Here is a 72,089-nt window from a genome sequence, read left to right on the forward strand (position 1 = left end):
CTTGTGCCTACTAGACTCTTGTTGTCTAGGTTCGTCGGGTTCGCTGCGCGCTTGCTAGGCTCCTGGGCGTCCTGATTCAGGGCGCTTTTGAAAAGCATCCCCCGCGTCCTGATTCCTGACGCTTAACAGGCTCTTGGCGCCCTAACACTTGACGCCTAACGTACTCCTGGCGTCCTGTTTTCTGGCGTCCTATAACTCCTGGCGCCCTGACCTGACGCCCTGACTCCTGGAGCCCTGACTCCTGGCGCCCTGTTGGGCCCTGACTCCTGGCGCCCTGACTCATGGCGTCCTGGCTCAAAGCGTCCTGATTCCTGCCTTCTAGCAGAATCCTGACGTCCTGAATCCAGCGTTCTAAGAGGCTCTTGAACGTCCTTTCTTGCGTCTTGCTGCCTCTTTGCGTCTGTGGCTCTCCTGTTCCTGAAGACCCAAGGGATCCTGATACCTAAATCGGTTTTCCGGTTCCATTGTAGCTAAACCGATCGAGACTTCTGCTCGATGCGCTGTGTCTAAGAGGGCGCTTCGGGGAAGCCAGCCTATAGGGCGAAAGGGCTCTTATCTCAGGAGAACAACTCCTATCCGACGATGTCCATTGACGAAGGCGATAAACGCCCTGGAGAACGTGAGAGTTCTCTCCTATACGAAGAAGGACGCTTAGCGGAACTCTTAACAGGGAGCGAGGACATCCCTTCCTCTTGTAGAGTCCTTAGCAAAAGAGCCTACGAGCGACGCTAACTGCTCTTGCAGATTAACCAAAACTTCTTGGTCGGATCCTGAAGAGCAGGCTCCTCTTGTCTAGTCCTCTTAGGTCCCGAAGGCCAATCCTCGGGAAAACGCTCTGGGCTGGAGTCAGCAGCGTCTCCTTTAGGCGCCTTCCAGGCTCTCTTCAAAGGGCGCGAACGGGAGGCCGAACTCCATCCTCGTTTAGGAGAGGAAGAGTCTGAGGCCGAAAAAACACTCCTTTAGGACGCCTTTTTCTGCGGCAATACGAGGCAGCCTGGGGAAGCTTAACAAACAGGATCTGCCGAAGGGAACGCCTGACCGTGGGGGATGTTCTGCATAACTCCCTGCGGCTTGCGACATTCCTCCCCTCCCCTGGTCCTGGGAGTTGGAAGAGGTCTAGGCCTGGAGCAATGAGGAAACCGGTCAGACGCCCCCTCCACTGCACTGGGGAACACTGCACAAGTCACTATCACCACTCTTACCTTGGTTTAGAGCTCGTAGCTGAGCTTGAAGTTTCTTAATTGAAGCTTTTACTTTTCCCTCTCTGATGAGAATCTTTGGATTCAGAACAGGAGAAGCAGCTGAGGCTAAGGAAAATTTGTTAGATGGAGAGTTAATTTCTTGTTCTAAGGAGCAGATCTACTAGATGACCTAGCTGAAGCCTTCCTCACTCTATCTCTCTCAAGCTTCCTAACATATGATGATAATTCCTTCCATTCAAGCTCCGTAAGGTTCTCGCATTCCACACAGGGGTTAATAAAAGAACATTCATTCTCCTCATTTAGCGCAAATACTATGCGGATCTAATGCCGATTTAGGCAGCCTAACTTACAGTCTTCCCTACTGCAAACTCTAAACATAGGTGAAGCCTTAGCGTCAGACATCGTGGAAAGAGTAGTCAAAACCAACGTCGAAAAAACAGTCAATAAGCGTATGCCAAGCCAGAGAAAAAACAGAATACGTCACCAAAAAACCAATCCAAATTCTCGGCAAACGAGTTGAAATCCAAGATGGAGGAACGAACAATAGGTGTTGTTCCGTTCAACCGACAGAGAAATTATGGCTTAGAAAACGGGAATAGTTCCAGACCCCGCCACCCAGCGGCGGGAATGGTGGATCACCTGACCTACCTGTCGCGTGTGCCGCGAGTTTTGAAATTCTGTTCGGGACGACCGAGTCTATAGCTAAGTATATATCTGCCGGGTAAGTTACTTGTACAAAAAGAGTACTTACATCTTTCAATTACACACTTTCGCCCAAAATACATGACTCGGCGCGAGTGCGCCCGCCCTCGTTTCACCGAGACAAAATTCAAGGGTTCAATTCATGAAAAGAGCGGAAATCGCCGTCTCTACGGCGATAGCTCCATGTTGATTCATAATTAAGTAATGAAAATGAAAACAGTGTACTTACAGTTTCATTTTCAAGTCAAACCAAACCATTAGTAGAAAACACAATATAAACAAAGCATACGACGATGAAGCGGGCAGAGAGCGATGACGAACACGTCCTTCACACCCGCGGCCGCAAGCAAAAAGTGATTCTTCACCTCTCGGGCGCGCGCGGGCGCGCGCACGATCGGACAAGCAGTTTAACTACGTTCTCCCCTTGTTCGAAGCTTACGACCGTCCCAGCTGCCGCTAGTTACCTTCCTATTGTTAAAGGACCGAGGGTTTGTATTACGTATCGGAACAAAACGAGGAAATCCGCTACCTGCTGAAGAGTGGCTCTGAGAGGAGGAATAGAACCCCGTCTACGACACCAACCACAGAGAAAACGGCCCACTTCCCCTGGTACACAGCTGCAGAGGACTGACGGACGTTTCCAGCCATCTCTGTTGCTGCGCTACGAGAAAAGCCTCTCGTTCGCAAGAGATGGTGGATAACAGCCAGCCGTGAAGACGTAGGGACTGGACTGCTCGGTGGTACCGCTCAACGTGTGGCTGGGCGAGAAGGTTGTGCCAAGGGGGAATCTCTCTCGGTTCTCCTGCGAGAGGAGCCAGCAGGTCCGGATACCAAATGGCCTGTGGCCATTTGGGAGCCACCAGGATCATCCTGATTGATTCGGGGTGACCAGTGCTCGACTGATCACCTGCGAATCAGGCTGAACGGGGGAAAGGCATAGGCGAAGAGGTTGTCCCACGGGTGTTGAAGAGCGTCCTCTGCAGCTGCCCATGGGTCCGGCACGGCCGAGAAGAACACCTGGAGCTTCCTGTTGTGCCGGGTGGCGAACAGATCCACGACTGGTCGCCCCCATAGGTCGAAGAGCCTTTCCACCACGTCCTGGTGTAGAGACCATTCGGTCCCTATCACCTGATCCCGACGGCTGAGCGTGTCTGCTACTACATTCCTCTTCCCTGGGAATGTAGCGTGCCGACAGCTCTATTGAGTGTGCCTCGGCCCACTCGTGCACCTGCCGAGTCAACTGGTACAACGGGAGAGACACTAGGCCCCCCTGTTTGTTGACGTAGGCCACTACCGTGGTGTTGTCGCACATCAACACCACTGAGTGTCCCACCAAGCGGTCCTGGAACTCTTGGAGAGCGAGGAACGCTGCCTTGAGTTCCAGTACATTGATGTGAAGGTGCTTGTCGTTCTCGTCCCACACTCCTGAAGTCAGCAACTCCTCCAGGTGTGCGCCCCATCCCTCGGTCGATGCGTCTGAGAACAGCTGCATGTCCGGGGGGGGAGTGCGCAGAGGCACTCCTCTTAAGAGGTTCCTGTCGTCCAGCCACCAGGCTAGATCCTGCCTCACCTCCGGTGTCAGTGACACTGGAAAGCTTGGGGGATCCGTCGCCTGCGACCAACTCTCCTTTAGCCTCCACTGAAGAGACCGCAGGTGAAGACGCCCGTGAGGGACTAACTTCTCGAGTGACGACAGGTGTCCGATCACGACTTGCCATCGCTGAGCTACCTGCTCCTGCCGAGACAGGAACTGGTTGGCTGCCTCCCTGAATCTGCTGATCCGCCGAGTCTGCGGGGAAGACTCGCCCTACCGTGTCGATCAGCATTCACCCAGGTACTTCATCCTCTGCTTGGGCTCGAGATCGGACTTTTCGAAGTTCACAACGATCCCCAGATCGCGACAGAACTCGAGCAGTCGATCCCTGTCCTGTAGCAACTGCGAGCGAGCTCCCCAGGACTAACCAATCGTCGAGATACCTCATCAGACGTATCCCGTGCGAATGGGCCCAAGCAGACACCAGAGTGAACACTCGCGTGAACACCTGTGGGGCGGTTGAGAGACCGAAGCAAAGTGGCCCTGAATTGGTACACCGTCCCGTCGAGGATGAAGCGGAGGGTACTTTCTGGAGGACTGATGAATGGGTATTTGGAAATACGCATCCTTCAAGTCCACCGAAAGCATGAAATCGTTCTCCCCCCTGATGGAGTCGAGCACTGAGCGTGCCGTCTCCATCGTGAACCGGGTCTGGCGAACAAACCGGTTCAGGGGAGAGAGATCTATCACCGGGCGCCAGCCTCCCGTAGACTTTTCCACCAGGAAGAGTCGACTGTAAAAGCCCGGTGACTGATCCGTGACGATTTCTACAGCTCTCTTGCTCAGCATGGTCTTGATCTCCTGTCTCAGTGCTACGTCCTTCGATGACCCTGGAACGTACGACTGCTGTTGGACCGGGTTGGAGGTGAGGGGTGGCCGAGATTCGAAGGGTAATAGATATCCCTCCCGAAGGACATCTACAATCCAGGTCTCGGCGCCGTAGCGCTGCCAAGTTGCCCAATGGCTGGCCAGGCACCCCCCACTTTTCCGGCAGCAGGTGAGGGGGAACGCCGTCCCTAGCGTTTCCCCCCTTTCTTCGACTTCTTCCCAGAGCCTCCACGGGAGGAGGAGGGCTGGGAGGAGGGCTGGGAGGAGGGCTGGTTACGGCTCCCCTTGGTAGAAGAAGTCGAAGAAGAAGACAGAGTTTTCTTTTTCCCCGGGGCTTCGACGCAGCTACCGTCTTAGCCACCGAGGAAGCGCTAGCCGAGCTCTTAGACTTGGCCGCAGTCCGAGGCTGCCCAGAAGCCTTCGAGACTGCATGGTGTTACCAGACGGTCACTGTGTCAGTGCGCCGTCTGTCCACCGCAGCGTCCACCGATCTCTCCTGGAAAGAGAGAGACGTGGAACTCCGTAAAGGTCCGTTGCGAAGTACCACGCCGCTTCAGCCCGCCCGGCCGCCCTGGAAACCCGAGTAAGGACGGCGTCCCTTCGTCGGAGAACCAGGTTGGCCCACAGGTTCACCGTCTGGTGGGCAAGGAAGGAGATGGCTCTTCCTCAGATGGCAACAGGTATCCTAAAGGCCGAGTCATCTTCAGGAGAAATTCCCCGGAGTTGGCTGCGACCTTAGATACTGTGAGGGACCACAGATCTAGCCAGGAGACGGCCTGGAAAGCTGCCTATGGCGGTAGATTACAGGCCGAGTGCCTCTTGCTGCGAGAACCATAGGTTCTCGGACAGGAGCTGCTGCAGAGACACACCCGGAGTCAGCCTGGCTAACTCCGGGTTCACCTGTTTGGGCAGCATCGGGTCTTCAGATGGCACGTAAAAAACGCCGCTGTCGCAGCAGAGGAGGAACGGAAGCAGCTTGCTCGACCTGCCAGACTTGAGCGAACCGTCTTGTCCGGAAACAAAACAAGCGATTCAACCTGGTCCAGCACTGAGTCTGCAAGCTCGGAACGCGGCAAACCCACCGTCGGTCTGGGTTCCCTCTTACGGGCCCCAGAACGACTCGAGCCGGGACGTGGGCTCGGATGGTTATGGGAGCGGCGATCCTTCCCCGAGGTCGTTGTGCTGACGAATCAGCGCCAATAACCTCGGCAAAGTTCCTCTGGATCTCAGGAGTGACTGCGTCCTGCGGAGTCGGACCATCCAGTCCCTCAAACAGGAGCATCTCCCGAGACCCTCCTCCCTCAAGGGGAGGGGGGAACAGCGACAGACCCCCTCTCAGTCTCCTCCAACCACTTGTGCGTACGACCTGGCTGGTCCGAGAAACCGTGCCTGGTACGTACGACGACGTGGTGGGATCCTGAGGGGCGCACCCCTCACGATCACTTCCTCAAATACCTCGCCCCTCCCGGTGTACCCGAGGAGGTTGAAGGTATGGGAGGAGGAGACCTGACGCTCCCCTCCTCGCTCGCTGGCAGAACCAGCGGGCTTGGAAGACTGCAGGCGATCGTCAACCCGCTGGTGGCGATCGAGCTGCAGACCTAGTCGAGCGTCTCGCTGTGGAGAACGGCTGGACCGAGAACCCGGTCTCGTGTGTCAGAAGAGCTGGTGCTGGTCGCCGTACCCGATCGCTCTATGTGCGAGTGACGGTCAGGCGACCGGTGAGCTCTACTGTCACGGTGAGACCGGTGCGTGTCCTCACGGCGCGTCAGTTCGCTGGTACCAGCCGTGGCTGGTGCCGGCGAACGGGGGGACCTCTTCCCAGCCTCAGCCCGTGGCCGGTCATGGACCGTCACGTCCGCCCGGGTAGCCAGCTGAGCGGACTCAGAGGTCTGGTTCCTGGCTGCACGGTCGCTGTTAGGCGACCGTACACTCGGTACCTCTCGCGAACGAGGAGGCCGAGACGGATCCTGCTGCCGTGGCCGAACCACTAACAGCAGGTGAGGAAGTGCCGGTGTTAGCCGGCACTATCTGGTCCCCGTAGTCTTCTTCCTCGCGGAAGAAGAGACGGGTCCTGCCCCCGAAGAGTCAGGGTGACCAGCGGAAGAACCCCCCGTCTCACCAGAGCGAGACGGGCCCTTAGAAGTTCCCGAAGGAGACTTCTTAGGGGGGGGAGAGGCGACCTTCTTCTTCTTCGGCGGGGGACGGGGGAGCCTTTAGAAGAAGAAGGGGAGGAAGAAGGCGGCAGACGAGGAACGACGACGAAGAAGACGATGAAGACGACGACGACACCTTCCCCCTCCTTCTTCTTCTTCGTCAACCTCCTCAGGACCGACGTCAGATCTGTCATCCAGAGCGGAGCCGGGGCTGCTGTTGCCGAAGCAACAGGGCCCGGACGCACCTGTCCGAACAGATCAGCATCGGGAGCACGCGGGGGCCAGGAACAGGAACAACGTCAGCAGTGGGGCAGCATCACAGGAAACAGCAGTAGAGACGGCAGGGGCAGGTACAGGAACAGCAGCAGTGGTCATCAACGTCACGTCCGAGACGGCGGCTGGGCAGGTACGGCAGGTACGGCAGGCTGTGCAGGCTGTCCAGTTGGACGGACCAGCGGCACAGACATCCTTGGGTACTGGTGGGAGGTCCAGGTGGGGCGAGCTCTTCGGGCACACGAAGTCCGGTCGCGGCAGCACGGCAAACCCAGGTGGCGGCATCACACTCCCCCGTGATACGGCGACTGGCCCCTGCACCGATGTAGTAGGTGTTACAGGAGACCGCGTGCGGGGTGTACACCAGGTGAGGAGGTGAAGCGTAGCCAGGTGTTGTAAGGGTCGTGGTGGGTGGTCGTAACCGTCGCATGAGTGACCGCCCCAACGATGCCCACACCTGTCCGAGGTCGTCCTTCGCGGCAACCGCACCTGAGGAAGGCAAAGGCAAAGTCGGGGTGATTAGCAGGCTCCTCTACCCGCTCGCCCTACCAAGGACGAAACGGTATAGATGGACCCAGAGTACAACTCGACGTCAGGGTATCTAGCGCCCTCCTCCACAACTCGACAAGTCAGGTGAGGAGAAGGACCTAGAAACCCCCCCCGAAGGGGAAGGCGCCAAACGTGGAAGCTGAGCGGGCGGCAGGAAAGACGACGAAGTGTCCGTAACCAAAGGAGTCGCGGGAGAGCTTTCCCCGACGACTCCTTGGCAGGCCTTCGCTTCTTTCCTGCCCTCATACAAAGTCCACTGCGCCTCCGACCAATTATTACAAACTTCACATGGCTCGGCTCGGGTGCAATTCGCTGCCCTCCCCCGACACCGAGCGCGACCAAAACATGTGGGGGGTCAATTTCCGGGAAAATGAGCGGAACTTCCCGCATTTACGCCCCCCCCTCGGTACCCGGGCATAGGGTCTCCGTGTGGGGTAGCGAGGCGAGGAGATTCCATAATTGACCAAAATCACAATTCAATGAAAAAAGAGAAATGATTGTACTTACAATGATTCTTTCATACACAAACACAACCATATACTTAAGGAAAGCAAAACGAACCGATGAAAGAGAAAGAAGCGCGCGGGGCAGAGAGGGAAAACTCAGAGAATGAAGGTTTAGAGCGTCAAACACAAACACGTCTACTCGCTGTGAGGCCGAAAGCAAAAGAGATTTGTTTACCTCCCAGTCGCGCGCGCGACATCCTTCGGACAAGCAGTTAACTACCGAACCCCTTGTTTCGAAAGCTTACGACCTATCCAGCTGCCGCTAGTACCTTCCTATTGTAAAAGGACCGAAGGTTTGTATGCCGTGTCGGAACAAACACATTTTGGTCTTAATTCACTCCACAGTGCACTCGAACCACATTGCTGTTCGTGCCTTTCCATTAAGCACGCACTATCCGTAGAAACAAAGTTACGAGCAGCAGACGACAACACTGATTATGAGATGCAAAGCTTTATTCCCTTAATTGTTTACTTTACTCAATATTTAGTTTAACTCTACTTAAAAATGTTTATTTAATTCATGTCCATTATCCCTTTTTTGCAACCAAATTAACCCCCAAAAATTACAAATGTTTCGGATGTATACTTACGAGCAGACGACGTGAGGAAAAATGGCTCATCGTTGCCAATCTAGTGGAGCGTCACACATACGCCGATGCATTTACAAACTGTTTCGATGAATTCTAGTTGTCATAGTAATGCAGTAATGATAAAATTGCTCTAATAGGTATATATCTATAAATAGATACGCTAATTTCACTTATTTCCCCGGTTTTGTGTAAGTCTTATACCTAGTTTGGAGGGTAAATACCTAAATACCAATTGACAACACTGATAAACAATTGAAGAGCGCAAAACGCCGCAAAGAATGCCGTAGTCCCCTTGAATAAGTACGAATAAGTGCTGGTAAGAGGTGGGTTTACGATTGTTGTGATGAAAGTGCCCCAGCGTCTATGGGTACAAGTGGTGTGCAGATTTAGCACATGAAATGGGAAGTTTGTTGACACAAGCGACTCCGTAAACATCAAGATAGCGTCAATCTTCGAAACATTTTTAGTTGTAAGTAAAAATTTCTAAAGCGTTTTGGTGAGATTTCCACTGCCGTAGCCACCCTTTTCAGTACCCTCTGTTTAAATCTTAAAATTTGGCCTTAATTTCTAACTTTGGAGAAAATACTTACTTCGAAAGGAGAGTAGAGGTCTTTAGCTCCGTTTTTCACCAACAAGAAGTCGCGACTGATGCCCATCTCCGGTGTCAGGACACGTTATAATGTACTTTTTCGGAGGGTGGCTAGCGTTGATTGTAGGTGGCCTGCTTGGCCTGCTGTGATATTTTACCCTACTAGGCTACCTAGGTAATATGGTTAGCTAACCTCTTAGATACCTATTTCTAAGTCTCTGCTAAAACTCTACATGTCTTCCTTCCTGCTTATGGAGAATTTACAGGTCCCATGGCTAACCCTATAAAAGCCCGACGATGTTAGGCTAGTGTGAAGTTGACACGACAAAACAACATATCCGCGACGATCGATTTATGTGTGCTGTCAGAAAGGCCGTGGCGGAACGGCGCTTCGCGCCTTATCCGCAAATTTAAAGATTCTTGGCAGGCACGGCATGTTCTGGCAAGAGGTAATGTTGCGCTGCGCGCGCTAACCACAGGGGTTACAGTAAGGCTACTTACCGTGGCGGATGGATTTGGGTGTCGCGATATCAAAACAACAACAACAAACAAAGTAGGGAGCAACTGGCCCGGTAAAGTGTAAACAACCCAAAACACCAATCTCCTGAAGTGTACTTTAAGGTATACATACTACACCTACCTGGCGGCCGTGGATGGCTTTAACACTAGCTGAACATCCATTCTGAATGAGTTTTCCAGTCCGGAATAACTGGGCTATCGTAGATGACATCTTATACCGGAACTTAATGTCAAATTTCTTGAATCTCTGAGTCTACACCTTAGCATTCATTGGTTTCTGCTGCCTGTAACACACAAAACTGTACTCTGGGGGGTTGTAACGGCGCCCCTGTCCTGTCTTGCAGAATTCTTGACAATATATTATTATAAGAATAGTATGGTATTATCAGTGATGGGAAAAAGGAAAGCCCTTGTTTTTATTTACTCCTCTCTATAAATATCCCGTGTACTCTTATTTTCCTTAGACGTTCGGGATACATTATCCGCATTCTTAAATATGACGCTGAACTGTGTTCAGGATGCTATTGTGTTTTCTTAGGCGGTTTATGCAGGACCCTGATCTGAGACAGACCTTTAGGCTTGAAATTAAGTAGCAAAGCTACTGTAGTGTGGAAATTCAGACTGCTTAATCCTGATTCATTAATGACCTATTTTATTCACTGGTGATGTTATTTAACAGAGCACCTTCAACTAAACAACATGGTTTCATCACAATTCTTTATTTTGTATTCGGCATTTGTATTTCTTCCATTTGTTTAATGTAAACTTTCAATTCGATCACCTTCTGTCACATTATAAAAAAGGCTGAATTTCTTTGTAACTAATTTAATTCCGTTTTTTCAGTATCTATATTTTACCATGTTCATGTTATTATCAATTGCTCTGCGGGGCTGCTTAGGGAAATGCAACCTTTCTTCTTGTTAATAGATAAAGGCGATATATAATTTTACCTGTTTGTAGCCAAAATAAAGAACATTAACAAGGCACAAAGAAAAGGACAAGCGGACTTAAAATAGATGAAAACACGTTTGGATATATACTTTCAAGGTCAAAAGGAGGTACTTTAAAAAGCTTAATATTAAATAGTAAAGTTAAATAATGTGGAAGTGCATATGATAAAAACAATGGAAACATGTTATTGCTTATGACATAAAAGATCCTCTTGGGAAGCATATGCCTGAAAGCATAGGAGTATGAACAATTGTAGGCTAATGGGAGTCAAAATGTCATGAAGATAGAAAAGAGTTTATATTTTTTGTATACACTTAGAGATAATTAAGAAGTACGTAACCAAAGAGTTACCTGTTCAAAAAGAGTCATGGCACAGAAGAACAAATTGTTCAAAAAAAATAACTGAAATGGAAAGCCTCTATAACAAACAAGGCTAATTGTAACGCTTTTTTTTCCTTACAAAGATTATTTTGTCATTGCTTCATCATAAACAAAGCCTTAAAACAGCGTTTCCAGTTTGTCAACTCTGAGTCACCGATATAACATTTAAATTTGTTCAATATGCCTACTTTCTTTATTCATATAGTTTTATTTTATCTTTATCGCACAGTTTATGGTTCCTTGTTGCTTAATTTGCAAAACAAATTTTTGGACACCATATCTCCATCAGTAGGATGGGTTGTTTTGTTAGCTTTCACCTATTACGTCTTTTTAACTACTCAAATAATTTACTTTTTTACTACTTTATGCAACATAAGTTACGATAGTGTCTTGCTCCCAGATTCTGTTAGCTCTCTGCTTAGCATTCTTCAGCCATCCTTTTCTGAAATTCTTTTCTATCGAAGTCAATATTTTTCTCTTGAGAATAAATCCTCATTGGTCAGTACCTATTATCTGATTCGTGGCAAAGGGCACTCGCTTCAGTTATATATTTTATTGTTAATTGCGTTTCACAAAAATTTTTGTTAAGAGATTCTGCTTTCATTAGTTCCTCATAGAACAAAACTCCCTCACTGAAAAGTAACTTTCCAGAAAAAAATTTCTTCATCTAGAAATAGAAAGCAACTCAGTGGGTTCTTCCCCATCATATAAATTAATAATGTATCTCATCCACGATTATTGTTTTTCACTGGTTGTAATAAGTTAACTAATTTTATATGTGCAAAATACAACAGTATCCTTTAAATAATTGTGATGTAAAATAATGACAGAACACGTAAATGAGAATTAAAATAATTTTGTGAATGATTTATACTAGACTAACTTGAGAATCAATACTACAGTTTTATCCTGCAGTCCCACTGTCAACAAAAACAAAATCCTCACAAATTGTGCCACAGTTTATCTCCAACAAGACATTTCCAACTTGAATTTTTCCAGAAATAGTAGAGATCTAACGAGGTAAGTTTAAAATATAGGAGAATTATATGGAAATTTAGTCGTATACACAATGGAAAAGTAGGAGACATATTATTGAACTAACCTAGCCTATACCTAGTGGAGTAGCGTAGCTACTACTAAGGTATAGGTACTTAGGTATTACCTAGCTACCTAGGCTAGGTACCCTAGTACTTAGGCTAAAATTCTTGTTCAGGAGGTAAAACCGCATAGAAAAACTGCAACTGCCATAGTCTAGGCAGCCGCGGAATAGTACCTAGCCTACTACCTTAGCTAGGTACCTAGTACTAGCCTACTAGGCTAGGTACCTACCTACCTATAGTAGTAGCTACGTACTTTAGCCAAGGTTAACATAACGTAGCATTTAGCTAGGTTAAGTTTTAAAAATCCTACACATCATAAAATAAAGCTTTTTTGGTTTTTTTTATTTAGGCTACCTAGCCTATTAGGGTATAGTAGATAACAATCGTTTTCTAGCCTAGTACCTAGGTAGTAGTCAGGGTTCTGATCTGTGGGTGGGCTAGGCTGGCCCATGATAGATAAGGAAACTGGACAGATACTACCAGGCTACCTACCTATTTCTACTAGGGGGAAACACCAGCAACTACCAACCTTTATCACGGTGGACAGGTCTTAGGGTAAAAAACCGTAGGGTACAGAGTGGACCATGTACGATCAGCTTGGACAATCCCAAAAAAAGTACATTATAACACGTCCTGACATCGGAGATGGGCATCAGTCGCGACTTGTTGTTGGTGAGAAACGGAGCTAAAGACCTCTACTCTCCTTGCGAAGTAAGTATTTTCTCAAAAGTTAGAAATTAAGGCCAAATTTTAAGATTTAAACAGAGGGTAGTGAAAACGGTGTCAAACGTAGTGCAAATCTCACCAAAACGCGTTCAACATTTTTATTTACAACTCGAAATATTTAGAAGATTGACGCCATCTCGATATTTACGGAGTCGCTTGTGTCAATAAACTAACCATTTCCTGTGATAAATCCGCACACCACTTGTACACACAGACGCTGGGGCGTTTCTTCATCACAACAATCGGAAAACTTTCCCTCACCGAGTAAACAACTGTTTTGTAGAAGAAGACGATGAAGAGTGCACTTCGATAATTTTTAAAATAAATAGTAAAACATCAATATTTTACATATTTATGATGATTAATTTGGAAATATTCGTTATTGAAAAAGTAACTCGATTCTGACTCAAATTTAATTAATTATTTTTTGGAATTAGAACGTTCTTTTAAGTCCTGTATTATGACGTCACGACATCTTGACTTTCGTACCTATTGTAAATAATTGCTTTACTCAACTTTCTTGTAGAACAGTTTACCAGTTATTCATGCAGATTATCAGCTCTTCATGTAATTGGTATAATCGTAATGCGCATATATATCTTTATTATATACTTTTTGGATATATGAAGATGTTTTACTGCCGGATTATCGCCGTAGTATGACGCAATCATTTTCGATCCCTGGGCCTCTGTTTTCGCACCATAAGAAATTATGGGGCTGAATTTGCAATGACCAGAAAGTTGTTAAAAGAGGAAAGTTAGCATTGAGGGGCATATGTTTTGATTGAAAAAAATACAAATTTATTCAATAGCTAGCTAGTAAAAAATACTTGATTACAAAAAACTTGATTGACAACTAAGCAGCATACCTACTATGGGTTTCAGAGACAGTGCAAGCACGTTTTTGGGCAATACCTATTTCTGTAACGAACACTCGTATCAGAACGAGATTTTGCTATAAAGCATTACACCCAGTGCCGTAATTTATAAGGGTATCGTGAATCACTAATCGTAAAGAATAATGACACTTGACCTTGTACCAAGAGACAAAAACTCCATTATCCAGAAATGGATACCAAAACGCGTAAAAAGCTCCACCTACCCTCCATCCCCCCCCTGCCACCCCTTTCCTTCTTCATTCCTTCGCTTCCTTCTCTCTCTCTCTCTCTCTGTCTGTTGCCAATCGGTATGTATTGACCCTCCAAACTGGGTATAAGACTAGTACACACAAAACGTTGAAATTTATGAAATTAGGCTATGTATTGAAAGTATATACGTATACATAAATATTAAAGCAATTTTATCATTATTGCATTACTATGACAACTAGAATTCATGGAAACAGTTTATAATAATGAATCGGCATATGTGTGGAGCCTCCACTAATGTGGCAACGATGATTTTGCCATTCTTAGCATGCAAGACAGAGATCGACTCCTTGAATTCTGCCGCGATCTGGGAATCGTAGTGAATTACGAGAAGTCAGATCTCGAGCCCAAGCAGAGGATGTAGTACCTGGGCATGCTGATCGACACGGTAGCAGGGCGAGTCTTCCCTGCAGATTCGCTGATCTGCAGGTTCAGGGAGGCAGCAAGACAGTTTCTGTCTCTACAGGAGCAACCAGCTCAGCATTGGCAGGTCGTGATCGGTCACCTGTCGTCTCTTGAGAAGCTAATCACGGGTGTCTTCACCTGCGGTCTCTTCAGTGGAGACTAAAGGAGTGTTGGTCACAGGCAAGGGACCCTCCCTTCTTTCCCGTGTCCCTCACGGAGGAGGTGAGGCAGGACCTAGCCTGGTGGCTGGACGACGGGAACCTCGTAAGAGGAGTGCCTCTTCGCACTCCCCCCCCCTCCCTCCCCCGGAGATGCTGCTCTTCTCGGACGCATCAACCGAGGGATGGGGCGCACACCTGGAGGAGTTGCTGATTGCAGGAGTGTGGGACCATCACGACAAGCACCTTCACATTAACGTCCTGGAACTCAAGCCAGCGTTCCTCGCTCTCCAAGAGTTCCGGGACTGCTTGATGGGACACTCGGTGGTGTTGATGTGCGACAACACCACGGTAGTGGCATATGTCAACAAACAAGGGGGCCTAGTGTCCCTCCGCTGCACCAGTTGACCTTGCAGGTGCACGAGTGGGCCGCGGCACACTCAGTAGAGCTGTTGGCCCGCTACATTCCAGGCAAGAGGAATGTGGTAGTCGACAAGCTCAGCCATCGGGATCAGGTGATAGGAACCAAATGGTCCTTGCATCCAGACGTGGTGGAAAGGCTCTTCAACCTGTTGGGGCGTCCAGTCGTGGATCTGTTCGCCACCTGGCACAACAGAAAACTCCAGATTTTCTACTCAGTTGTGCCGGACCCATGGGCAGCTGCAGAGGACGCTCTTCAACATCCGTGGGACAACCTCTTCGTCTACGCCGTTCCCCCGTTCTGTCTGATTCGCAAAGTGATCAGCAGGGCGCTGACCACCGCGAACCTTCGGATGATCCTGGTGGCGACCAAACGACCTCAGGCCGTTTGGTACATGGACCTGCTGGCTCTGCTTGCCAAAGTGCCGAGAGAGATTCCCCCCTGGCACAACTTCCTGTACCAGCCACACATAGAACGGTACCACCGGTCCATCGAGTCCTTGTGTCTTCACGGCTGGCTGTTATCCACCATCTCTTGCAAGCGAGAGGTTTTCTCGCAGCGCAGCAACAGAGATGGCTGGATACCTCAGACAGTCCTCTGCAGCTGTCTACCAGGGGAAGTGGTCCGTCTTCTGTGGATGGTGTCAGAGCCACTCTTCAGCAGGTAGCGGATTTCCTCGTCTTCCTTAGCCGAGAGAAGCTCCTCACCGTCTCTGCAGTTAAATGATACAGAGCCGTCCTGGCCCTAGTCCTTAAACTGCAAGGTGTGGACATCTCTTCTTTTGAGATCTCCCTCCTGATGAAGAGCTTCGAGAGGTCTTGCCCACCCAGGGAACTCAGGCCCCCAGGGGGGGATGTGACTCTCGTCCTTAGGAGTTTGACTCACAGACCCTTCGAGCCACTCTGAGAGTCGTCAGACAGGGGTCTGACCCTCAAGACCCTCTTCTTGCTGGCCCTGGCATCAGCGAAGAGAGTAGGGGAACTTCATGGTCTTTCCTTCGATGTCAAGCATTCCAGGGGATGGGGATCCGTGACGCTCAATTTCGTCCCAAACTTAGTAGCGAAGACTCATAATCCTTCGGTCCCTGACGACAGGTTCGAGTCCTTCACGATCCCCTCCCTGAAGGATTTCACCAATAATGATGTGGATGAGATGCTGCTTTTTCCTGTGAGGGCTCTACGGCGCTATCTGAAGAGAACTCGGCACCTCAGGCCTGAGTGTCGACGGCTCTTCGTTAGCACTGGGGTTACCAAGAAAGAAGTTTCCAAGAACATTCTTTCTTTCTGGCTGTGTGAGGTGATCAGGAGGGCGTACGAGACAGCTGGTAGAGACGACACCCGTACCCTTCGTCCGAGAGCCCACGAAGTCAGAGGTATTGGTCCAACCCTTGCGTTCCGCAAGAACTTCTCCCTGGCACAGGCTCTGAAGGCAGGGGTTTGGGCCAACCAGATCACCTTCACTTCATTCTACCTTCGGGATATGACCCACAGGTCCTTGGACACTTTTTCCATGGGACCCGTGGTGGCTGCTCAACAAGTTGTGTAGTCTACCCAGCACCTGAGTGGACAGAACAGCGTCGCATCCTTGCGTGACTGCATGAATGGACGAGTAAAAGAGTGTGACTGGCTTCTCTTCCTCCTTCATTCTTCTCCTCTACCTGTGGGCAGAGGGCCACGGTCGTCACTACGTTGAACAGGAGGCCGATGCAGGTAAGCTACACAACCGAGCTCCATTCTATCCCTCTCAGTAGGGATAGGAGTGTTAATCCACCACTCCTCGACAGGAGGGGGAGTAGAAGCCAACAAGAGACAAACCCATGACTTTATTTTGGCTCTTGAGGTAGGAACTAGTTCTTGCTTTTTGCTATTTATAAGAGGTACGCTTGCCTCCCTCTTATAAATCTGGTCCAGAAGTGTGACCACTGATCCTGCGGTGCACACCCCGATCAGCTGGGCAGAGGCTAGGATCCCTCCCTCTGCTCTTACGACCAGGGAGGGAATCCAAGGTAGGACGAACACCAGTCTGTTCATAAGACTTAGATTCCACCCACCAAGAAGTGAGTCTTCCTATTGTTAAAGGACCGAGGGTTTGTATATGTTTCGGAACAAATAACAGTTTGTCGGAAATTGTATTTTTCCTAACTATACAAACCTGAGGTCCTTTACATATAGTTCCACCTCATGCCACCCCTCACTCTGCGTCTCCTGGGCCTAAAGAGCTGACTGCCAACTGCCGGACAAGTAGTTAACTACCGAACCCCCTTGTTCGAAGCTTACGACCGGTTCAGCTGCCACTAAGTACCATCCTATTGTTGAAGGACCTCAGGTTTGTATAGTTAGGAAAAATATAATTTCCGACAAATTGTTATTTTTAGAAAAAGCATGTAGCCTACTTATATACCAAATCCAAAAAAGTTATTGCATCTTCAATCTCAGTAAATTTACATAAATATTTTTGTACATGAAAACTTACCCAGCAGATATATACTTAGCTATAGACTCGGTCGTCCCGACCAGAATTCAAACTCGCGGCACACGCGACAGGTAGGTCAGGTGATCCACCATTCCCGCCGCTGGGTGGCGGGATCCGGAACCATTCCCGTTTTCTAAGATAGATTTTCTCTGTCGCTGGAGCAAACAACATCATCTGTTGTTCGTTCCTCCTTTTTGGATTTCTACTCGTTTGCCGAGAATTTGGATTGGTTTTTTGGTTTTTTCTCTGGCTTGGCATACGCTTATTGTGGACTGTTTTTCGACTTTGATTTTGACTGCTCTTTCACGATGTCTGACGCTAAGGCTTCACCTATGTTTAGGGTTTGTAATAGGGAGGATTGTAAGGTTAGGCTGCCGAAGTCGGCGGTAGATCCTCATAGTATTTGCTCTAAATGTAGAGATAATGAATGTTCTTTTAATAACACCTGTATTGAGTGTGAGAATTTAACAGAGCTTGAGTGGAAGGAGTTATCTTCTTATGTTAGGAAACTTGAGAGGGATAGAATAAGGAAAGCTTCGGTTAGATCTTCTAGTAGATCTGGTTCTCTAGAACAAGATTTTCATAACTCTCCTGTTACTAACGATTTTCCCTTAGCCTCAGCTGCTTCTCCCGGTATGGAATCCAAGGATTCTTCCTCTGAAAGGGAAAATGTTAAAGCTTCTATCAAGAAACTGCAAGCTCAGTTACGAGCGTTAAACGAAGGTAAGAGTGGTGATAGTGATTTGTGCAGTGTCCCCAGTGCAGTGGAGGGGGCGTCTGACCGGTTCCTCATTGCTCCTAGGCCTAGACCTCTTTCAAACTCCCAGGACCAAGGGAGGAGGAATGTCGAAAGCCGCTGGGAGGATGCAGAACATCCCCAATGGTCAGGCGTCCCTTCGGCAGATCCTGATGTAGCGTCCCAGGCTGCCTTGGATAGCCGCAGAAAAGGCATCCTAAGGGAGTGCTTTTCGGCCTCGGATTCTTCCTCACCTAAACGAGGATGGAGTTCTGCCTCTCAATCTCGCCCTTTGAAGAGAGCCTGGAAGGCTCCTAAAGGAGACGCGGCTGATTCTAGCCCAGAGCGTTTTCCTGAGTATTGGCCCTCTAATCCTAAGAAGACAAGACAGGAGGAGTCCTCTCTTCAGGATCACACGAAGAAGTTCCTGATCAACCTACAGGAGCAGTTATCCTCTCTGGTAGGCTCCTTCTCTAAGGATTCGACAAGGAGGAAAGATGTTTCGCTTCCTGTTAAGAGTTCCTCTAAGCGCCCCTCTTCGGCTAGGAGAGAGCCCTCACACTCGCCAAGGCGTTTATCTCCTTCGTCTAGAGACTCTTTGGACAGGAGTTTTTCTCCTGACAGGCGATTCCTTTCGCCTTGTAGGCGCTCTTCCCCAAGAGAGAAGCGCCCTCCTTTAGACAAGGTTTCGAAACCTAACAGAAGCTCCTCTACTCATCGTCAGGAAGTGCGTAGCCTCTCTCCTTCTAGACGCCTAGAATCGAGGCAAGAACAAGATTGGAACCAGGAGTCAGTCAGGCTCAAGGAGTCTGTCAGACGCAAAGAAGGGCGCCAAGAGCCTTTCAAGCGCCAGGATTTAGGGCGCCAGGAGTCAGTTAGACGCCAAGAGTTAGGGCGCCAGGAGTCTTTTAGGCGTCAGGAGTCAGGGCGCCGGGATCCTCTCAAGCGCCCTGAATCAGGGCGCCAAGAGCCTATCAAACGCCAGGAGTCTTTGGGATCTCAGAGGGATAGGCATCAAGAGCCTAGTAGGCGCAAGAATGTTTTTGACTTCCAGGAGCCTCATTCTTCTTATAGGAATTTTTCTCCTCCTTCGACGGCAAATAGGAATTTGTCGAAGACTCAGCGCACTCCTTCTTGTGAAAGGAGTACTTCTCACGGGAAGAGCCCTATCACTTCCAAACGGTCTCCTTCAGTTGGGCCTTTGGAAGAAGTGTCGGACGACGAGAAGCCCTTAGATGTAGCAGTCTCAGACTACAAGAGGCTCTCACTGCTTCTTCTTAAGGAGTTCGGAGACTCCCTTCACCCTGCGGATCCTCCTTCACCAGAATCTCTTATGTCCAGTACCAGAACTCATAAGTCTTCATCGTTTGTTAAGATGCGCCCTGCACTATGCATGAAGAAGGCTTTAAAGACTTTTTCGGAATGGCTAACTTCGAGAAGGGAAGCTGGTAAAACAGTTTTTTCCTGTCCTCCTTCCAAGTTAACAGGAAAACCTGGGAGGTGGTACGAGACCAAAGAACCTATGGGATTAGGCCTCCCATCATCCGCAGACGCCGATTTTGCTTCTTTGGTAGACACATCCAGGAGGAAGTCTTTGCTTTCTGCGAAGGCAACTTGGGGCATGTGTGAATTAGATCATCTTCTTAAGGGCCTCTTCAAGACTTTAGAAGTCTTCAATTTTATGGACTGGGCCTTGGGAGCATTAGCTAAGAGAACCCAAGACACCGATTTCATTTCTATGGAAGAGCTTTCAAGTGTTCTAGCTTGCCTGGACAGAGCAGTTATGGATGGCTCAGTAGAAGTTGCCTCTCTGTTTGGAACAGGAGTGTTAAAGAAGAGATCGGTCTTTAGCTCTTTTCTAGCAAGAGCCGTATCACCTCTACAAAGATCCTCTCTTCTTTTCGCTCCTCTCTCATCACATCTGTTCCCGCAGGAGACTGTTAAGGAGGTAGCAAAATCCTTAACAGAGAAAGCAACCCAGGATCTTCTCACTCACTCTGCTAAGAAGTTTAGACCCGCTGTTCCTATTGAAAAAAGAGAGAAACTCTCTTTTGTGCAGCCCTTTCGAGGTACCTCCTCTTCTAGAACCCCTCTTAGAGGTCACAGACCAGAACGAAGGAGTAGGCCATCTAGAAGGTCCTTCGGGAAATCTAGATGAAAACAGAGAGTCCTCCAGACAACAGTAGGCGCCAGACTACTTCATTTTGCAAAAGTCTGGGCGCGAAAGGGAGCGAATTCATGGTCCCTCTCGATCCTGAAAAAAGGATACTTGATCCCCTTCAGGGAAAATCCTCCCTTGACGACAACTCCAAGGGAGTTATGTGCAAGATACTCAGATCCTTTCCGAAAGCTGGCTATTCTTCAGGCAGTGGAACAGATGATATCGAAAGAAGCAGTAGAACTGGTACAAGATCTCCAGTCTCCAGGATTTTACAATCGGTTTGTTCTTGGTACCAAAAGCAATCGGGAGGAGGGAGACCGGTGCTAGACGTCAGTGCTCTGAATTTCTTTGTGATGAAAAAGAAATTTTCGATGGAGACGTCTTCCTCTGTTCTGTCTGCTCTTCGTCCAGGGGACTGGATGGTGTCCTTGGACCTTCAAGATGCGTATTTCCATGTGCCAATTCATCCGGCATTGCGGAAATATCTAAGATTTATGTTTCAAGGGAGAGTATTTCAGTTCCGAGCGATGTGTTTCGGACTTTCAACTGCCCCTCAAGTCTTCACGGACATCATGAAGAACGTAGCTTATTGGCTACATCTGGAAGGCATCAGGATCTCATTATATCTAGACGATTGGCTAATAAGAGCCCAGTCGGAAAGGAGAAACAATGTCTGGAGGACCTTTACTTTACTCTGAACTTGACAAAGTCCCTGGGACTTTTAGTTAATCTCGAGAAATCCATGCTGACTCCCCAGCAAAGCATTGTCTATCTGGGGATTCAGATGGATTCTCGGGATTTTCTAGCGTTTCCGTCGCAGGAAAGAAGAGAACGCTGCTTGGAAAAGGTGGCAGTCTTACTAAGGAAAGAACATCGTTCCGCGAGGGAATGGATGAGTCTTCTGGGGACCCTCTCCTCGATGGAACAGTTCGTTTCCTTAGGAAGACTACACCTCAGACCCCTTCAATTTTATCTGAAGGAGAGATGGGATTGGAAGTCTCAAGAACTGGGAGAAACCTTTCCAATTTCGAAGAGAATCAAGGAGGATCTCCTGGTGGTTGATCCACAAAAGCTAAGCAAGGGGATCTCCCTTCACTTAAAGAACCCTCGCCTAACGTTATTTGCAGACGCCTCAGATTCGGGGTGGGGAGCGACCTTAGGTTCGAAGGAAGTGTCAGGCACTTGGGAAGGAGAACAAGTGTCCTGGCACATAAACAAGAAAGAACTAACAGCCATTCATCTGGATCTAGTTCATTTCGAGGAACAGTTCCTCAGGTCTGGTAGTTCAAATTCACTCGGACAATACAACAGCCCTTGCATATATAAAGAAACAGGGGGGGACGCATTCCTTCTCCCTGTACGAGTCAGCAAAGGATCTTCTGATATGGGCTCAGGAAAGGAAAGTTTCTCTTCTCACAAGGTTTGTGCAGGGAGAGAGAAATGTCCGGGCAGATCTGTTGAGCAGAAAAGACCAAGTCCTACCCACGGAATGGACGCTCAATCTTCAGGTTTGCCAACAACTTTGGCATCTGTGGGGAAGACCCAATATAGACCTGTTCGCGACCAACAAGAACTACAGGCTGGAAAATTATTGCTCCCCGATCTCGGATCCGCAGGCAGTAGCCGTAGACAGCTTTCTGCTAGATTGGACAGGTTTAGATACATACGCCTTCCCTCCTTTCAAGATAGTAGGGGAAGTATTGAGGAAGTTCGCCTGCTCAGAGGGAACAAAAATGACCCTAATCGCTCCCTTCTGGCCAGCTCTCGACTGTTTCACAGAGGTACTGGAGTGGATAGTAGATTTTCCAAGATCGCTTCCACTAAGGAGCGATCTTCTCAAACAGCCCCACTTCGACAGATTTCACAAGAACCTCCCCGCTCTAAGTCTGACTGCCTTCAGACTGTCGAAGGACTCGACAGAGCAAGGGGTTTTTCGCGCGAAGTTGCGAAGGCTATTGCAAGAGCCAGAAGAGTTTCCACCTCTAAGGTGTATCAGTCGAAGTGGGAGTTGTTTAGAAGATGGTGTAAGAGTAAGAAAATATCCTCTTCCAGTACCTCTGTAACTAAGATCGCTGATTTTCTTCTCTATTTGAGAAAGAGTTGTAACCTGGCAGTATCAACAGTGAAAGGCTGCAGAAGTATGCTGGCTTCAGTCTTTCGACATAGAGGTCTAGATCTTACAAACAATAAAGATCTTCATGACCTAATAAGGTCTTTCGAAACCACGAAAGACCAGAAGATTAAGAAACCTAGCTGGAACTTGGATGTGGTCCTTAAGTTCCTAATGTCAGAAAAGTTCGTACCTTCTCACACAGCTTCATTTAGAGACTTAACTAGAAAGTCCTTATTTCTATTCGCATTAGCAACAGCTAAGAGAGTTAGCGAGTTGCAAGCCTTGGAAGGTAAAGTTGGTTTTAGGAAGGATTCAGCGGTTTGCACCTTTAAACCACTTTTTCTAGTGAAGAACGAAAATCCCTCAAAACCATGGCCTAGAAGCTTTGAGGTAAAAGGACTTTCTTCAATAACAGGAAAAGAACTAGAGAGAACTTTGTGTCCAGTCAGGGCACTCAAGTTCTACCTGAAGAAAAAAGTTATTGGGAGGTACAGAAGAAAGTCTCTGGTGCTCAGTAAAAGATCCTAAAAGAACTATTTCTAAGAATGCCCTAACGTTCTTCATAAAGGATGTGATAAAGGAAGCTCACCTTACGTGCAATGAAGAGCACCTCAAGATTCTCAGAGTAAGAGCACATGAAGTGAGAGCCATAGCTACGTCAATGGCCTTTCACAAAACCTGGTCTCTTCAGACTCTGATAGAGTCAACGTTTTGGAGATGTAACTCTGTGTTCGCCTCCAATTATCTAAGAGACGTAAAAATTTCTTACGAAAAGTGCTTTGCTCTGGGAGCGTATGTTTCTGCGGATTCAGTGCTGGGAGAAGGAGCTGAGGCTAATCCTTCTTAACTTAGTTTAGTGTTAAAATTTTTCTTTCGGTTATTGGTGGTTGTTTTTATTGGTTGATTGTCAGAGGGAATAGGGGACCCTCTTGCAATTCATAGGTTATAACGAACATACTAACATGGTCAGGTGATCGGGATTGGCTTCAGTGCTCCTTGTGTTTACTTATAGAAACCTTAACTCTGTCATGTAAGAGGGATAGTCCCCATTGATATGACAAAAGTAAAGGCTCTACCATGTAAGTGGGTCAGCCCCCATTGGTACGATCCAGAGTAGGCTCTGTCGCGTAAGCGGGCTAGCCCCCATTGACACGATCCAAAGAGTTATTCAGCCATAGGTCCATACCTCGCTGGGACTCTTGAGGCAGGCAGACTCATAGACAGTAGTCATGAAGTCTTCAGCCCAATCAGGTAGGAACCATGGATTATTATATCCAAGAACATATGTTTTTTTTCCCTGTTTTTTATATATTTTATTATAATTATTATGATTATGTTTAAGCTGTCTCTTACCCTCCACCAAGGGTGCCAATCAGCTAAGTATTTATCTGCTGGGTAAGTTTTCATGTACAAAAATGATATTGTTAAGATACAATAAAGTTTTGTACATACTTACCTGGCAGATATATACGATTAATGGCCCACCCATCCTCCCCTCAGGAGACAGGTGGAAGAGAAAATCTGTCTTAGAAAACGGGAATGGTTCCGGATCCGCCACCACCCAGCGGCGGGAATGGTGGATCACCTGACCTACCTGTCACGTGTGCCGCGAGTTTTGAAATTCTGTCGGGACGACTGAGTCTATAGCTAAGTATATATCTGCCAGGTAAGTATGTACAAAACTTTATTGTATCTTAACAATATCATTTTACAATAAATGTACTCAGAATTTGTTGCTAATTTTAGTTTAGTAGATCTAAGCCGGTATTCTGTGGCGATGTATTGGCCACCCTCTCTTGGAACGCGGACACTTCCTGAAAAAGCACTTGACCTGAAAAAGCACTTGAATTATACCATTATTTTGTAATTTAGGAGAAAACACTTTCTTTGAGAGGAGTGTAGAGGTCTTGGTATGCTGCCTGGATAGGCCACAACTCTTGACATGCTCATGGCAGCAAATTCAAGTACTTTTTCAGGAAGATGGCCGTTATGTTGCTGCTTGGTCATTTACCCTACCTGTTTTGATAGGTTGTGAGCTGTGAGCTGTACAGTGGTACCTCAAGATACGAAATTAATCCATTCCGAGGCGGCCTTCGTATCATGAGCTTTTCTTATCTTGGACCGCATTTTACATGTAAAATGGCTAATCCGTTCCAAGCCCTCCAAAAACACCCCAGTAAATTTCATAATACACTAAAGCTAAATTGACCTATAAACAATGAAATACTGCAACAATTTGGACCATTCAATACCTAACTTAATAACGTACTGCTAATTACCTGCAAATAAAGTGTATTTGTGTACATGGTATACAAGAAATACTGTACGTATGTAGTAAAATGTGGAAGCTTACCTTTCGAGTGAGGCTATCTCTGAAAGTGGCAACAGAGGAGGAGGACAAACGGCAGATACGTACGTACGTACACTTAACTTTATGAAACACATAAAAAAATGTAAGGAATACATACATAAACTAAAATTTACGAAACACATTAACAAAACTGTAACACTTAACTTACAAAAATCTAAAATAAAAAAATTTTTTTTTTCTTTTTTTATTTATTTATTTTTTTTTTTTACTTTTTTATACTTTACGTAAGTTTTTTTTTTTTCTTTTTTTCTTTTTTTTATTTATTTATTTTATTTATTTTTTACTTTTTTATACTTTACGTAAGTTTTTTTTTTTTTTTTTTTTTTTTTTTTTTTACTTTATCACCATTTTCAACTTTCTGTTTGTTCATGACACTTACCTGCCAGATATATATATATAGCTGTATTCTTTGACGTTCGACAAAATTTCAAAACTCCCGGCACACGCAGTGGTCGGCCAGTTGGTTAGTACCCATTCCCGCCGCTGGGAGGCGGGCGTCAGGAACCATTCCCATTTTCTATTCAGATTTTTCTCTGTCGCGGTAGTGTAAACACCTGTTTCCATTACCTCCGCTTAGGATTTTCGAAACTTCTTTGGTCACTTACGCTATTGTGGTTTGGATTTGGATTTGGCTTGGATTGTTCTTGAATCGTGATGTCTGGATCTAGTTCTACTAGTTTCAGGGTGTGCGGTGTGAAAGAGTGTAGGGTTAGGCTACTGAAAGCCTCGGTAGACCCTCACACAGTGTGCATGAATTGTAGAGGGCATGTTTGCTTATTGGATGATAGGTGTAAAGAATGTGAGGTTCTGACTAATATTGAATGGAAGGCGTATAAGTCTTATGTACGTAAACTTGAACGTGACAGAATCAGGAGGTCTTCCTCCAGGAGTGCTTCTGTCAAAAGTCGCGGTGATAAAACACCGCAGTCTAACATAAATGTAGAGTCTGCTGCGCCTAATTCTGTTATTTTGCCTTCAGGCAATGAAGTGATTGCTGAAAGTAACGCCCTTACTACAATTATGGAGTCGATTCGGAACCTGGAATCAAAAGTGCTCGCGCTCCAAACTAATGTGCAAAAGTGCAGTGATAGTGATAGTGTTGTGGAGGGGGCGTCAAACCGGTCCTATAGCGCCTCCGGGCTGAGACCTCTGTCGGACTCCCAGGACATAGGGAATGGACATGTCGTAAGCCGAAGAAGGGTTACGGGAACTAAACACCGGTCTGGCGTCCCTTCGGCAGTACCTGAAGACGATTCCCAGGCTGCCAAAGATCGTGCGTGGGCTCAAATATTGAAAGAATGTTTCTCTTCCTCCGAGACGTCTTCTCCTCAACGAGGATGGGTCTCTCGGAGGGCCTCTCAAGACGAGAGTGGTAAGGACGTAAGACGTCGCACAGGCGGCCATCGTCTTTCCCGCCCTCTTAATAGAGGATTTAGAGAAGAGGACGCTTTATCAGAAGATCAGGAACGTCCTCCTACGCGGCTTCCGCTTATTTCTTCTCTGGAAGACTTTGAAGACAGTATCCCGCAGAAGAGGGTTAGGACTTCTTGTGAAAAGGAGGTAGTTTTATTCTCCAATCTACCTGATTAGTCCTGAGAGAAAGAAGAGGGCGTCCCCTCGCCCATCGTCTTCTCACTGAATAAGTCCTTCGTATGAATCTTCCCCGTCTAAGGAGACCCTACTGGCGATGCATCAACAATTGTCTGCATTTTTCGCTAAAAGAGAGTCAAGATCTCGTCATCGTAAGAAGGATCTATGGTTGCCTGTCAAGAAATCCAGATGTTCTCCTTCTTCCTCTCCTCGTTCTTCTCCCTCTCCTGTTTCGTCACCTTCTAGATCTCGACGACTAGTTGTCGCACAGGCGGCCGTCGCCTTTGGCAGGAGTTGGAGAACGATCAGAGGACTCGCTTCGGCAATGTTCGGCCGGAGGAAGATAATGTTGATAATCGAGAATGTAGGGAGAGTCTCCAGCGCCATAGAACTTTTAGAGAAACTTCTGTCAAGGTTTCTACTCGGCGGGACACTCCTCCAGAAGCAATTAAGTGTCGAGACACTCGGCAAGAATCCCGTAAAGACCCTTCTCATCACGCTCGTCCTGCGGTCTTTCAAGAAACCGCTCAGAACGTAAGATTTAGGTATCGAGAAGCTTCTAAGGACTACGTTGATGGCGCACGGCAGTCTACTTATAAGGTCGCTCCTCAACAGGTGCGCAAAGGCTTAGTTAGAGAAACTTGACGTCTTACTCATCGTGAAACTGTTCAGGACGCTCGTGAGGACGCTTCGCTGGATGCTCGGTATCACAAGCATCGGGTTACTCGACAAGAAACTCACGATGCAGATTCTGAAGACGCTAAACATCCTAGACGTCATGACGCTATACGGCATGATTTTAAGAAGACTTTGCTAAACGCTCGACGTCCTTCAAGTCAGGACGCTTGCCAGGAGGAAGATAAAGACGCTCATGAGTATGCGTTTGAGGATGCTAGGCGTCCTAAAAGTCGGGACGCTTGCAGAAATACGAGGCAGGACGCTCCTCAGACGAGTGAGCGATCGGCTCTTCAAGAATTTAGACAAAAGCCTCGTTTGGACTCTCATCAAGAGAGAGTTCTCTAGGACGCACCTCATGACGTTCCTTTAAAGGAACTTGATAGAAATTCGACGCTGATAGGAGAACATACTCTAATTTCCTCTTCGAAAATTCTTCAGGGAAATAAGAGTTTAGTCTCTTCTCGCTCGAAACAGGACACCTCTGCTGTTCCTTTGGAAGAAGAAGATTCAACTGACCCTGGTCCTGAGGATGAGGAAGAGTCTTCAGCCTCATCTTCTTCAGATTATAAAACCCTGACTCACCTTTTGAAAGACTTGTTTCCTAATAAGTTTCAAGCTCCGGTTCCTCTCTCTCCGCCTTCCCAACTATCTTCATCGAAGGCAAGGAAGACGCCAGGATTTGTGAAGATGGCCACGTCACTCTCCACAAAAAGGGCGTTCAAAAGGATCCACAATTGGATGGAATCCAAGAAGGCGAAGGGCAAGACTTCATTTGCTCTTCCCCCCGCAAAACTTAGTGGTAGAGGAGGAATCTGGTATGAAACGGAGGAGGAAGCAGGTTTGAGGATCCCTGCCTCCGCTCAAGGTGATTTCTCTAATTTGGTGGATGCGCCGAGAAGATCTTACCTTCCGTCAGCAAAAGTATCCTGGACGATGACGGAAACAGACCATCATCTTAAGGGTATTTACAGGACACTGGAAGTTTTTAACTTCCTTGACTGGTGTCTGGGAGTCTTAGATATGCAGTCTAGAAGTCCAGACTCTATTTCTTTAGAGGAATTATCTAGTATTTTGTCATGTATGAACAAAACAGTAAGAGATGGCTCCGACGAGGCATCACATTTTGTGTCGGGAGTCCTTAAGAAACGTGCGCTTTACTGCAGCTTTACATCGAAATCAGTATCGCCCGCACAGAAAGCAGAACTGTTGTTCGCCCCCTTTTCGGCTCATCTTTTTCCTCAATCAATGATAAAAGATCTATCAGTGAATCTTCAAGAAAAAGCAACGCAGGACCTATTATCTCAATCCTCAAAACGTCCTGCTGCCCATCCCTCTTCCCGGACTACACAAGTTTCCAGGAAGAATTTTAAGCCCTTTCGTGGCAGAGCTCCCTCGAGAGCCTCCACTTGGGGGAGGACCTTCCCTAGAGGCAGAGCCCCATCAAAGTCTAGGGGAAAGAAATGACTTATCTACCCTTCAGACACCGGTCGGAGCGAGACTCGCTCTCTTCGCAGAAGCATGGAGGATAAGAGGAGCGAACAGTTGGTCACTCGAAGTTATCGAGAACAGTTACAAGATCCCGTTCCTCTCAAGACCTCCATTAAGCACGGAACCAGTAGATCTGTCGCCATCTTACCAGACTTCGAAACAACAGATCCTGCTAGATCTTTTGGATCAAATTTTAGAGAAGAGAGCGGTAGAGCGGGTTCTATCATTGAATTCCCTGGGCTTTTACAACAGGTTACGTATGTTGGGGAATGAAAGATAAAGTTTCTTTGAACAGAATATATTTTATAAACATGCATTGTTCCGATACGTAATACAAACCCTCGGTCCTTTAACAATAGGAAGTAGCTAGCGGCAGCTGGAACGGTCGTAAGCTTCGAACAAGGGGAGAACGGTAGTTAACTGCTTGTCCGATCGTCGCGCGCCGCGCGACTGGGAGGTAAACAAATCACTTTTGCTTTCGGCCGTGTGTGGGAAGGACGTGCTCGTCATCGCTCTGCCCGCTTGTCGTTTGCTTTGAGTTTGAGTATTTGCCCTCTCTTTCTGTATAAATCAGAGTGATTGTAAGTACTTTTGCATTTCTTTTGTTTTTTGATCATTGCAATGAGTGAAGAAGAAATGGAGATATCACCACACCCCCCGTCGCCCGTAGAGTGTGTCCCGGGCTGGAGGGGCGTAGATGTGGGGGATTTAGATCGTTTGTCGATGTAGATCCTCACGAGGTTTGTACTCGTTGTCGGGGGCGAGAGTGCTCCCGCAACGAGCCCTGTGTAATATGTATGAATTGGTCCGAGGCGCAGTGGGTGCTGTACGAGGGCAGGAAGAGACTTAGGCCGCCCAAGAAGTCATCGGAAAGTCCAGTGACTCCTTTGGTAACGGACACTTCGTCCTCTTTCCTGCCCCCCGGCCAGCCCCCACGGTTTGCGCCTTCCCCTGCGGGGGGGGTAGCGGAGTCCTTCTCCTCTCTCGATCCGTCGAGTGTGGATGAGGGCGCCCGCTACCCGGACGTCCAGTTGTACTCGGGGTCTTCCGTCCGCTCTGGGGGGGGTTCTTCTCCCCCCAGGCGTGAGGAAACCCCTCTAACTAACCCGACTGTTGCTTCCGCAGGTGTGCATCAGCGAAGGACGACCTGGGACAGGTGTGGGAGTCGCTGGGACTGCAGGGAGTGCCGAGCATACAGGGGTTGATTCAGCGGTTGGCGGGGTCGGCAGTGGTCACTCATGGTGCGGTGACCACTACAACAACCACAATCTCGACACCAGCATATGAGATGCCACCGCATCTGGTGTATACACCACATATCATGTCGGTGACACCCACGGCTGCGATCCAAAAACCCATTCCTGCCGTGTCAAAGAGGACGGTGCCACCACCACCTGGGTTCTTTGTATTGCCGACCCCGGACTTCCGCTGCCCAAAGAGTACCCCCCTGGACCTGCCGCCAGTGCCGAGGATGACGGTAGCTGCCGACAGGACGCCTGGCTCTCCTGTGGTACCTGCCGTGCCTGCCGTACCTGTTGCTGTCCCAGCCGCTCATTCCTTTTCAGATCAGGGGCCTGCTGCTCATTCACTTTCAGATGTTCCTGCCGTTCCTGCTGTTCCCGGACCTGTTCCTGTTGTTCCTGCTGTTGGTGGTGCTGTCACAGTCTCAGGTCTTTCCGGACAGGTGCAGTCGGGCCCTGTTGCTTCGGCAACTGCCCGGCTCCCTCCTGGATGGAAGACCTGACGTCTGTCCTGCGGAGCCTGGCGAAGAAGAAGAGGAAGAGGAAGAAGGTGTCGTCGTCGTCTTCGTCGTCTTCTTCGTCGTCTGCTGCCTCTCCTTCCCCTTCGACTTCTAAGCCTAAACAGCCGAAGAAGAAGAAGGTTGCCTCCTCCCCCCCTAAGAAGACTCCTTCGGGATCTTCTAAGGGCCCGGCTCGCTCAGGCGAGCTGGGGAGCTCTTCTGCTGGTCCTCCTGTTCCTTCGGGAACGGGGCCCGTCGCTTCTTCTGCAAAGAAGAAGTCGACGGGGACCAGAGGTGCACAGCCTCGGCTGGTGCGTCCTCACCTGGTGCTAGCGGTTCTGCCGCTAAACCAGGTTCCGTCTCGGCCCGCTTCTTGTTCGCGAGAAGCACCGAGTGGACGCTCTTCCAAAGAAGACCGTCCAGCCAAAGTTTTGACGCCCGAGCTCGCTCGCCGTCAAGACAGCGGCGCGGAGCAGAAGACGGGCGAGAGTCGTGCACACGACTCTCGCCAGGCCAGTGGACGCTCTCGCAGCGATCAACTGGATGCTCGGGCTGACGTGACGGTCGCTGACCGGCCACGGGTTGAGGCGAGGAAGGAGTCCCCACGGCCGCCGGTACCAGCCACGGCTGGTACCAGCGGCTTGACGCGCCGAGAGGACGCTGGCCGGTCTCGACGCGACAGAGAGCCTAGCCAGGTCACCCGTCCGCCGCTCCCGATGGGACCGGGCGGAGACGGTGACCAGCGGCAGCTCGCCTGACGCTAGAGATCGGTCTCGACGTTCTCAGCCGAGCCAATCGCCCCAGGCGAGCGGCAAGGCTAGGCCTGCTGCTCGACCGTCACCGCGGGTTGACGATCAGCAGCAGCCCTCCACGCACGCTGGTCCTGCCAGCGAGCGAGGGGGGAGCGTCAGGTCTGCCTCTCCCGTACCTTCAACCTCCTCGGGCTATACCGGGAGGAGCGAGGTACCGAGGAGCGATCACGAGAGGTGCGCCCCCGCCCCTGCTCGTGCACCCAGCTTATGCAGCCGTACGGCTCAGGCACGGTTTTAGGACCGACCAGAACGCTAACGCGCAAGTAGTTGGAGGTGACCGTCAGGGGTCTGTCGCTGTTCCTCCTTCTGAAGGAGGAGTATCGCGGGATATGCTCTTGCTGGAGGGACTGGACGGTCCTACTCCACAAGACGCTGTAACTCCCGAGATACAGAGGAACTTTGCGGAGGTCATTAAGCTGATGCGTCTGCATAATGACCTCGCGGAAGGATCGCCGCTACCACCGGCAGAGCCCACGTCCCGGCTCGAATCATTTTGGGGTCCCAAGAGGGAACCCAAAATGATGGTGGGGTTACCGCGATCTGAGCTTGCAGACCGCGGTCCTGGATCAGGTGGAGAATCTCGTCTCAGGACGGGAGGACTCGCTAAAGTCCGGACGGTCTTCTAAGCTGCTTCATCCTCCTCCTCTACAGCGGCAGAGGCGATTCTACGTGCCTTCGGAAGACCCGATACTGCCGAAACAGGTTAACCCGGAGTTAGCGAGGCTGACTCCAGGTGTGTCCCCTGCAGCAGCTCCTGTCGGAGAACCTATGGTTCTCGCAGCAGGAGGCACTCGCCCTGGAATCTACCGCTATGGCAGCATTCCAGGCAGTTTCCTGGTTGGATTTGTGGTCCCTCACAATATCCAAAGTAGCGGCCGGCTCTGGGAGCTCTGCTCTCGAAGACGACGCTTCTTTTAGGAGACTGTGCCAGTCTGGAGGAAGAGCAATCTCTTACCTCGCCCATCAGACTGCTAACCTGTGGGCCAACTTGGTTCTTCGACGTAGGGACGCAGTCCTTACCCGAGTGACCAAGGGGGCCGGGCGTGAGGCGGCACTCGGGCTTCGAAATGGACCTCTTAGGAGTTCCCCCCAGCTCTCTTCCCTGGAGAGATGGTGGACGCTGCGGTGGAAAGGCGGCGCACTGACGAGAGTGACCGCTTAGTTCACCAGGCAGTCTCGAAGGTTACTGGGCAATCTCGAGCGACTGCGGCCAAACCAAAGAGCTTGGCTAGCGCTTCCACGGCGGCGAAGACCGGTTGCACCGTCCAAACCCCGTGTGAAGACTCCTGTAGTTTCAACTTCTGCTAGAGGAGGCCGCAACCAGCCCTCCTCCCAGCCCTCCTTTCCCCGAGGGGGTGCTGGAAAGAAGTCGAAACGAGGTGGGAAACGCTAGGGACGGCGTTCCCCCTCACCTGCTGCCGGAAGTGGGGGGGTGCCTAGCGAGCCATTGGGCGACTTGGCAGCGCTACGGCGCCGAGAACTGGATAGTAGACGTCCTTCGGGAGGGATATCTACTACCCTTCGAGTCTCGGCCCCCCCTCATCTCCAATCCGGTCCACCTACAGACCTATGTCCGGGGATCAGCAAAGGACAACGCTCTTCGACAGGAGATCAAGACCATGCTGGCGAAACGAGCTGTAGAAATCGTGGAGGACCAGTCACCGGGCTTTTACAGCCGCCTCTTCCTAGTGGAGAAGGCATCGGGGGGCTGGCGTCCGGTGATAGACCTCTCTCCCCTGAACCGCTTCGTTCGCACGACGCGGTTCACGATGGAGTCGGCACGATCGGTGCTCGACTCTATCAGGGGGAACGATTTCATGCTTTCAGTGGACTTTGAAGGACGCGTATTTTCAAATACCCATCCATCAGTCCTCCAGAAAGTACCTCCGCTTCATCTTCGACGGGACGGTGTACCAATTCAGGGCACTTTGTTTCGGTCTCTCAACCGCCCCACAGGTGTTCACGCGAGTGTTCACTCTGGTGTCAGCTTGGGCCCATTCGCACGGGATACGTCTTCGAGGTATCTCGACGATTGGCTAGTCCTGGCGAGCTCCCGCTCGCAGTTGCTACAGGACAGAGATCGACTCCTCAAGTTTTGTCGCGATCTGGGGATCGTGATAAACTACGAGAAGTCCGATCTCGAACCCAAGCAGAAGATGAAGTACCTGGGTATGCTGATAGACACGGTAGCAGGGCAGGTCTTTCCCGCAGACTTGCGTATCAGCAAATTCAGGGAGGCAGCCGGCCGGTTCCTGTCGCGGCAGGAACAGGCAGCACAGCAATGGCAAGTCGTGATCGGCCCATCTGTCGTCACTCGAGAAGTTAGGACCCTCACGGGCGTCTTCACCTGCGGTCTCTCCAGTGGAGGCTAAGGAAGGGAGAGTTGGTCTCAGGCCAGGGATCCTCCTTACTTTCCCGTGGCTATCACGGACAAGGTGAGGCAGGACCTAGCCTGGTGGCTCGACGACAAGAACCTCTTTAAGAGGAGTGCCCATACGCACTCCCCCCCCGGAGATGCTTCTGTTCTCAGACGCATCGACCGAGGGATGGGGCGCACACCTGGAGGAGTTGCTGGACTGCAGGTGTGTGGGACCATCACGAAAAGCACCTTCACATCAATGTCCTGGAACTCAAGGCGGCGTTCTACGCTCTCCAAGAGTTTCAGGACCGCTTGGTGGGACACTCAGTGGTGTTGATGTGCGACAACACCACAGTAGTGGCATATGTCAACAAGCAGGGGGGCTAGTGTCTCTTCCGCTCCATCAGTTTGACGGTGCAGGTGCACGAGTGGGCCACGGCTCACTCGATAGAGCTGGTCAGCACGCTACATTCCAGGCAAGAGGAATGTAGTAGCAGACAAGCTCAGCCGTCGGGATCAGGTGATAGGGACCGAATGGTCTCTACACCAAGACGTAGCGGAAAGGCTCTTCAAACCTGTGGGGGGCGACCGCGTCGTAGACACCTGTTCGCCACCCGGCACAACAGAAAACTTCAGGTTTTCTTCTCAGCTGTGCCGGACCCATGGGCAGCTGCAGAGGACGCTCTCCAACACCCCTGGGACAACCTCTTCGCTTACGCCTTTCCTCCCTTCTGTCTGATTCGGAAAGTGATCAGCGAGCGCTGGTCACTCCCAATCTCAGAATGATCCTGGTGGCTCCCCAAAACGGCCGCAAGCCGTTTGGTATCCGGACCTGCTGGCTCTTCTTGCGGACCTTCTAGCCCAGCCACACGTAGAAACGGTACCACCAAGCAGTCCAGTCCCTTCAACTTCACGGCTGGCTGTTATCCACCATCTCTTGCGAACGAGAGGCTTTTCTCGTAGCGCAGCAACAGAGATAGGCTGGACACGTCCGACAGTCCTCTGCAGCTGTGTACCAGGGGAAGTGGGCCGTCTTCTGTGGTTGTGTCGTAGACAGGGTCTGTCTCCTCTCAGAGCCACTCTCAGCAGGTAGCGGATTTCCTCGTGTTTCTTCGCCGAGAGAAGCTCCTCTCAGTACCCACAGTTTAAAGGATATAGAGCAGCACTGGCGCTCGTCCTAAACTGAGGGGACTGGACATCTCGAATTCGTTCGAGATCTCCTTGCTAATGAGGAGCTTCGAAAGGTTCTTGCCCACCCAGGGAACTCAGGCCCCTTGCGTGGGATGTGACTCTCGTACTTAGGAGTTTGACTCGAAGACCCTTCGAGCCACTCCGAGAGTCGTCAGGACAGGGATCTGACTCTCAAGACCCTCTTCTTGCTGGCCCTGCATCGGCGAAGAGAGTAGGGGAACTACATGGCCTTTCTTATGATGTTAAACATACCAGAGGCTGGGGATCTGTGACGCTCGATTTCGTCCCGAACTTCGGTAGCTAAAGACTCAGAATTCCGTCGATCCCTGACGACAGGTTCGAGTCTTTCACGATCCCCTCCCTTCTGGACTTCACCGATAACGATGCGGATGAGATGCTGCTTTGTCCTGTGAGGGCGCTACGGCGCTATCTGAAGAGAACTCGACATCTCAGGCCTGAGTGTCGACGCCTCTTCGTTAGCACTGGGGTTACCAAGAAAGAAGTCTCCAAGAACACGCTTTCTTTCTGGCTGCGTGAGGTGATCAGGAGAGCGTACGAGGCTGGATGGTAGCGACGACATCCGTACGCTCCGACCGAGAGCCCACGAAGTCAGAGGTATCGGACCCTCCTTAGCGTTCCGTAAGAACTTCTCCGTGGCGCAGGTCCTGAAGGCAGGTGTCTGGGCCAACCAGACCACCTTCACGTCCTTCTACCTTCGGGATATTGCCCACAAGTCCTTGGATACTTTTTCCTTGGGACCTGTGGTGGGCTGCTCAACACGTTGTGTAAGCTTACCCAGCACCCGAGCAGGCCAGAACAGTCATCGATTTCCTGGTATGGACTGGGAGAATGAATGTGCGAATGAGAGAGTGACTGGCTTCTCTTCACCATCTTTCTCTACCTCTACCTGTGGGCAGAGGGATACGGTCGTTACCTTGCTGGAAGGGAGTCAGATGCAGGTAAGCTATTCAACAGAGCTCCATCCTATCTCTTTAACTAGAGATAGGAGTGTATATCCACCACTTTCTCCACAAGGGGGAGAAAGTGGATGCCTACATGAGACAAACCCATTACTTTACATTTGATCATGTAAGGAAAAAGTTCTTACAATGCTGGTACAAAGAGATACGCTTGCCTCTCTCTTAGTACTCGGCCCAGAGGTCTGACCATTGATACCTGCGGTGCACACCCCGATCAATCGGACAGAGGCTTGGATCCCTCCCTCGCTCTTACGACAGGGAGGCATTCCAGGGATGGACGAACACCAGTCTGTTCATCAAAGACTCAGATTCCTCCCACCAAGAAGTGAGTCTTCCTATTGTTAAAGGACCGAGGGTTTGTATTACGTATCGGAACAAATGACAATTTGTCGAAAATTGCATTTTGTTCATGAAACTTACCTGTCATATATATATAGCTGTATTTCTGAAGTCCGACAGAAATTCAAAAACTTCCGGCACACACAGTGGTCGGCCAGGTGGTTAGTACCCATTCCCGCCGCTGGGAGGCGGGTATCAGGAACCAGTCCCATTTTCTATCATAATTTTTCTGTCGCCGGTGCTGGAAACACCTGTTTTCAGTACCATCCGTCTTAGGATTTTGAAACTTCATGGCCGCTAAATATCCTAATTGTCTTTTGATTTATTGACTTGGATTTGTGGCTAGGCATACGCTATCTTAAATTGTTTTGAATATGATTCATTTTTGTATATCTGAATCTAGTTAGGCTAGTTTCAGAGGGTGTTGTCTGCTAAGATAGGGTGTGCTACCGAAAGCTTCGGTAGTTCCGCACTCGAGATATGCACGAGGGCTATGTGTCTTGCTTCTTTGTTGAGATTTGTCATGTAAGGAGTGAGACTTTGTCTAATTCCATAAGGAAGACGTATGATTCATATGTATGCAATTAATCAGTAAACAAAGTCAGGGTAGGCTAACCTACCTGTAGACTATTTTGCCTAACCCTGTAGTATGGCCTACGGGCTATAAATATGTCTCGTGAGGTAATGCCCTTTACGTTATAGATTCCATCTGTATCTTTGGAATCTAAGGTGCTCGCTCTCCTATCATTGTGGTGAAAAGTGCTACTTCTGTAGTTGTACTCCTAACCCTGTAATGTTGCCTTCGGGCCCTAAACAGTTTCTGTAGAGGGTATTGACCTTTCTCTGATACTCTATCGATTCGTAACTTAGAATCGAAAGTGCTGGCTTTGGAGAGGCAAAAGTGAAAGTGGCTAAGTGCAGTGACAGTGGCCACCCTTGGTGTAGTGGAGGTGCGTCAGATCGGCCTTATTTCGCCTCTAGGCCGGGACCTCTGCTTGACTCCAGGAACAGGGAGAGAGCATGTCGAAAGCCGAAGGAGGGTTACGAGGAACTCCCACCGATCTGATGTTGCCTTCGGCAGACCTGAAGTTACTCCCAGGCTGCCAAAGTGCGTGCACGAATCCTGAAGGATTGCTTCTCGTCCTCCGAAGCGTCCTCCTGCGCAGGGTTTGGAGCTTTCGGAAGGACTCGCGCCCTCTAAATAGAAGCTTTATAGAATGAAAGGACGTTTCAACGGTCCCTCTTCTCTCTCTCGTCATGCGTTGCAGTGAGAAGTAAAGAAGGCGAACGTCGCCTGAATCCCGTGTACGTCTTTCCACCGAGGAAAAGGGAAAGCAAGTCATATTTAGCAGGACGCTTTTGAGCGCGGACGTCCTAGCTTTGTTGCTGTGAGAATAAGAAGGCGTTCCCCTCGCCCCGCGTATTCTCACACGATCAACCCTTCACCTGAGACTGCTTCGTGCAGTCGGTTTTCTCTCCGAGATGTCTAATGCTCTTCCCTGAAGGCAGTTTCGCTTGCATTGAACGCCTGTCAGGAGCGTGACACTTTCTGCACGCTTTTTTTTTGACGCTCGGCTTGGACGGGGGACGTTCGGATGGACGCCAGGCGCGCGCGCGGGTGCACGCCAAGCGCGCACCAGTAGACCGCCGAGGCCGAGCGCACGCCAGTGGATACCGAGCGCGAGCGGCGCGCCGAGAGTGCTCCGCTGCTCGCCAGTGGACGCCGAGCGGGCGCGCCGAGAGTGCTCCGCTGCTCGCCAATGGACGCCTGCACCGTGCTCGCTGCTAGTCAGTGGACGCCGAGAGCGCGGCACGCCAGGTGTGTCGCCTGGCTGAACGTTTCTGTTGAAGTCTTCAAGCTGATTTGGGCCTAAAGATTTTTTACTAACTTCGGTGATCCCTTCTACATCGCCTGCGAAGAATGTGAAGTAAGCAGTGCTTCGGAGGAAGCTTAAAGGGAAAAGGCAACTTCGTTTTCGAAACCCAGCAAGACCACGGGTTTCGTGATTTATAGAGGTCTTTGTCAGTAATATTGCTTTTCGTAAAGTCCAGGATTGGATGGAGTTATGGAAGCTCAAGGAAAGATCTCTTTTGCTCTACCGCAGTCAAGACTTTGCGGTAAGGCAGCTATGGGTTATGTAAAAGCTCGACGTCCTGCACGTCAGGACTCTCGGCAACCGTTCAGTAGGATTCTTGCAAAGGCACTCATCAAAAGGAGGAAAGCTCAAGAAAGACACTTCCTTTGCCATACTGCCAAATAAATTTTGATACGGGAGAGGAAGCTGGTTGGAGAGTTTCTTCCTCTTTCCCAGGATAATTTTGCAAGCTTTTTAGCCCATCTGAAAGGGCTTTTTTCAGATGATAGATTTTGTTAGTTCCTAGTCGGGAACTTACGCTGCCGAATTGAACATCGTCGTTCTACCTGTCGTAAGCCGTCTCTTAACAGGATTCTTGCCCCTTCCTCGTTTGAGATGGGAATCGAAAATAAAATGCTCGACTTCCTGGATTACGTTTTGTCAATTCAAGTGAATTTTCCCCATTGACAATATTCTATCGTTTTGTCAAGTAAGTGGGTATCCCCTCATTGACAAATTATCTCTTTGTCCCGTAAATGGGTTAGTTCTCATTGACAAACTTCTCATTAACTTTATATTGCGTAAGCGGATAAGCTCTTATTGACAAGATTCGGAAGAGCTCTCATTCATCATTCGCAGACTCGTACAAGAAATAGACTTGTAGACTACGTCAATGAACGCTTATGTCCAATAACATAAGAAGCTTGAGCTGTCCGCTTCAATTCTCTTGAGTTTTGTTTATGAAACTTGCCTGTCAGATATGTATGTAGCTGTATTTCCGAATTCAGCTATAGTATATATGTCTGCCATGGTAAGTATGAAAAAAAAAAAAAAAAAAAAAACTTTATTGCAATATAATATCATATTTTGCTTGCGTTTATTTTACTACTGGTTGGCTCAAGTCATATACGCTTGCTGTAGTTACCTCTTCGGATGGCAACCGAGAGGTCTATGTCTATTAATTTAAGGACATTTAATCGTTACTCCCTGCAGCCTTCCAGGAGTTTCCGATTTATCTTTTACCGTTGTATGGTAGTGTTATGACGACACAAACGCATCTATATATTTAGCGTTTTCTGTTTCGCTTAAATATACCAGCTTGAGAGTCTCTTTATGCTAAAAATTACGGACTATTTCTTCGTAGAATAGGGTAGCTGGCAACCCAGGCATAAAGTTAAAGAGACGACGATCGTAAGCTGCTGCTGTCACTGTCCTCTCCGCCAGTCCAAACGAGCAGTACCAGCTCGTTCGCTGTCATGCGCTGTAGGTTACGTCTCTCTCTCCTGCGGGATTGACTGACTAACCGTATCTCTGTGCTGGCAGTTACGTCTCTCTCTCTCCTGCGGGATTGACTGACTAACTGTATCTCTGCCCTACAATCACGGACTTTAGCCTTAGATTGAGGGGATTTCTTACATGAATGAATAAACATTGCATTCGTTTTGCCTTACTATGTTCTCAGAGATATCTCTTACTCCTTTCGGTGCTCGTTACCGCACGGTATAGGACTACGAGTTCTACCGCAACATTTCACTATTATATGCTCTCCTGCTTAGGCAAAGCGCAGCCTTTTTAGGGAAGTAAACATACTGTGTGAGGGAATGGATGAGCTTGCTGGGGACCATTCCTTCCTAAAGAAGTTTGTTTCCCTGAATAGACTGCAATTCAGACCTCTACAGTTTTTTCCTACCGGGAGGGAAAACTGAAATTTTATTAAAGATCTAGGAATGATTCTGTAACATTCTCTCGGTGCGTTAAGTATCACTTGAGGTGATAGAAAGAAGGTGCCGGACATCTGGAGAGGGTTTCAGATGTCCTGGATCATAATCTGAAAGAAGTGGAAGCAATTCTGTCGTCCCTCCAGTCCTGGAAACGATGTTTTTGGAACCAGTGGTCCATATCAACTCTGATCTTCCACAGCTCTCTCATATCTTAGGAAGTATCTTCTCTCGGTCCCTGTTCGGGTTTACGAGAAAGAGCCTATTATAACAACGACGTAGAATGTAACGATCCTCTAGAGGTTCGTTACAGGATTGCAAAAGTCCGTACGAATCCGTCTCGATCGACGGCGGCAGCAACTACTGACTTCCGAGTGGAATCTTTCTTTAGAAGTATGTTGAGAGTTATGGAGACTTTAGGGACGTCCTTTCATACATCTCTTCGCTATGATATTGAACAGGAGGATGTTTAGTCTCTTTTCCCCACCCCTTTTTCAAACGCTTAGGAAATGTTAATAAGATGATTTATACCATCACAGGGAGGCGACAATGACGCTAATCGCCCCATGTTGGCCTTCAACGATCCTAGATTCACAGAGGTCACGTCCTTCCAAGGACCTTTTCGAGAGAGTGCGGTATACTTTATCATGAAAGGTACTATAACCTCTCCGCTCTGAGTCTGACTACGTTCAGACTATCGAGATGTGTGACAGCATAAGATTGCCGTCTTCCCTTTCCGTTTGAAGAATGGGATAAGCTGGCAGTCACAACTATTAAAGAATACGCAAATATGTTGTTGACGGCCTTTGGGCTCAGAGATTTGCTTCTGTCAAACAACAACAAGCCCTTCACGATCTTTGAGTTCTGTGGAATCTCGAAACTCGCTCACCATCTACTTTTTGTCTCACCTTTTCTCGGAGTCACACAATCGTGCTGAGATCAGGAGACACTAGTAGCCCTGAGTTTCTTGTTGACGAAGTCGGTTGCGTTTACACACCCCCGATGATCGTTTAACATGAGACCAGGTTGGACTGTCAGGCATTCGTCCTTCGGGACTGAATCGCCTTTTTGCTCCTCGCTCCTTTCTCCTGGCACCAGAAGCTTGAGTCAGGAGTGGCTCGGAGTTTGATTCGCTAACGACGTTGGGTTGCGTTCATACCCCAAGGTTTGCTTAGCTTGAATCGCCCAGGCAGTCCAGACACTCATCCTTCAGCGAAGAATAGTGCCTTATGGTCTTCAGGGTACAGCCTTGCTGTTCCTTGATGCGTCTGACTGGTCAACTGGTCGGTCACCTGACTTTAGTACAGACTGACGGACTGTGCATGTCCAGATCGAAGCTTTCAATATGGAACTTAGACATAGTCTGAAGTTCTTGATGTCAAAGCATTCGAACATCTCCTACCTGTTAACTTCTTGCACGTGATCAGGAAGGCCCTTTTCTAACCACCCTAGATACGACAAAGAGGGTTAGTGAGGTTTTTCAGCCATCGTCAGAAGTTTTGGCATTAGAGAACACAAGGCGGTGCGTTCTCTAAGCCTTCCGTTGTGGCCTAAGAATGGAAACCCGTCTTGTTCTTGGGCCAGGAGCTTGGAATCAAGGATGGCACAAGTTATTGGCAGGAGCCAGAGAGAGTCCTGTGCCCTGTCAGGTCTCTCAAGTTTTATCTACATAAAACTCAAGAAAGTCGAAGTCATACGGACAATCTGCAGTGTTCCGAAAAGACCAGACTTGCCCATATCGAAGAACACCCTGGCTTTATTGTTAAGGAGTTCTTTCAAAAAAGCTCCTTCATTGTGTTGGCACAAAGATTTGAAATCTTTTGATTTGAATGCTCACGAGGTGAGGGCGCGGCCTCGGAAGCATTTCAACAGAGCATGGCACTCAGCAACATCCTGAGTACCATGTTTTAGCGAAGCAACTCTGTGTTTCAATTCACACTCCCTGCGAGATGTGAGTGGCATATGAGATCTGCTGCTCGCTAGGCCATACGTGGTCTGCAGACACAATCTTGGGGGCAAGTAGTACCACTCCACTCATCCTATCCTGTAGAAAATGGTTAGGAAGAGCTCTTAATTTAGTAGTTGAGTCGCCGACAACGGTGACTTCTTAACTAACTAAGCCTTAGTTAACACACCTTAACTTTGGCTAGGTTGGTCAGGTGGTGATATATATTTTTATATATATGTTTATTTTACTTCTTAGCCCTCATGGTATGGTCAATATGGTCTAGTCACGTCGTGGTCTCGCCCCTGTTGACAGATCATCTGGAGTGCACCAGCTATATAGGTCTCTACCTCGCTGGCAACTCTAGTAGCACAAGCAGACTTACGTGGCAATAACCACGAAGCCAGCAATGCTAACAGGTGGAACCAAGATGTAAATCATCTGCATGCATTTGTTTCCCAAAATCCTTCTAGTCTGTCCCTTCCCACCTCCAACGGTGGGATTCAGTACATATATATCTGACAGGTAAGTTTTCATGAACAAAATGATATTGTTATGATACAATAAAGTTTGTTCATACTTACCTGGCAGATATATATAATTAAGTACCCACCCACCTCCCCTCAGGGGACAGTGGAAATAAAAATTATGAATAGAAAATGGGACTGGTTCCTGATACCCGCCTCCCAGCGGCGGGAATGGGTACTAACCACCTGGCCGACCACTGTGTGTGCCGAAAGTTTTTGAATTTCTGTCGGACTTCAGCAAATAAAAACAGCTATATATACTAATCTGCCAGGTCAAGTATGAACAAACTTTATTGTATCATAACAATATCATTTTTCCTAACTATACAAACCTGAGTCCTTTACACATAGTCCCTCCTCATGCCACCCCTCACTCTGCGTATTTTGCATGGGCCAAAAGCAAAAGTGATTTGTTTACCTCCCAGTCGCGCGGCGCGACGATCGGACAAGCAGGTAACTACCGTTCTCCCCTTGTTCGAAGCTTACGACCGTTCCAGCTGCCGCTAGCTACTTCCTATTGTTAAAGGACCTCAGGTTTGTATAGTTAGGAAAAATGCAATTTTCGACAAATTGTCATTTTTAAGGCATCTGTTGTCGGTGCGGGGAATTTTAAAATAACCGTTATCATTAGTGATGGTTTCATGCGATGGAGTTCGTAGCGAGAAGTCAGATTGAGTCGCCTGAGATGTAGAAGAGAGCAGAGGTGGCGTATAGGAGTGATGGAGGGATTAGGCCGATATTAATAAAGTAGTATCTCCCAGTAAAATGTATTCTTTAGGTTTTGAAAAAAAAATGCATGCATTGTTGAAACTGTTTCCCCTCCCTATTCGTGGTATTCACTGGCCACTGATAAAAAACAAAACAAAAAGAGTAAGCCTAACTGAATCTCTCATCCATCAAAGAAAAGTTTGCTTATTCATTAGACTTATTCATTAGACACTTATCAAAGATTTCAATTGTAGATTTAAAAATCTCTTCCTCTCCATCTAAAGTATTCATCAGACACCAGTCATAAGCGTAGAGCTAGTCTTGATTCCTGGTTCAGTAACATAGTGACAAGGTACTAGAATGCAAAATTCACAAATGAATGTTGCTAAGCAACATTTACACTACTGTATTGTCTTGCTCTCTTGTGGTGCTTTGAGGTGTTCCACCTCTAGGCCCATGTTCTAAACTTTGCCGTTCTTTAAACTATTTGATTCAACTATGTATGATTCTCTCCGGTTTATTAAGCTTTCTTGATATCTCTCTCCAACAGGAACTTGCACCGAATGCAGTGCAATAATTGTCTCTTGTTCATCGAGGGATGTCTCTTTGACCGATAAATGACATTGACATTAGATTCCCATGCATATAACGACATAAAAAGCAATAGAGTGAGGTCGCATGGTTCACACTATTAAATTATCTTTTTTTTTTTCTTTTTTTTTTTAAATTTGATAGCATTTTGTGAGATTCCAGTGTTTTCTGTAAAATTTAACAAATGGAATAGTTCAACTACCTTCAACTTAATATTGAAATAATAATGTCAGGACTTTGTTTATGCGATACTACTAGTGATAGGTGTCTCCTGTCTATTTGGGATTGTATATCAGTGGTTGTGATATGACATTTTTTATCACTTCGTCTCGTTCACGTCAATTTTGCTATATGGAAAATAGTTTTACACAATAACATAACATAATGTTTTAAGGATATCGGTGACTATTTTTAACATCATTACGTATGATTTCTTCCATCTTTGAGAAGAAAAATAAATAAATAAGGCATGAATCGTGTGTCAGGCAGGTGAACGAAAAAATTATGAAACTCTGCCATCAGTTATTTGGCTGACAGTGCAGTAGTCTGGCCTATAATTTTTTCTTCTAGATCTGGTGAAATGTGGTTTTTGTACATGAACTTCCCTGACAGATATATACTTAGCTAGCTATAGTCTCCGACGTTCCCGACAGAATTTCAAATCTCGCGGCACACGCGACAGGTAGGTCAGGTGGTCTACCTTACCCGCCGCTGGGTGGGTGGCGGATGTACGAACCACTCCCGTAAGCTTGTCAGATTTTTCTCTGTCGCGGGAACGATAACAACTGTTGTCGGTTCCTCTCGATAGTTTTTCGATTCTCGCTTGCCTGGAGTTAATTTGGACTTCTTTTGGTGACGTATTCGCTTTGTTTTGGCTTGGCATAACGCTGATTTGTGGACCGGTTTTGATTTTGAGTTTGATTTTCTTTAACGATGTTCTGACCTAGATTCGGTAGTTTAAAACTTCGGTTTCATACAATCAACTTACCTGTCAGATATATACATAGCTAAGACTCCGTCGTCCCGACAGAAATTCAAATTTCGCGCCACTCGCTACAGGTAGGTCAGGTGATCTACCGGCCTGCCCTGGGCGGCAGGACTAGGAACCATCCCCGTTTTCTATCATATTTTCTCTGTCGCCGGTGGTATCAACATTGTTGTTATTACCTCCTGACTTAGATTCATTTTTCAACATTTGATCAACGTTTTTCGGCTTTTTGGTGACGTATTTGGATCGTGTTTTGGCATTCGCTACTGTGGACTGTTTTTGGAATAACTCTCTTGGATTTTTCTCAGTATGTCTGATTCTAATGTGAGTGTGAGATGTGTGTGAATGTAGGCTGCAGGGTGAGGATACCGAAGGCTTCGGTTGATCCTCACACTGTATGCCGTAAATGTAGGGGGTTCAGTGTCCTGCTATTTAATACTTGTAAGGAATGCGAGGGATTGAATGCAGAAGAGTGGAAGACTTTGACTTCTTATTTGAAGAAGTTAGAGAGGGATAGAGTTAGACGACTGAAAGGTGTGAGTTCAAGGCCTATTGAGCCTTTCACGGATAATTCTATTCCTACTGATGTAAGAATTCTCCCCTATATATCTCATTCTCAGAGTGCTTTTTCGGATTCGGCATCGGAAATCGCCAATCTGAAAGCTACTATTAGAGACATGAAGTCCAAGATGGCTGACTCCAAAGGTAAGGCTGAGTGATAGTGAACATTTCAGTGAAGTGAGTTCTCCCAGTGTTGTGGAGGGGCGTTTGATCGTCCCTGCGACGCTCCCAGGCCTAGACCTCTTCCAAGCTCCCATGCCCAGAGGAGAAGGAAAGTCGAAAGCCTTAAGGAGGTCGTGGGGAATCCCCAACGGTCAGACGTCCCTTCAGCTAGCTCTGCTTCATGGCAGGCGGCTCAAGGGCGCTATAGAAAAAGCGTCTTTCGCGAGTGTTTTCTCGTCCTCTCCCTCTCCCTCACCTAAAGAGCGGGTGGAAGGAGTCGAACTTGTCGAGACCGCTGAAGCGTCATATGAAGCCTGACATAGATTCGAGCCCAGAGCGCTTCTCAGATGACGCTCCGTCTGCTATTAAGAAAGCGAAGGTGGCGTCAGCGTCACCTGACGCTTGCGCGGAAGTACCCCTTCAGTCTTCTTCCCCGAGTGATGACGAAAGGCGTCATGCACTAGACGTGGGAGAAGCGTCAAGAAAGATAATTATGGCAGTCCAGGAACAACTGTCATCTCTTGTGGGAGTTTTAGCGCCCCGTCGGAAGGACGTGACGCTTCCAATTAAGAAGTCTCGTCCTCTCTCACCTGCTCAAAGAGAAGCGTCAGACAGACGTGAAACTGCTAAACGTCTTACCGAAGCTTCGAGTTCGAGAGCTAGAACGGGGGCTTACGAGAGTTTCGTAAAGCCAGAGAAACGTAAGACGTCTTTTAGAAGTGAAGCGTCATTGAAAGCGGATCTTAGACGTGACGCTCCGTCCAATATTGTGACGCCAAGTAGGACGCCTTTAGAGAGCGGAGCGTCTTCCAGGCGCGAAGCAGTCATCAAGACGTCAGCAAGAGGACGTCAGCCAGGACGCTCAGAGAACGGGAAGCGTCATACAAGGCGTCTTCTAAAGTTCAAGAGAAGCCGGAGCTTGTGACGCCTTCCAAGTCTTTTAGAGCGGGAAAGAGGAAGGAGTATCATTCCCTTAGCCCCTCTCCTATTAGGAGTTTGTCTCCTCCAGAAGAGGAAAGTTCAGAAAGGAGAATGGAGTCTCAGATAGTTCCCGAGTTGGAAGAAAACTCGGATGATGAATATCATGGAAGAGAGGGTCTGTCCAACTATAAGGTTTTGACTACCCTGCTTCTGGAGGAGTATGGAGACGAGTTGACTCCTGCTGCTCCTCCTTCTCCGCGCGTCTCAGCTCTTCTCCAGTGCTAAGACGAAGAAGCCTTCGTCTTTTCTAAAAATGAAACCCACCATCTCGATGAAGAGGGCATTAAACGCCTTAGACTCATGGATGAAGTCTAAGAAAGACTTAGTCAGGACAGTCTTTTGCATGCCTCCAGCAAGATTAGCTGGGAAAAGAGGCATATGGTATAAGACGGGAGAGAATATGGGTATCGCTCTCCCTTCTACAACAGAGGCAGATTTTTCGACTTTAGTTGACGCTTCACGTCGACAAAGTCTCAATTCAGCACGAATTACGTGGGGTATTTCGGAACTGGATCATCCTCCCATCAAGGGGGACTCTTTCATGTATTGGAAGTCTTCAACTTCTTAGATTGGTCCCTTGGGGTGATGGCCAAGAAAGCCCATGATTCGGAAGGAATCGAACCTGAAGCCCTGTTATGCATTTTGTCTTGCATTGACAAAGCGGTACAGGATGGATCTTTTGAAATCTCTTCATTATTTGGAGCAGGTCTTTTAAAGAAAAGGACAGTGTATGGCGCCTTCTTAACAAAGGCAGTCTCGCATGCTCAGAGGGCAGCTCTACTGTATTCGCCTCTTTCTGACTTTTTGTTCCCTTCTCAGTTGGTGAAGGACGTTGCTCACTCTTTAACTGAGAAGGCGACTCAGGATCTTCTGACGCAGTCAGCTAGGAAGAAGAAACCTGTTTCGACATCTGACAAGAAAGGACCTAGTACATCAATGCAGCCCTTTCGAGGTGGTCCGACCTCCAGACCTCCCGCAAGAAGGAAGGCTCCGGAGAAGAGAGGTAGGTCTGCCTTTCGTCCCTTTAAAAAGGGAAAATGAAACATCTCTCCTCCAAGCACCAGTAGGTGCCCAGGCTCCTGGGATTCGTGGAGGCCTGGACACTGATAAACGCAGACGCGTCTTCATTGGCTATCATAAGGAAGGGATATCGTATCCCTTTTCCTGAACACTCCCCCCCTCTAACGTCGATACCAAGGGAACTATCAGCCAAGTACCAAGGACCCTGTGCTGAGGATACTCTTCGATCGATGGTGGAACAAATGTGGGACAAGAGAGCGATAGAACTAGTACTGGATCAAAACTCCCCGGGTTTTACAATCGCCTTTTTCTAGTGGCGAAAGCCTCGGGAGGCTGGAGACCAGTACTGGACGTCAGCTCTCTGAAACAAAATTTGTTCAGAAGGAGAAGTTCTCCATGGAGACTTCTGCTTCAGCGTCCTAGCGTCATTACGACAAGGAGATTGGATGGTGTCTCTAGATCTCCAAGACGCCTACTTTCATGTTCCCATCCACCCTTCATCGAAGAAGTACCTCCGTTTCATGACGGGGGAAGGATCTTTCAGTTCAGAGCCTTGTGTTTCGGCCTGTCCACAGCTCCTCAGGTCTTCACAAGCCTGATGAAGAATGTGGCGAGGTTTCTTCACCTCAAAGGAGTAAATATCTCTCTGTATCTGGACGACTGGCTCATCAGGGCCAGATCAGAGAGACAGTGCTTGGAGGACCTAATGTTAACTCTAGATTTGATCAAAGCGTTGGGATTGCTCGTGAACCTCGAGAAGTCTCAGCTGACCCCCAGACCTAAGACCTAGTCTATCTGGGGATTCGGATGGATTCTCGGGGTTTTCGAGTTTTTCCTTCGCAAGAGAGAATCGCGAAAGGTTTGCGAATAGTCTCTCTCTTCTTAGAGAAGGAACAAACGTCAGCGAGGGAATGGTTGAGCCTTCTGGGGACGCTTTCCTCGCTACAACAATTCTTCCCTCTAGGAAGACTACATGTACGTCCGCTTCAATTCTTCCTCAAGAGGTCTTGGAGCTGGAAAACCGGACAACTGTCGGACGTTTTTCCCATTCCAATGGAGATAAAGTCACACCTACAATGGTGGTTGCTCCCTCTGGAAGAGAACAAAGGGATCTCTCTAAGAACACAGAACCCAGACCTAGTGTTGTTCTCCGACGCGTCGGAAAGAGGTTGGGGAGCGACATTAGGCTCAGAAGAGGTGTCAGGCACCTGGGAACCAGCACAGGTGACTTGGCACATAAACTGCAAAGAGCTCTTCGCCGTACATCTGGCTTTGAAGAGCCTAGAACCTCTGGTATTAAACAAGGTAGTGCAAGTAAATGTGGACAACACCACCGCACTTGCCTACATTCGAAACAGGGAGGGACGCACTCCTCGTTCCTTACGAGCTGACGAGAGACCTATTACTTTGGACGTCTCACAGGAACATCTCCCTACTGACAAGGTTCGTACAGGGAGTAAAGAATGTGAGGGCGGACAGGCTCAGCAGGAGGAACCAGGTCCTTCATACAGAATGGACACTACACGAGGGAGTGTGTCTCGATCTCTGGTCTCTGTGGGGGACTCCTCATGTGATCTCTTCGCAACATTCATTTCAAAAAGGCTCCAGTGTTTTGCTCGTCGTGGAAGATCCAAGAGCACTTATGGTAGACGCCTTCCTGCTAAATTGGTCTCGAGTAGACGTTTATGCTTTTCCCCACCTTCAAAATCCTGGGGTTAGTAATGAAAAAGTTTGTGGCGTCAAAGGAGACGAGGATGACGTTAATAGCCCCCTTTTGGCCGGCCCAGGATTGGTTCACGGAGGTGGTAGAGTGGATCGTAGACTTTCCAAGATCCCTACCAAGAAGGACGAATCTTCTCAGACAACCACACTTCAAGAGGTACCATCAAAACCTCCCCGCTCTCGCTCTGACTGCCTTTCGACTATCGAAAGACTTGTCAGAGCGAGAGGCTTTTCTCGCGAAGTGGCAAGCGCGATCGCGAGAGCACGCAGAACCTCCACTACGACAAAGTATTACCAGTCGAAGTGGGAGGTATTTAGAAGGTGGTGTAGAGCCAAGAAGTTGTCCTCCTCCTCTACCTCTATAGCGGAAATTGCTGATTTCTTGCTATTCCTGAGAGTAAAATCTCACCTAGCCGTATCCACAATAAAGGGATACAGAAGTATGCTCTCGGCTGTATTCAGGAACAGAGGATTAGATCTGGCAAATAACAAAGATCTCCACGATCTCATAAGATCTTTTGAGACTTCAAAGTCTAAGGAAACAGTACCTCCGAACTGGAACCTGGACGTAGTCCTCAAATATCTGTCATCGGATAGATTCGAACCTCCTCATCTGGCATCGTTTAGAGACATAACTAGAAAATGTCTATTCCTAGTATCTTTAGCTACGGCAAAGAGAATTAGTGAATTACAAGCTCTGCAGGATAAAGTAGGATTCAAGGGAGACTCGGCTATTTGCTCGTTTAAGACCCTGTTTTTAGCGAAAAACGAGAATCCCACGAATCCCTGGCCTAAGTCATTCGAAGTCAAAGGAATGTCGAGTCTCGTAGGCAGAGAAGCAGAGAGGTCTCTATGCCCTGTTAGAGCACTGAAGTTCTACCTTCAGAGAAAGCGTCAGTTGGGAGGCTCTAGACAAGGTCTTTGGTGCGCGGTAAAAGACCCCACGAGACTGATGTCCAAGAATGCTCTGGCGTTCTTTGTAAGAAACGTCATTACGGACGCTCATAAGGTCTGTCCTGACGAACAGTTACAACTACTGAGAGTAAAAGCTCATGAAGTAAGAGCGGTTGCGACGTCTCTCTCGTTTTATAAGAATATGTCGCTTAAAAACATAATAGACACGACATATTGGAGATGCAACTCAGTATTTGCATCTCATTACTTGAAAGACGTGCGTGTGACGTATGAGAAGTGTTTTTCTCTAGGTCCTATCGTATCGGCAGGTACGATTCTGGGTACGGGAGCCGACACCAATCCTTAATTGTATATACTGTTCTTCTTTTTTGGATATGGTCGAGAGTCTCTTCGAACAATGGAGGACTTAGGCTCGCACGGGCGGCCGTCTATGTTGTTCAGTAAGAGAATTCTTGTCATATCCAATTAGTTGAGTATAATTTTTTTTTGAAAATTATGTATGTGTGCGTAGTGGTTTTTGAGTTACGGTTGTTGTGACGAGTTCTGGATAACTCGTAACAATCCTTAGTTCTAACATATGGTTAGGATCAGGTGGTCGGGATTGGTTGTGTGCTCCTTCATAAGGTGTATTGTCATATAAGTGGATCAGCACCCATTGACAAAGTCCTTTTAGGCTCTGCCGAGTAAGTGGATAAGACCCCATCGACAGACCCACAAGAACTCTTGGCCATAGATCACATATCTCGCTAAAGTTTCTTGAGGGTGATGCAGACTTACTGGAATGGGCGAACACCCACGAAGTCTACCACCTATCAGGTAGGAACCAAGGTTTTTTTTTTATACCTACAACATATGTTGTTTACCTGTCTATTCCATATAGTAGCTGTCTCTTACCCTCCACCGAAGGGTGCCAATCAGCTATGTATATATCTGACAGGTAAGTTGATTGTATGAAAATGATATTGTTATGATACAATAAAGTTTCATACATACTTACCTGGCAGATATATACAATTAAAGGCCCACCCAGCCTCCCCGCAGGAGACAGGTGGAAGAGAGAAAATATGATAGAAAACGGGGATGGTTCCTAGTCCTGCCGCCCAGGGCAGGCCGGTAGATCACCTGACCTACCTGTAGCGAGTGGCGCGAAATTTGAATTTCTGTCAGGGACGACGGAGTCTTAGCTATGTATATATCTGCCAGGTAAGTATGTATGAAACTTTATTGTATCATAACAATATCATTTTTGTTTAGGGTTTGCGTGAATGAAGGATGTAAGGTGAGGTTGCCGAAAGCTTCGGTAGACCCCCACACAGTTTGCATGAAATGCAGGGGGAATGAATGTTCTTTTGCTAAGGGATTGAATGAAGAAGAATATAAGGCTCTCTCTTCTTATGTTAGGAAGTTGGAACGTGATAGAGTGCGTAAGGCTTCCTCTAGAAGTTCTAGTAGATCTAGAATGAGTGAGTTGGATGTGGATCCTAATGCTAACGTAGAATTAGAACCTTCTTCCCAAGTTGCAGCCCCTGCTCCCCGCACCGAAGCCGAAGATTCGCCTTTGGAGGCGGCAGCTCTGAGAGCCACGATTCGTTCTATGGATCAGAAGATTCGTCAGTTGGAAGGTAAGGAGAGTGTTAGTGATCAGTGCAGTGTCCCCAGTGTTGTGGAGGGTGCGTCTGACGGCTCCTTAGTGCCTCTAGGCCTAGACCTCTTCCAGACTCCCAGTTCCAGTGGGGGAGGTGGAAAGTCGAAAGCCGCAAGAGGGCTAGGGAGAACCCCCACCGGTCAGGCGTCCCCCTCGGCAGATCCTGAAGTACGCTCCCGAGGCTGCCTCGGATCGCTACAAGAAGGAGCTACTACGCCAATGCTTCTCCTCTTCGTCGTCTCCCTCTCCGAAGAGAGGTTGGAACTCCCCGGATGCGTCGCGCCCGTTGAAGAGGGCTTGGAAGGCTCCCTGCAGTCCTTTGGCTTCTAGTCCGGAGGTTTTCCCGGAAGAATCGTCGGTGGAGGCGAAGAAACCCAAGAAATCCTGTGAGCGTTCTTCTTCTCGCGCTCCGCGCTCGGCGCCTGCTTCCGAGGAAGAACAACAAGATTCGCCTACGAGAGTACTCGCGGGACTTCAAGCTCAGATCACGGCGCTAGCAGACTCTCTAGCAGTTAGATCACGTAGGAAGAAGGACGTTTCTCTTCCGATCAAGAGATCTAGGCGCCGCTCTTCAGAGGATCGTTCTCCTCGTTTTAGGCGTTCTCCTTCATATGGGGAGGTTTCGTATGAAGGTAGGGGCTCGCGTGAGCGCCCTCTGCTCGCCTGGCTCTCTTTTGACTTCAAGGCGCCAAACATCGGTAGGACGCTCTATGGAGAAAGAAGTTTTTTCTCCAGATTGGATTTCCGCTTCCGGTAAGCGCACTGCACCTGCTCATCACGCTATTTCTTCAACTCCCTCGCGTGAGACTTCTCCTCAGCAGCCTCAAGATTCTAGAAGGCGTCCTTATGCAAGTAGGCGTTCTTCGTCCAGATGTCACTCTCCTCGAGTGTCGGATCGTGACTTCTCTCCTGACAGGCATCAAGAGTCTGGTAGGAGTCGTGTGCATGATAGACGGCCTGCTGTTAGCCGCTCCCCCCCCGCAAGGTAGGCGCCAAGAGCCTACTGCACATCGATCTCCTAGTAGGCGCTCGTCTCTTTTAAGGCGTCATACTCCTGATTATTCTCCTCGGGGCAGACAACAAGAGTCCTTTCAAGCGCCCTTCTCCGTGTAGGCGCTCTCCCGCTTCTAGGCGCACTTCTCCTGACCGTTTGTCTCTTGGTAGACAACAGGAATCTCGGAAGCGCCCTTCTCCAAGTAGGTGCTCGTTAGCTTTGAAGCGCCCTTCTCCTGAATGTTACCCTCTTGTTAGACGTCAAGAGTCTCGCAAGCAGCCTTCTCCTAGTAGGCGCATTTCGCCTTCCAGTCGAACTTCCGTGATCGTACGCAACTGGACAGGTATGGAGAGCCGCGCAAGCGCTCTGCTCTCGATAGGCGCTCTTCTCCTGGCAGCCGCTCGCCTCGGGATAGGCGCAAAGAGTATAGTAGGCGCTCGCCTCCTCGTAAGCGCCCTGTGGATATTTCCGAGGATTCTCGAGTAGGAGCCCTACCTCCTCCTTCGGCTGAGATTCCGTCTACCTCGAAGAGGGAGTCTCATCGTAGGCATCCCAGATCTTCTCTTCATTCTCCAGTGGATGTGAACTCTTCTAAGAGAAGGCGTTCTCCAACCTCTCGCTCAACTCCTACTAGGATCCCTTCGTCACCTAAGGATCTTCCGCGCTCGCCTCGACAAGACGTCCTAGAAGGTTCGGATGAGGAACCGAACACTTCTGCTGCTGTGTCTTCTTACAAGAAGCTTACAGAGCTACTTTTGCAAGTTTTTGGGGATTCCCTTTCTCCTACGGCTCCTCCTTCTCCTCACTCACTTTTTTCAACGGCGAAGACAGCGAAGAGTTCTTCTTGTGTGAGGATGAAGCCAACTCTTTCTATGAAGAAGGCACTGAGGAGTTTTGGTTCCTGGATGGCTTCCAAAGAAGAAGCGGGGAAAACGATGTTCGCTTTTCCTCCTTCGAAGTTATCAGGACGCGCTGGTTTCTGGTATGAAACAGGAGAGTCCTTAGGATTGGGTCTACCGTCTTCGGCTGATTCGGATTTTTCGGCGCTGGTAGATTCGACAAGGAGAACTGCCCTTAACTCTGCTAAGACGACTTGGGCAATGAATGAATTGGATCACATGCTCAAAGGCATGTTTAGAGTGCTAGAAGTATTTAACTTCCTTGATTGGTCGTTGGGAGTCCTAGCCAAGAAAATTGAAGTGCCAGAGTCAATTTCGCCAGAAGATCTTATGTGTGTTTTGTCTTGTATGGACAAGTCGGTAAGAGACGGAGCGAGTGAAATCGCCTCCCTGTATGGGGCCGGATCGTGAAGAAGAGGTCGGTTTATTATTCCTTCTTAACGAAGTCTGTCTCCCATGCCCAGAGGTCTTCTTTGCTGTTTGCTCCTCTGTCTGCTCAGTTGTTCCCTAAACATCGAGTGCAGGACATTTCAAGATCACTGTCGGCCAAAGCCACCCAGGACCTTTTGGCACAGTCGGCAAGAAAACCACCTCGCCCTTCCTTCCCTACCAAGGCTAAGAAGGAAAAAGCAAGTGTTCGAGAACCCTTTCGAGGGGCGTCTTCATCAAGAACATCTACGTTTAGAGGTCGTAGACCTTCAAGAAGGGGTAAGACTTTCCGCCAAGTCTGTTAAAGCCCCCAAATAACTTGCAAGTCCTTCAAACAACGGTGGGCGCCAGACTCTTAGAGTTTGCAGGAGTCTGGGCCCAAAAAGGGGCGGATCCTTGGACCCTTTTTATTTTGAGGAGAGGTTACCTCATCCCTTTCGTCGAAAGACCTCCCTTGACGACCATCCGAAGGGAACTGACGGCCAGGTACAGAGACCCCATCATGAATCAAGCTCTCCATCTAGCAGTAGATCAGATGCTGGAGAAGGGGGCTATCGAACTAGTGACAGACCATCATTCATCGGGCTTCTACAACCGCCTTTTCCTAGTTCCGAAGTCCTCAGGGGGATGGAGACCGGTGTTGGATGTAAGCGCCCTGAACTTCTTCGTAGAAAAGAAGAAGTTCACGATGGAAACGCCTTCATCAGTGCTGGCAGCACTTCGTCCAGGGGACTGGATGGTTTCCTTGGATTTACAGGATGCTTACTTCCACGTACCGATCCATCCTTCCTCGAGGAAGTTTCTCAGATTCATGATGGGGGGGAAAATTTTTCAGTTCAGGGCTCTGTGTTTCGGCCTCTCGACGGCCCCTCAAGTGTTCACAGGGGATTTTTGAGGAATGTGGCTCAATGGCTTCATTTGAAAGGGGTGAGGATATCCATGTACCTCGACGATTGGCTAATAAGGGCCAATTCAGAAGATCGTTTGTTTGAAGAAGGACTTACAAGTAACTTTAGAATTGACGAAGGCTTTGGGACTTCTCGTCAATTTCAAGAAGTCGTCACTAATTCCCGAGCAAGAGTGTGTGTATCTCGGGATACAGATGAACTCTCTGAGTTTTCGGGCTTTTCCCTCGCAGAAAGGATAGCCCGAGGATTCGAGAGAGTAACAACCTTCTTAGGGAAAGAAATATGCACAGTGAGGGAGTGGATGAGTCTGCTGGGGACGCTCTCCTCGCTGGAGCAATTCGTTTCCCTAGGAAGGTTGCACCTGAGACCGCTCCAATTCTTTCTTCATCGGAATTGGAGTCGTCGTTCTCAGGATTTGACGTTCTCCCTGTCGTTATCCCAGGACATCAAGAAACATCTCTTATGGTTGGGGACAGATCCCAACCTCTTTGCGAAGGGACTGTCTCTTCAATCACAGACCCCCAACCTGGTGTTGTTCTCCGAGCGTCGGACACGGGGTGGGGTGCAACTCTGGGAACCAGCGAAGTGTCAGGTACCTGGGTGGGGGACCAGGTAGCCTGGCACATCAACAGAAAGGAGTTGATGGCTGTATGGTTGGCTCTGAAGGCTTTCGAGCCCAAAGTCAGAAGATCGGTAGTGCAGGTCAACGCGGACAACACTACAGCTCTGGCATATATCAGGAAACAGGGGGGACGCTTCCTTCTCCCTGTACGAGACAGCAAGAGACCTTCTTCTGTGGACAGAAGAAAGAGGAATCAAGCTTCTCACCAGGTTCGTGCAGGGAGAAAGGAATGTAAGAGCAGATCTCCTCAGCAGGAAAGATCAGGTCCTTCCCACAGAGTGGACCCTTCTCTGGATGTATGCCAAGCCTGTGGAAGTTATGGGGCAGGCCACACATAGACCTCTTGCCACGTCAAAGAACAAGAGGCTGGATCCTTACTGCTCTCCGATATCGGATCCAGAGGCATTAGCAATAGATGCTCTTCTTCTGGACTGGAACGGACTCGACGTCTACGCGTTTCCCCCCTTCAAGATCCTGGGGCTAACCTTCAAGAAGTTCGTAGAGTCCGATTCAACGAGAATGACCTTAATCGCTCCCTTTTGGCCGGCCCAAGAATGGTTCACAGAGGTACTGGAATGGTTGGTGGACCTTCCAAGACCGCTCCCGCTAAGGAGCGATCTACTCAGACAACCCCACTTCGACAGGTACCACAAAAATTTCCTCGCTCTCAGTCTGACTGGCTTCAGACTGTCCAAAGTTTGGTCAGAGCGAAAGGCTTTTCAGCAACAGCTGCTAAAGCAATCGCAAGAGCGAGGAGACCTTCCACCTTGCGTGTATACCAGTCAAAGTGGGATGTCTTCAGACGTTGGTGCAAGAGGAAGAACATTTCCTCTTCCAGTACCTCTGTGACCCAAATTGCGGATTTCCTTATTTTCCTCAAAGAAGAATGTCATCTGGTTGTGTCAACTATTAAGGGATACCGCAGTATGTTGGCGGCGGTATTTCGGCATAGAGGCTTAAAGATATCCGATGATAAGGACTTGCATGATCTTATTAGATCATTTGAAACCATTAAGCGTCCTCATGGGGTACCAAACTGGAATCTAGACGTAGTTCTACAATTCCTTGGATCGTCTAGATTCGAACCTCCTAGCTTAGCCTCTTTCAAGGATCTGACGAAGAAGGCTATCTTCCTTTTGGCCCTTGCTACAGCTAAGAGAGTGAGTGAGCTCCAAGCTATTGAGGGCAATGTAGGGTTTAAGGAAGATTCTATGGTGTGTTCGTTTCTTCCAAATTTCCTTGCAAAGAATGAAAACCCATCACGGCCTTGGCCCAGGAGCTTTGAAGTTCGTAGTTTATCTTTTCTAGTAGGGGAAGAGCCTGAAAGAACTCTTTGCCCTATGAGAATTATGAAGTATTTCCTTAAGAGGAAGGAACAACTTAAGGCGAATCAAGATGTGCTTTGGTGCTCTGTAAGGACCCCACTCGGCCCATGTCGAAGAATGCTCTTTCCTTTTTTCTGAGAAGCCTTATTACAGAGGCACATGTTGCTTGTAAGGAAGAACATTTTAAACTACTGAAAGTGAAAGCTCACGAGGTGAGAGCCATCGCAACTTCGCTTGCATTCAGAAAAATATGTCTGTGCGGAACTTGATGGAGGCGACTTTTTGGAGATGCCAATCGGTTTTCGCAAACCACTACCTACGTGATGTAAAAATCACATATGATAAATGCTTCGCCTTGGGTCCTTTCGTATCGGCGGATTCGGTGCTGGGGCAGGGAGCTGAAACTTATCCTGTGTAAATTCTTTATATGTTACCCTATATTTTATATTGTTGTTTTTTGGTTGTCTGAAAGAGGTTGCAGGAGGCACCTCTTTTTGTCGTAATATTAACCCTTTGTATTTTGGTTAGGTGGTCTGGTGGGTTTTGGCTCCTTGCAGAGGTAGTGGTAAGGATCTGTTAGGTAAGCGGACAAGGTCCCTCTAACAGCATCCGACTTGGATTCTACCACAATAGGGGATCACATATCCCAGTGGTAGATCCGAGAGTCTTTCAGCATCAGGTCACGTCCTAGCTGTAGCTCTCCAGGCAATGCAGACTCAGAGATAGTATCTATGAAGTCTTCATCCTGAAAAGGTGAGAACCAAGGTTTTTATATCCTACAACATTAGTTGTTTCCCGTCTTACCTGTATTATTGAGCTGTCTCTTACCCTCCACCAAGGGTGCCAATCAGCTAAGTATATATCTGTCAGGGAAGTTCATGTACAAAAATGATATTGTTAAACTACAATAAAGTTTTGTACATACTTACCTGGCCAGATAATATTAACGATTAATGGCCCAACCCAGCCTCCCCTCAGGAGACAGGTGGAAGAGAAAAATCTGACAAGCTTACGGGAGTGGTTCGTACATCCGCCACCCAGCGGCGGGTAAGGTAGACCACCTGACCTACCTGTCGCGTGTGCCGCGAGATTTGAAATTCTGTCGGGAACGTCGGAGACTATAGCTAGCTAAGTATATATCTGCCAGGTAAGTATGTACAAAACTTTATTGTAGTTTAACAATATCATGTTCATGTTTATTTTGTGAATTCAGTATTCATTTCTTAAACAAAATAACAAGTTAATTAATTGTATCCCTTCTATATTGAATGTTAATGGTGGTCCCCAGTTGGAAACAGGTTTTTGGTAGTGGAAAATAACAAGAGCAAGCAGAAAGTAGTTATCTGTTGTAACCTAACCTAACTTGGGACACTAAGTCCTCCTTTAGGGGTGTTGATGACGTGGCCCCCAGTTGTAGAACTAAACACCTGGTAATTAAAAGTTGGTGGAGTCTGAAATCATCCAGAAATTTAATCATGAGAACTTTTTTTTTTATTGGATAAATATGCTACTAAGCCATTATGTGAGATAATATTTTATGAAATAAACTTAGGACTGTCGGTTTAGGGTTGATAATATATGGACTTGGAAAAGATGTTTGATATTTTGTAATGCAAAGGGTATCTGTAAAATTATAGCAAACGGTTTATTTCCCATTGGTTTATATAGATATCTTACATAGTGGTTTTGTTTGTAAAGCTATTCATAAGTAGCATTATCATGCACTTTATTAACCTTAGGAAATGTGCAATCTCGTAACCATAGTAATTTTAAACCACATACTTTTGTTGAATACAACGCATAATGGGTACCTTTCTTTTTCTTTCCAGATAGAAATGTTAAGTCTTCTTAAAAAGGAGATTGCAGACAAGAAGCGCAACTTGGAAGAAAGCAATGTCTTAAATAGTGGAAAAAAATTTTTCAGACGAGGAGACCTGAGTGCCAAGCAGACTGAAGAATACTGGCAACGACATGGGTACAGGTCACAGGATGGAAGTGATGGACGCGGAGAGTCCTCGAGTAATAATGGAGGTTCTTCTTTATCACAGGACAACGTAAACAAAGATCTAGGAGATGCTCCAGAGTTACCACGTGTTGAAGTTATTCGTCGATTACGTGAACGTGAAGAGCCAATTTTACTGTTTGGTGAGAGTGAACACGATGCTTTTCGAAGACTTAGGAGACTTGAAATCCTGGAGCCAGAAGTAAACAGAGGTTTACGTAATGATTTTCAGGAAGCTTTAGAACGTGTGGACCAAGCTTATTTGAATGAAATTTTGAAAACTGAAGATGGTGATGGAGCACGTAATGTGGCTCTCTCTGGAGAAAACATTACTATGGAAAGTGTTATTGAGATGGCCAAGGACCTCAATAGTGGGAATGCCAGTAATGAATTGAGATGTAAAGTTATTCTCAAGTTTGTTCAGCTTATTTTACAGCTATGGGGTAGTAAACATAATGCTAGACCTGAAGCAGAGAAAATGAGTGTGCGAGGCAAAATTGATTCTGCAACTTATACTCAGACCCAGGCATATTTAAAGCCACTTGTTAAGTACTTGAAGAAACGATCTCTACCTGATGATATCATGGAGTGCCTCATAGAAATTGTTCAACATTGTCTCGATCGAGATTACGTGAAGGCAAATGATGCTTATCTTCAAATGGCAATTGGCAATGCACCATGGCCAATTGGTGTGACTATGGTGGGTATTCATGCTCGTACTGGACGAGAAAAAATTTTCAGCAAACATGTCGCTCACGTATTGAATGATGAAACACAAAGAAAATACATTCAAGGGCTTAAACGACTTATGACAAAATGCCAGCAATATTTCTCTGCAGCACCATCCAAGTGTGTAGAGTATCAGGCTGTTTCTCAGTAACTTTTTTCCCTTCATCATCATCCTCGTAATTAATGATTTTACATCAGATTTCCCATACCAATGTTAGATGTGAATTGAGTTGTCTCCATAGTCTTGAAGCCCCATTTGTTCTGTGTGTTTTTTTTTTTATCATTTTCATACCTAGTACGTATAGTTTTTTTTTTTTTTTTTTTTTTTTTTTTTTTTTTTTTTTTTTTTGCAGTGAAGATAACATACAATTTCTACTTTCCTGTTATAACTCTTCCTGCTTCCTCACTACTCATTCATTTGTTCATATTCATATCATTAATGATGTTTTAATTCTATTTGAAATGTAAAAATTACCATACATTGTAGTACAGTACATATATGTATTTTTGGTAAAGACTGTTTTATTTTCCTTTAGTGAACAAATTGAAATATGGATGTTTACCATACACATTTTAGAAATTTTAATTATCTTGTTTTATTGCAGAAATGTTTAATGTATTTATTGTATGATGAATTAGATTTTACATTGTAAGTTTAGCTATTGTTTGCGGAGTTTTTCAATATCTTGAAAAAAATTTATTCACTTTTCAAAGATTCATGGCAAAGATATGCTCAGTTTATGAGGGACTTAACTTTTTTGTTTTAGTTGCAGACATAGAACTAGTAATGCAATGTACAGTACAATACTTGAATAAGGTTGTAACACATTTATGTAATTAAGAAGTAAGAATGAAAGTACTCAAACAATGTAGTCTTGCATGTTTACTGTACGTAATAATTAATAGTTTTCAGTGATTTTTATAAATAGACATATTTTCTTGTTTATAACTGTATGATTATAAAAACCATCAGTGATCGATAAGGAAAAAAAATTTTAATGAATGGATACATTAACATTGAATTACACCTCAGTTCAAAATGTTAAAAAATTAATATTTCAACATAAAAAACCCAAGCATAAATGATTCACTAAGTAAAATGAAAGGCATTTATTACTAAATCCTTTGAGAAGTCATTGGGCTCCAAATACTGTAGACTGAAAGCAATAACTTAAAGAAAACAACCACAAAATCCATTAGAGAGAGGCAGACTGTGACAAATCACAACAGAAAGGGTGTAAAAACGAAGATACTGTATGTACACTGTAAGAGTGTTATTTCCAAAGGAGAATCAGAGGGCAAAATACTGTGTGATTTACAGTATAGAGATTATTGTGGAGGTAGGTAGTGAAGTGAATAAAAAAGAAAGCCATAGGTCACTCATCTTGGACAAAAGTGAGCCTCACAAAGATGCTCCAGATGTTTATGATCAAGAAGTATGCTGTCATTAAGTAACAGACGGTCCTGGATTATCTCCCATCCCAAAGAAGTTTGTTCTTCACAAACTTACTTGCATTTAATCTGTTCAGCTTATATGGTATGATAGTTGTTACTCAGAGTAATAATCCAGTAACTGTACTTATATCCGATATCTGATTTTTAGGAAAATTCAGTTGTTCAGCCATTTTCCAAAATAGTTCTGCATCTTGAAGTGAGATGAAAGACAATGAAACAGAATACTAGTTATACAAAGCCATGATAGCAAATATCATTTTCATGTGGTGTGGGAAATAATGTGTAATAATGTTTGGTACATCTTTTTATCACTTTTCACAGCCATTACAAGTGGCAAACCTGAAAGTGAAGTTCATCAATGCATACTATGAACCCTATTATGTTCTCTTTCCAAAATGGCCTTAACATTTGGCAGGCATTTCAAGGAGAAAAGTACGTATACTCATAAGGTGTTTTGTGTTCCAAAGAATACTCAGTTATTGAAAAAACTGGAGGTGTATGCTATTCAGCAGCAATTAATGGAGGAGTTTTCTGTGAGTTCTTTCATCTTTTATGTTATTAAAAAATGAACAAACCAAATCCTTGCATTCATGATTCTGGGACTTTCAGTCACAACCTGCTTGAAAGCTTCATATAAGAGGCAAAAGTATTTTAAGAAGACATGATTACTGACCTGTAAGTCTTCTCTGAAGAGTGGTCACAGAATTTCAGTGCCGGCTGTGGCACATGGTAAATGGGTATGGTGATGGTGAAGGAAACTGAATCATTGACTGACCCCATACAAGAATATGAGGAATACCTCTGCCAAATTTAGAGGGTTAATAGGATAGGTCAACCTCATAGTGCATAACTTTGTTGAGTTCATCCGTCACTTGAGTAATCTTGTGTAAAGAAAAATTTATGTTTTGTAGTTTGTTTTCCACAAAGCATAACCTTGTTAATATGGTTAATTTACCAAGGAGTGATGGAAAAATGGGAACTCTTGATATGCATCTTGGCACAAAATTTATTCAGTCCTTTCTGCAGCCAACTTGTTTGAGATGCCTCAGGCACCACCCTAAGCATGCACATCAGGAAGGACATTTTTCCATAGATCTAACAAGATGCCAATGCACCAGTGGTTGTGGAGCTTGTAGGTAGTGCCTCAACTTGAGTACGTAAGTCCAGTCTAGAGGTACTCGACACCAAGACACCAAAGACAGTTATGATCACGAAGCAGTGAAAGAGCAGCAGAACAGACGGTTACAAGGGAGATTGCATCAAAGACATTTAAGTGAATCCTCCAATGTACTAAAAAAATTGTATAAAAGTGCCAATGATGCATTTTTTAAACAAGTAACAGTTTATGACATGTTCAGATTAGGTATTTAAAAAAACTCTTCCTCATTTGTTGCTCTGTGCTTATGCCAGCCAAGAGCTTTTAACTTCTTTTTTATCCAGGACCACAGAAACTAGAAGGTAGGTGGATAGGCTTGAAAATTTTCAAGGCTGATGACCACCTTGAGACCTTCATGGTTGATGATCCTGTTGTAGTTTTGATCTCCCGTGGCAGTCTTCACTGAACCCTTTGTACATGTGTAACAATGTGAGTAATAAAATAAAGTGAACTGGTATTCTAGAAAGTGGTTGAATAGCGGGATTTTTGGGTGTTGCCATTTGTGTGCCTTATGTCACACTATAGATGGTACTAGGGGTTCTTTGTAGCATCTCTTTATTCCAGCTGCCTTGTTTTCTGCATTTTACCCCCTTATTCTTTCTCTTTGATTTGTCACATAGGTATCTAACCTCTTTAGATTACCATCTCCAATTTTCATCCAATAAGTTCTTCAGATGATCTCGCAAGAATATAAAAAGGTGATACATCTGTCTTTTAAACTAATATGGTGACAATAATAATGAGTGTTGTGTATTACATTTAGCTAAGAAAACGCAGTTGTGGTATAAGTAATAAGGCCAGTTATATTTAACAACGGACTGCCTGTGATTAACCAACAAGCCATGCAGGAAACTGAGGGGAAGGCTGTATGGTTAACAGGAGTTTGATACATCAGAACCAGTACTGCTCCTATTATTCCTATTAAATGCATCCAGTGTTATCATCTCTATTCTTTCCTCCCCTTTCTTCAGATACAGACATTCTTTGCTGTGTCAGTTTGTGAATCATCCATAAAAAGTTCCTTCAAATGTCGTTCTTTACAGGTACAATTGTATGTGGATGCCTCATGATTGGGTTAGTTACCATCTTTTAGTGTTCTTATGACCTGTTGGAGTTGCAAAGTATTGTGAGCCCTTATGGATTGCTTATTTCTGGAATCAGTAAGAGGCTGAATAGACATACAGAACTTACTGGTCATTTTTATAAGCAGAGACCTCATAATTTTTTGTTTCACACCAATGGTAATCATCATCATTCATGGCAACATCTTGGCAGTGCTATATCCTGCACTGGTATATAGAGCACCTAGTATCTTCGTTCCTGGGAGGAGATAAGTATTGACAGAAACAGACTTACCTGAATCAAAATGTTTCATAAAGTAGTTACATCCATGAGTTTATAAGTACAGTAGTTGTGGAAATTCTGGGGTATATTAATGGTGGTGGTGCTGTAAATAGAATTTTAACCATGAAGACTGTCATGCTTAAAAATGAACTTATTGGAACTGATTACCAACTGAGATAAAAGCAGACTAACAATATGCGACCTGAGTGACTGGATATATTTAGTATTCACATGAGTGTAGTGATAAGGTCAGGGAAAGGAGAGGTGATTCTAGGTGCAAACTGGGTGGCCGATGTTTCAATTGGAGTTGCCTGGAGGTAGTAAAGAAAATTTTCAGACACATTAAACTCTTAAAGAGTTTGCCAGTGAAAAAAAAATTTGAAATTTGTCTCAGTAAGAGTGAGATTATGACAGAAATTTGTAGGTAGGAAAACTGGAGTAATAGATGCTAACAAGTATAATCCATACTGGTATTTGAGAATTATCTTATCTGATAGTAGGAGGGAGGAGAGATCAATTACAAAATAGGGAAGGCAAGGAAAGTAAAAGGATCCATATAAAAAGTTTAGAAAAGAAGATGAGTGGCTATGGAATCAGAAGTTGAGATGTATATGAGGGGATTATTAAACCACCAATCCTATACAGAAGTGAATGGGACAGTGACTGACTTCTCTCTTGGATAACTTACTGGAAAAAAAAATTTTTGAACTGGTTATTCAAACTTTGGTGGTGATCCTAACCTTACCTACAAGAGGGTTAGTGTTTGATTCCTTAGTGAGGCAGAGGGACATAGTACTCTTGTTTTATCCCACTTCATTTTCTTTTCACTTGAGTAGTGAGTTACATACCTGCTAGTTAGTAGACAGGGGTGAGTTGCAGACAAATAGTTGTTGAGTATGGGGCTAGCAACTTCACTTCAAATTACCTGCTAAAAATTGAAAGGGTAACATCATTGGGGCTCACCCTTCTTATTCACAGAAGGATGTCAAGTAAGTGGAATAAGAAAGTTGGTGATAGTGTAGAATGCTTAGTTTAGCTACAGATGATGCTCAGTTAATTGTGATGCTTAAAGTAAACTCCAGACTTGTAAAACCAATTTTAAAGTGTTTTTGAGAGAGTAAAGTTATGAGTAAATGTGAGCCAAAGTAAGGATGTGAGGTGAAATGGAAAACAGGAAAAAGGCGCCCTGAATGGTAATATGGATGAGAGAAGTGGGTAGCTGGGTGTATACAAAACATTGAGAGAAGACCTGAAATATCTTTCTTTGGAAGCAAGGTTGGAATGTATGAATGTATCATTGAGCCAATTTTCCTTTATGGCAGTGAAGTATGTGGTGAATGTTAATACGTAAAAGTAAAAAAGTTGAAGCTCTAAGAGCTGAACTGTGTCCATATAAGACTTAAGGAGAATTGAAAGGATGAGAAATATAGAGACATGTAGAAGGCATAAAAAGGCTGGAGCATGTGGAAAGAATGGAGGACGATTAGGAAAGCACTGGATACAAGGAGGGGGTAAAAGACACTGAAATAAAGTCATAACATCCAGGGAGAGTGATTGCTTGCAAGTTGAATGGCAGAATGTATAAATGGTTCAGTGTGCTGTTGAAAACCCTTCTGTGTAAGTGATTGAGATGGCTAATACAGTATTTTGGATGTTATCTGCACGAGGGGCTCATTCATAATTCAGAAATTAAAGTGTGAATTTAACAGTGACACATTTTACACGCACACACACATATATATATGTTATATATACACATGTATATTCGTTCCTTGACAACGTCTTAGTAAACACGAAAGCACTCAGGATTTTGGATGTTATCTGCATGAGGGGCTCATTCATAATTCAGAAAATAAAGTATGAATTTAACAGTGACACACAACACACACACACACACACACACACACACACACACACATATATATAATATATATATATATAAAGATATAATATATCTATATATATATATATGAATATTTATCACATAGCCGTTTCGGTAGCGTCACTGTCCGATCCTGATTTCGTTCCCCGTCCAACTGGACGGTGGTTCGATCCCATGGGGGTACGAAATTTAAATTATTTCAACTAAAAAATTCCCCCTCACTACATATACGAAAATATATCAATTCCGAGGTAGAGCGAATTAGATATTAAAGGACATTTGTAGCTCGAATGATATATATATATATATATATATATATATATATATATATATATATATATATATGTGTGTGTGTGTGTGTGTGTGTTTATATTATTATATATTGCTACTTTCAAAATGCATATATCCCCTCTTAGACTGTATAAAATTTTATGTTAGAATTTGCAACATTTTTTCAGATTCCTAGCTAGCATAGAATTAGGATGTTTAAAATATGGGTTCAGATTTCGTATAACATAATGTAAAAGAATATATAAAGTAGTAGAAAAAGAGAGATTATCTTTGTTCATTCGAAACTGGGATTGTTTCCTTGTTATGTCAGCGCCTTGAGATTAGAGGAACTCTGAGATCTCCGTTTGCTTTCCTAACGTGTCAACACATTTGATTAGAGAGCTCGAGTCTTCGTTGTGTTTTTAAAAACATGTCAATCTGAATTATCGCTCGATTTCTGTCTTGATCGGGTACGAACATGAATGTATACTCGTCTCGTACGCGTATGTCTTTGATCAAAGCAACATGCAGATTTCACATTTTATCTGTAAAGTTGCGTCAGATTTCGAAGCTTCTAGAAAGAATTTTTGCCCAAAAGGTTTTGTGTCATCTCCTGTCCATCTTCCGTAAGGGAGAAGAATTCATTGTATCTTAGGTTCACATCTCTCTCTCTCTCTCTCTCTCTCTCTCTCTCGCCATAAATGATATTAACATAACGTAAATTGGTCACTCGTACCTTGTAGATTTCAGATTTGATATTTCTTAGAGTTTATTTAGTGTTATTTAGTGCTTTTTGTGGAATCTGAACAAACATTTTACAAGTGTGTGCAATGGCGCCTATTTCTGTGAATTGGTGAATTTTTTGAAGAAAGAAGTTGGTATACCAAGGTAAAGTGTGTTATATTTTTATTAGTTGCAACTAATAAGTAAGAACTAATAACTAATAACTGATGGTTACAAAGGTTTGGTAAAAACTAATAACTAATAGGAACAGTGGTTAGGTAAAAACTAATATCTAATATCTAATGGTTATGATGGTTTGGTAAAAAACTAATAACTATTGGTTACTATGGTTTAGAGAACTAATAACTAATAGTTACAATGGTTTGAGTGAAAAGATTTACATTTTTACACATTGCAAAATTTTGTGTTTTGTGTTTGTTTCATTTTAAGTGCATTCATCCATTTTCTTATTGAAGTGTTTATTTTGCTGCATTTATGTCTTTTTATTTTATATTCTGTGTGATTAATACTTTTTGCAATTTTGGTATTTTCCACATTTTTCTGTGTTTTCATTTGCATTCACAATTTAATTAACTTAGTTATATTCATTACTTAATCATTGCACATTTAATTAAATTTAACACTTGTGAATTAATTTGCATTTAATTAGAATAATTTTCAAGTTTTATTGTTGTTTAGCACTTGTGAATTAATTTCAAATTTTCAATTATTGCCTAACACTATTGAATTTTGATTGAATTAAATTTCTTGAATTTTGTGATAAATTAATTATATTCATGTTAGGTAAAAACATAGAGTGGTAATTGTTCTGTTTTCCTTCAATTAACTTGAAGTGACTTAGAACCAGGGAAGTACTTAGACTTTTGAAATCAGGGAAATACTTAGACCTTTAAAGTTGTTGATGGAGTGATGCCCTTTGATTAATTTAATTACTTACAAGATTACCTCACACCTGTTTTGATGAACTTAGTCTCATTTTCTGCAATACTGTTGCCTTTAGACTCGAGTATTCAGTCGTTTAGTACCTGTGATGAGGGTTCAGGTGTCTGGCTTTTGTGAGGTAACAATGAATGGTAAGTGTAGTAACCAGATATTTGGCACTTTGTCACAATATATATATATATATAATATATATATATATAGATATATATATATATGTATGTATGTATGTGTGTGTGTGTGTGTGTATGTTTGTGTGTCACTGTTAAATTCATACTTTAATTTCTGAATTATGAATGAGCCCCTCGTGCAGGTAACATCTAAAATCCTGAGTGCTTTCGTCTTTACTAAGACATTGGCGAAGAACGAATATACATATGTATACATGTGTGTGCATGTATATTCGTTCCTTGATAATGTCTTAGTAAAGACGAAAGCACTTGGATTTCTGCCTATCATTTTCTTGTGGTATTCGCTTGTGAGTAGTATATATCTATGTGTGTGTGTGTGTGTGTGTGTAGACTTCCCTTTGTTAATAATGTTCACAAAATAAAGACAAGCCATACTCTAGTTGCCATTTACCATAAAACTGAGTGACATAAGGGAATTCTAGAACGGCAGCATGAAAGAGAAAGCATAGTGGAAGGATGTCAGAAATAGAAGGGCTACAGGCAGGTGGAAAAAAAAAAAGAATAAAAAAAAACCGAAAATGGAAAAGTGTGGAAAGAGGGAATGCAAAACGGGAACTGAAAGTACGGAGTTCGTATCCCGGTGAACTGTGGACTCGACAAGATAATCACATTACCTAGAAAGTTTATTGAATAATGCTTTCACTATTTCTCGCTCTCCGTGCCTTTTATTTCCAAATACTGCGAGTTTGCCTTTAAATGGTTTCCGATGGAAATACCAGAGAAGGCGGACGGCATATACGTAAAGTGTTGAAAAAGCGTTCGTTCGGGAGCGCGTTCAATGGTGTAGTGTGTGTGCTGCTCGTATTCTTAGAAATTTATAAAGTGCATGTATATAAAATTTTCCATAATATATTCACTATACGATTGAGATGGGATTTGCGTTAAAGTTGTCTTCTGAAAATTATTTATAATTGCTAGCCTGGAAGAGACTCGGAATACCTTTGGAAATCAAGGTAGGAATTTACAAAGGACTGCTAAGTCAACCTTCTGTTTTGGATATTGAACACAAATCAGATTAATGGATGGAAGCTGACTAGATGAACTGCTTTCATAGCATTTGTTACCTAAGGAGAACTGAAAGAGTGAGAAATGTGGAAAGGGTAGCTTATGTGAAAGGAAATAAAGCATCGTCTTGTGAGGTGGTTTGCTCACAAGGAAAAATCCGATAACATAACAAGTGGTTGGTGAGAAAAAAAAATAGGAGTAGCTACAGTTCAAAAGTGTTGAGAAAGAGGGAGGAAAGGAAGACCTAGAAAGCGCTATAGATGGATGGAAGAGAAGCTGGAAAGGAAGTATCCGTGCAGCTGATTTTGTGGAAGTTTCTTTATCATTAAAGTATGAATGTCAGTGATCAATATTTGTTCCTTGGATTCACCTTCCGTTATAGAAAACAGTTTCATTTTGAAGGTATATCACTTCAGCGCTGAGTCGTTTCCTTCATCATTTCTTTACATCTTTCCGAAACTGCACTGAATTATAATCAGTAACGAAAGAAATGCCCTTCGTAAATTTTCCTCTGGGCATTCCAAATCTAAAAAAAGAAATAAACTTTATTTGGTTTATTCCTATCTTTAATTCTCGGCTTTCTTTCTTTCATTTCTGTTCCCGTGCGTTTGTCATTTTCGGCTTGACAGAACGGCCCCGATTACCCCCAAGAAAGTCTGCCATTTCGAGACCACCAATACACAAATAACGCCATCTACAGCTGAAGCCGTTCATCCCATTGATATAAGGCCACCAATTAATTTTCCCGCCACTTTCTGTCTCCTATCCCCTAAGATATGGCGGGATGCGTTGGATGTCGTCTAAACGTAGCGGAGGGATTTTGAAAAGTTTATATGTTTACTTGAGGCAATGTTTATGTTAGGAGAGTTTAGCAAATGGCAAGGCAAACTAATTCATTCAACCCTCTCCTGAGTGAAAACTGCCAGAAATGTAGCATTTTCTTTTTCTTTCTTTTACTCAAACCAGATGTATGCTCCCTTGTCAAAACATGCAATGTTACCGTTGAAACTGAGAGGTTGGAATGTTGCTGCTTAAATTAAAATCAAGACGTCATATTGTAGTGCGCTTCGGTAACAGACGGTTTCCTTAAATTCCTTTTTCCTTCAGAGAGACAGCGCAAGTCTTTAGAAAGATCGGAAACTATAACTAAAAACAAACAGATGGTTTATTTGTTATCCAAATATTAGTATAAACTGTGCAGATAAAATTTTTTATATTCATGTCTTTTGCTGAAACATTTGTTAACTCCAGTCTCATGTATAATGGCATGTCTGCGGAAACCGTGGCCTTATTTCTCTATACGAAGATCTTATAATTTCTAGCCACTGATCTTTTTTCATCCTTTCAAAATGATAAGGAAAAAAATATTTCCATTCGGAAAAGCATTCGTTTGTAAGTATTCAGTCAAATGAATTCAGCTGTGCGCAGTTGAGTTGACAGTGAAACGAAAATGTGGCCTAGTATCCACTGTAGTTAGTGACAGTGTTATCCTACTATTCCCAAGTAAACTGTGGCTACGCGGACTGTTTGATGATGTGGAACAAATATTTCAAGAATCTTGGTCGTCAAGTAAGTGATTGTTATGGTTAATTTTTAACAGTCGAACGATATGTGTCATTACGCTGCTTGTAGGCTACATGTAACGGCAAATGTGAGGTAGTTTACAAACGTGGCCGATCAGTGTATTGGCAATGACTACATAGCGGTGTCTTTTTTACCAGTGTCCTGCCAATATAAAAAAAATCGAACGCTATAATCTTGCCTATAATCCATTTTCTAGAAATTAAGAGGGCTAGAATTATATATGATTGATTGCCTAACCTATACGAGGGAGCCTCGGTTTCATCAATATCAAGGTCGCTGAAGCCGTTGAACCAATAGAAAAAGCAAGTTTAAATTTCTTTATTTATTGAGAAGGTTGTTTTCGTTCCCAGAAGTGAGACTTAAAGAACAGATAAGGGGATTTTTTATTTCGTAAAACTTTGCTTCAGTACATAGGGAATGTTGGTCGTACATTGGCAAGGTTAATTTTGAAAAAGCTATCCCTCTCCCCCCAAAAAAAATAGTTCACTTTAATGCATAAAGCCGTGATACATATTACCAACATTGTAATAAAAAAAATGAAAACGAAAACTAAGACAAACTGAAATATAAGCGCTCTCAGAACTCGTTCTTAGCCAGTCTTGGAAAGGACATGGAATGCAATTCGGTTAAGGGTACGCATGCCAAACAATTTTTGACAAATTAAGTGTTCAAACTCAGTTTAGCCTCGAATTATGAGATCAGAACTTGCTCTGTGGTCTAGACTGGTATCGGGACACGGGAAACGGGTCTCGGATTTTTTTTTTTTTTTTTTTTTCGGACGAAATTTGGATGGTCGACAAAGTTGTGAGCAGCCCTTAGTATTAACGTAATAATTGTAGGTATATTTAATTCCATAAGAAGAGAGAAATGCGAGCCTTTGCCTGAAAAATCATTGCGACCCTGTTGACCGAAACAGTGAATAAGTACCTGCTGGTTAATTGACTGTGGTTGATTGCAGCCAGTTCTTCCATCTTGTCTTTAAAGATTTGCCGAGAGCCAGAAGGTAACATACTCTGAATCCACCGTATTTGCTACAACAATTATAATATGTTCTCCGCCGTAGTTATTTAATCAGTGCTTTGGTAAATGGTAATCAAGAAATTCTTGCCGGGGAACTCCAAGGAACAAGACGTGAAATGTAAAGATGTAGATATACGTGTCCATTCTTAATATCCTACACATTTTCCCAGCAATTAGTACGACTATTTACACCTCATAATATACATACCCCTTGACTTGACCAGTCTTTTCGTCTCTCCCCTTGATAATCTCCCACGCGTCATTCTTACCTCCCGTTTTCCTTTGTGATATGTCCTAATTTTTTCATCATTTTTCGTGTTTGTCCTGCGTATAATTACTTTAATGTTCGGTTTGTCGTCTTTTACTTAAAATGTTCTCTTGTTCCCCGTTGCTGCGTCTCAGGCACCCTACCTCACGTTACAGCGTCTTTTAGTCTTCCACTACCGTTTTATTTATTTATTTTTACTTCATGTCCAGCCTTCCTTTTGCCGCTTACAATTTGCTCCTCTTCCTCTTTCGTTCTCTGCTTGCGTTGTTCGGCCTTTTTCCGTTTTTTTTTTTCCAACATCAGTGGTTTTCTTAGTCGTCTGTAGTTTCCTTATCGTAACAGTTGACCTTACCTTTTCATTAGACCATGTTTAAGTACCCTGCTTCTCATCAACACTCAGACGACTGAATTCCCTCAACATTTCCCGGTTCTCTGTTCCCATTCACCTGCTCTATCAACATTACCCGGTTCTCTGATCATTCAGCCGGTCCAATAATGTATACCCTGCTTTCTTGCTTTTCCCTTTTATGTCACACGAACCCTGTTTCCGTTACGTTTTACCCATCCCATCATCTCTGTTCCAACGAACGCTCGTCGGGCCTTGTATCTTTCTACTCTTGTCTTGTTTCCCAGTTCCATTGCTGGCTCCACTCCCGTCCCTGCTGCCTGTACCTTCTCGCTGCTCGCTGGCCCCCTTCGTGATTTTTCTACTTGGCTTGCAGTTTCCCGCCAGACGCTTCCACTACTATATTCTCCTGCCCTAACTCTCGCCTCACGCCTTCCCTACCGTGCGTTTTCTCTCTATTTTTTTTTTATTATTGCTTTTTGGTCGAGTCTTCCCCTCTTTCGGTTACCCTTTCATGGCTGTGCATTCTCTCTCTCTCTCTCTCTCTCTCTCTCTCTCTCTCTCTCTCTCTCTCTCTCTCTCCATGTCTTACAG

General features: G+C 45.9%; 1 protein-coding gene across 1 annotated transcript; it reads left to right on the forward strand.

Annotated features, from left to right (window-relative positions):
• The first annotated feature begins 11,703 nt into the window (after positions 1–11,703).
• LOC135203105 (pre-mRNA-splicing factor 18-like) lies at positions 11,704–59,636 on the forward strand. The gene is made up of 2 exons (XM_064232736.1): positions 11,704–11,857; positions 58,390–59,636. Exon 2 carries the CDS (start codon positions 58,396–58,398, stop codon positions 59,440–59,442), a length of 1,047 nt encoding a protein of 348 aa, XP_064088806.1. The 5' UTR covers positions 11,704–11,857; positions 58,390–58,395; the 3' UTR covers positions 59,443–59,636.
• Positions 59,637–72,089: the final 12,453 nt, after the last annotated feature.

The sequence above is a fragment of the Macrobrachium nipponense genome, chromosome 33, assembly GCF_015104395.2.
Source record: "Macrobrachium nipponense isolate FS-2020 chromosome 33, ASM1510439v2, whole genome shotgun sequence".
NCBI classification, from domain to species: domain Eukaryota; kingdom Metazoa; phylum Arthropoda; class Malacostraca; order Decapoda; family Palaemonidae; genus Macrobrachium; species Macrobrachium nipponense.

Bases quoted from the DNA above. Each gene is read 5' to 3' on its own strand.
- LOC135203105 (XM_064232736.1), top strand. From the start codon at position 58,396: ATGTTAAGTCTTCTTAAAAAGGAGATTGCAGACAAGAAGCGCAACTTG.